Raw genomic sequence first — 71,149 nt, 5'->3', positions numbered from 1 at the left:
GATAGAGTAAATCACTTATATTACCTTGGTGTTGGTCAACGACAGCAGAACAGTATCTCTGCTGTGTTAGAGAGTATCTTACATTTTGTTCTAAACATACCTCACCTCAACCTGCCACCATGAAGAGTCAGAATCGCAGGTGGTGGTTAAACACAGATCCTACTGTCTGCCTGGGCTGCACGAAATGATAAAATACCCATCCTTATTGGCATAACAGAGGCTACTTACTTACTTACATTCATGTTTGATGTGAAAATGCTACACACAATCCATTAAATGCAGCTGGTTCTTTTCCAAAGCCTAGCCTGTGCACCTGCTCTTGCTTTTCTCAGACAGCGACAATCAGTGAAGCCAGTCTTAAATGACCGGCTAGCTCTCACAGACCTGCTAATGCTCCAGAGATCTGACTTGGTTAGAAATGAGGAGACATTTCTTCTCAGCAAGAGCGGTCAGGCATTGTGACGGGTTGCCCAGGGAGGTGGTGGAGTCCCCGTCCCTGGGGGTGTTCAAGGCAAGGTTGGACGTGGTGCTTGGGGACATGGTTTGGTGGGTGACAGTGGTGGTAGGGGGACGGTTGGACCAGATGATCTCGGAGGGCTTTTCCAACCTTAATGATTCTATGATTAGAGCTGCATAGCACTGAATTGGAAAAAAGTAAAGGCAATTACTCAGTTACTGTAAAAAAAAAAAATGAAAGCAGTAAGGTAGTACAGACGATTCACCTAGGATTATGTATTTCTTATCAATGATTTTTTTTTTTAATTAAAAGTTTCAAAGACGCACTCTAATTCTGTTATGCCCACCATTCTCGCTGTAAGCTGCCAAGAGCAAACAACACATTTTTGGCACGAGCTATTTTGCTCCCCCTTCCAGTTTGACCTACAAGGACAAGAGGTCTGTACGACAGCAAGCAGCACTGGAAGGCCACAGCAGCAACATCGCCTGACATTTACAGTTAATTGCAGAGCAGTGCTGTAGTTCACGTAGGCAAATAAACCACTACCTTCCTCCAGCCTACAAAGACAGAACGTTAACAGGGTTTATCAATCTTTAAATGGTAATAGTTAATAAATTCAATATATGATCATTTTGGACATTTTACTACAGGTTTGAATGAGAAAAGTATAAGATATTAGGGAAAAAAATGTAGATAGCATTGAAAGAGCATCACCTTTGCCACTGCATGTTTTTAAGAGCACAGCAGACAAAAAATGCTAGAAAGAGCTTAGGTATAGCTTCTCCTTCCTTTGGAAAGAAATGGCCTAGATCACCCTTCAGCGTCGATTTTATCTATTTTCTACTACTCCCTTACAGGAATGTTAATCTTTTTAGCCTGAACTACTTCACGGGGCTTATAAAGTAGTCATGAAAACAGAAAGCACGCCTACCCGTACCAATGCCATTGTAGAAACGTAAGCCAGTACACCCTTCCTAAAACCACGTCTGTGATCCACTTCTATGGATGTTTCATTAATTTATGTTGTTCAACTCAATGTAGGTGGTGCACATTTTTGGATATATTTCTGTCACAGTACCACAGAAAACGTTCAAAGTGCCTTTCAGTACAAATATTGTGAACTGCAGGAGATATTTTCTTCATACAATAAACTTATGCATTGGCCAATTTTGCCCAACTTGACATTCCTCAGATTTTGCAGGAAGGACTCCTTGCAAATTAAGCCTGGAGTTCAGACAGCACCAAAACTCTTCAGTTCTGCACAGCCTGTAGTCATTCCTTTGACTGTGTAAGAACCTGTGGCTCTTAAAGGATGGAGAGTTGAAACAGAAAATGCTAGGAGTAAACCATACAAGTGAAAGGTTAAGAGTAGGCAATCAACCATGTTGATTTCAGTTTTCATTAAAAGCATAAACATGTGCAACGTGGATTGTACTATGAAGCCTTGCAGCGTACGGGCATCATAAGAGGTTTAGCACAAGGCACTGAATCCACTCAGGAGAGCTTGACAATGTCTTCGAACCCACAGGTTTCATAACCAGCTACTACCTGTATGACTTTTTGTGCCTTCTTGTGAAATCACTTAAACAGGGGACAGTTTCAGAGCAGTTATGTACCCACAGCTCACAATTTCTGAAGTACTTCACGCGTGTCAAGCACCTCGAGGAAACCAGCAAGTGTCACGTATCAGTCACTGGGAGGTTCAGCCTTAATTGCCTGCTGTTAGAGAGAACTGACGCTGCTTTAGGGAGGACGCACCTTCCAAAAGTGTGAGGAGCAAGTGGAGTCAAGAGGTGTCAGCTAGACATGGTGAGCTTCTACCTCGGAATTTCTACGCCTAAATGCAGGATTTATTTCTTGCACCTGCCCCACTCCTCTCACACACTGTACCAGCCCACCTCGTGTGGACCATCCTCACCACGTGCCACCTCCCCAGGGCACCGAGGGGCTTCCACCACCTGACGCAGCGCTGGCCCTGTTCCTGCACCCCATCACACCCACACGTCTGTCCCCTCAGACCCCATGTCCAGGCACCCCCTGACACCCAAACACCCCCTTCACAGACCCCCCCACACACAGCCAGGCACCCCCACACAGCCTCAGTCCACCCCCCCCAATAGCCCCAGCACCCCCTCAGAGCCTCAGCTCCCCCCCACCAACAGCTTCAGCTTCCCCCCCTCACAACCCCAGCTTCCTCCCCACAGCCTTGGCTCCCCCTATGACCCCCTCACAACTTCAGCTCCCCCCCAGCCTCAGCTCCATCCCCCCCAACGGCCTCAACTCCCACCATACCCCCCCCACAGCCTCAGCTCCTTCTACAGCCTCAGCTCCCCGCCCAACAACTTGGGCTCCCTCCCAAGCCCCCCCACAACCTCAGCTGCCCTTCCCTGATCCCCCCAGCCTCAGCTCTACAGCTCCTCCCCCTCACACCCTCAGCTCCCCCCCCCAACACCTCAGCTCCTCCCCCAGACCCCCCAAGATCTCAGCTGCCCCACAACAACCTCAGCTCCCTCCCACAGCCTCGGCTCCCCAATGCCCCCCCCCCCCAACCTCAGCTCCCCCCTAGCCTCAGCTCCACCTCCCCACACCCCCAACGCGCTCAATTTCCCCCACACCCCCCTCACCCCCTCAGCACCCCCCACACACACACAGCCTCAGCACCCCCTAGGCCACCCCCCACCCTCAGCCCCCCTCCCATAATTTCAGCTCCCCCTACACCCCCCCCCCCCGAAGAGCCTCAGCTCCCCCCAGGCCCCCCTCACACCCTGTTTCCCCCAAAAACCTCAACTCCCCCTACAACCCCCCACAGAGCCTTAACTCCCCTCAGGACGCCCCCCCCCCCCCCCAACACCCTCATCGCCCCTCAGATCCCCCCCTCACACCCTCAGCTCCCCCCCCCAAGCCTCAACTCCCCCCCGACACCCCCCCACACCCTCAGCTCCCCCCAGACCCCCCCCCATACACCCTCAGCCCCCCCACACACACCCTCAGCGCCCCCCAAATCCCAGACCCCCCTTCACCCCCTCACCCCTCACTGAGGGGGGGGGGACACAGCGGCCGCCCCGGCGCATGCGCAGCCGCCCTCCCCAGGCCAAGGGGGTCCCGCAGCGCCCCGCCCCGGGCACCACACCGCGGGCGGCCTCCGCCGGGAGCCCACGGCCTCTCACAGCCCCCTTTTTATTTCTTTAACACCCGCCCCCCTCCCCTTTTCCTCCCGCTGAGGTGAAGAGGAGGAGGAGGAGGAGGAGGCCGGGCTGTGAGGGGGAAAAGGAGGCGAGGCCGCCCCCCACTCCCTATCCCCTCACCTGACGGGGTCCCGGGGGAAGCGGAAGAAGGCGAGGTCGGACTGCGTGCTCTTGCGGGTGCAGTTGGGGGCCGCGCAGAAGTTCGGCATGGCAAAAAAAAAATAAAAATAAAAACAAAAAAATAAAAATAAAAAACCAAACAACCCCGCGGCGATAGAGGAGGGGCGGCGGCCCCTTTAAATCCGGGGGGGGGGGGGGGGGGCGGAGGAGGAGGAGGGGGGGGGGGGCGGGGGGGGGGGGGGGGGGGGAGCGGCCCCACACTGCTGTGAGCGGCCGGGAGGATTCACCGCCGGGACGGGGCGCGACGGGGCCGCCTCCTTCCCACAAGGCCCCGCGCCGGCGGGGCGCTTCCCGCCGCGCCGCGCGCTTGCGCGGTGGGGACGTTGCGCGGAAGGGGCGCGGCGCATGCGCGGAGAGCGCGGGTGAAGGCAAGGGGAGGGCAGGGTGAGGGCAAGGCTTGTGTGGCGATGCGCGGGGGGGGGGGGGGGGGGGGGCGCGGTTAAAGCGGTAATTAACGCTTCATCAGTCATTAATTAACGCCGTAGGCAGGCTTGCGTACCACATCTTGCTGCTCCGAGAGTGTGTAGGCTGAGGAAGACCTAAAACTAACAGGACTGCTGAGGCACAACGGGGTCCAATGGGTTAATTCCTCATTAACAATAAAGTTGGGCTCCTGAGGTTTATCTCAGTAATGGAATTCACCCATTAAAGTCATGAAAGTGACTTTTAATACTGAAAGAGGCAGAGTTGGTGGTGGTCAGTTAGCTAATCCCGGTTACTCTTGCTTCCCAGCTCCTTCCATTGGCTGGCACAGCCTGCTTTCCCTGGGAGGCAATTTAATTAATTAAACTGCTGCATTCACTTAACTCTGGTGCCTTCAAGAATCACAATGCTTAAAATCAAGAAATCTGCACTTGATACTAGATAAGCTAATTTATTATAGTTTTAGCTAGATTATAGTTTACAAACACGAACTGTACAGACAATGTAAGTAATACTCAGACAACATAAATAGTGTTTATGTGTAACATTGAGTAAGTTTACCCTAAAAAATGAACTTAAGTTGTAGAATGAGGTCATAACCTTTTTCTCTTGTGTATCCTGTTTTGTCTTTTAGGGAGGTGTTAATCCACAGCCTGGACTGATATTGAGAGGAGCCAAGAACTGACAAAGAGTGTTATAAGTAATAAAGTATATAAAACAGGGAGTATACCTACTGTGAAGGCTTCATCAGCTCTCTCACTGGCAAAAATGAAACAGAGCTGAGAGAAAAGAAAAGAAAAAAAAAAACAGGAAATAGAAAACTAGATAGTTAGAAGAGACTCATTCACCAAGTATAGCCTGCTGGTAATTTGAGGAAGTAGACCCAGAAGCTCTGACGTGTATAAATGGTGATGTCAAACAAGAGTTGTTTTCAGGCACAGTAGTACTGTTCTGTAAGAGTTCAGTTTGATGTAGACATCTCTTACGTACCTTTAAAGTCACGTAAGAAGAATCCTGGCAAGGAGACTTAGGGGGATTATGGAAGCATAATCTAAATATATGAAATAGGCAAAGAATGTGTCTTTCAAAACAGCGAATAAAGTTAAAAAGAAAAAAAAAAAAAAAAAAGAAAAAAAAACATTTGATTCCTTTTGGACAGCCTCAAAACCTTTCAGTTTATTTTGTTACTGTGAGTAGGAGAAAAATTGTCTTTTAGGTAAGGAAACTTTCAAAATACTCTTCAAACTAGGAATATAAAAACATATATTGTTGGACTAATTTCAGTAGCATGAATTTATTGGCGTGTTCTTTGCCAGAATTCTAGCTTAGCTCTGATTGTTCCTTTTGAGTAGTTTTGAGTAGTTGATTTAAGCTGATGCTAAAGATACATTTAGCTGCACCTAATTGCTCTTGCTTCTCTAGACAATCACAATATGCATATACTGTGAACATTATAAGCGAATTAATCAGGTGAGAAGTAACTTTTAAAAATACACTCATTTATCTTTGATAGGTCAGTTTTAATTCAGGTAAATTTGTTCTTTGATTTCCTGTGCAGGTTGCATGAATGTTCTTGCTCATGCAGGGAAATGCACAGGAGAGAGCAGGATCATTTTTGGTTGCAGTAACAGCTTAGGAGCATGAATGTATAATGTTAAGGTGAAGCTCCCTAATTTAAAAACGCTTTTAATACTTGTTTCAGTATGAAAAAATAATTCTTCCCCGTTAATTAATAACAAAATTGTTAGTTTATTTTACCCAAGAGCAAAGGGCTTTTTTCCCTTCAAATTGATTCACCAAACAAAGGAATTGTGTGCAGAACCTCCTGAGGATTCTGAAAAGCCAAACTAGAAGATTATAGTGACCGCATTAAAAAGAAATTAATCCTGGCATGTATTTCTAAATGGCTACTTCTCATCAAAACTTCAGTTGATATTCTATCATTTCAGTCACCACAGAAGCATGTTGTAGCTGTTACGTTCTGAATGTGTATATATATGTATATAGGATTTCCTAATTAAATGGATGGAATGGCTTATGCTTAAAGTTAACTTATTGAAGTTTGCTGGATGGTACTTTTATAAGGAGAGTAATTTTTAAGTGATTTCCATTGAACGGAAACAAAAATCAATTGTTTTAAAAAAAATATTACTCAAAGTACGTTCTCTTAAAATCAAATTAGTTTACATTACTACTTAGTTGGAAGTTCCAAAAATTAGCTTCTGTTGTAGAGTACAGACATCACTGACCTTTTCTGAGTAGCCTTGGAAGACTACGTACATAATTTGTATGCTGATGATTTTTTTAAACCTCTAGATTATTCAAGTGTTGTTCGCAATTACATTTCCAACCTTGTCTCCATATTTTGTTTACATTGAATAGAGATTATGTACTGTATTAGTAGTGTTATGCAGATAATCTGTATCATCTGGATAAATTATTAAAGGAATTGTGTGCATACTGATTTTTAATTGCTTTATTTCTCCTCTGCTTAAAAGTCAGCTGTGTCTTAAATCCAGCACTCCATGTAACATTACAGCAGTTGCAAAAGAATCTCTTTAACGTATTTCTGGAAATGAGCTGGATGTCTCTTTGACAAGACGAAGCTTAGTATGCCTTTATTTTCTAATAATACCATTCAAGTGTGATTGTGGTGTTCTGCAGGCTTCCTGTTAATAAAAGTTGTAAAATTATTTGCAACAGAATATTTTGGTCTAATTTGCTTTAATGATTCTTTGTTACATAATCTGTCACAAGCCCTACAGCCGCATTGTTGGGATGACCTGTCTGTAAGAACTGAAGGGACATCGGGTTAATCCCATAGATGTATCTGTGCTCCCTTTGAGACATGCTGAAATTTGCAATGGCAGGATGAAAAACAAGATCCTCGTGTCTAGGGCTTGCTTATGATTTTGGAGAACTGGAAGGCAAAGGTGGGGAATAACCCAATTCTTACGTACAAGAGGACCTCTGAGACCAACCTCTGTAACTGTAAATTGGAGTAATGCAGTATCCTGGCTCCATCATCACAGTTAGCTTCTTGCAAATGATAGTTACAATATCTATGATTACATTTTAGGTCATCAGACCCATTTTCCATTGCGTTTTCCTTGTTTTACTGGCATCTATTTCATGGGGTCATTGCTGATTCAAAGAACGCTGGGTTTTGTAGGTTTAGTATCAAGTCTTCGATAACGAGAAAATACAGAGGGTGATTGGCTTTGTGCCACTCAACTTTTAAGCGAGGGTGCCGTCTGTATCAGTAAGGGTCTGCCAAAATAATGCGATTTTGTGTGCTGGCAAAGCTTTCCAGATGACCTGTACTAAGCTATTTACTCCAAGCTGCCTGTATTCTGCACTACGGCTATTCTTCCCCACGTAGGAAGCAGCCTTCTCAGTTATACGAGCTGCTCTGTGCTCAGTTTTCACTTCCACCTCAGCTCCTGCAATTTCTGAAGCGCTCCTCCAGCCAAAGCAGATGATTGCAACGTTCTGTGCTGCTCTGTGGGCAGCGCACGCTGGCGAAGCCGTATCTAGCTTCCTGGCAGAGATGCACAAAGCAGCAACCAAGCAAATTCCTGCCCATCTGCCCCTGTGCGGAGGCATCCGTTTTTAATTGTTGATGCTAACCTTAATTTACAGCCCTTGTTTCCTCTATACATTGTCTTGATTGCACAATATATTGATATGAGTACATAGAGACAGAAAAACTTCCAAAACAAATATTACCTAATCGGGCACTGTCGGATGTGTGTTTAATATGTGTACCACAAGGTGTGTTGCCATTTGTTCTTTTGTTGCCAAGTTCTTTTCTATATCAGCATGAAGGACTTATACATATATTTCATTTCCGTTTATACCATTGTCATTTCTATCAGCATGCAGTGCAATAATGCAAGTCATCTTTTATTTTCCCTGTTTGTTTGCCCCAGCCCAGGAGTGGCAGGCAGTCTGTCTAGCTGTGTGCAGAAGGCTTGCTATCCGGCGGTGTTAAGACCATCCCCTTAAAAACTAAATGCTTCTCCGAAAATTTCGGTGCCGAGTACATAGTGACAGAGAAATTTTGCATCATCCTGGTTTGCAGACTCTGCACCAACGTGTTTTTCTTTTCCATGGCTGTTTTTATCTTGAAACAATACCGTGTGTTTAAGTAAACTTTCATTTGGAAGGTGTTCTGGCATGGGATCCTTCAAAATTGCTTATAAACAGTTTATAAGCGATCATATTGCTAGGAAAAATAAGGACAGTGGCTGGTGTCTTTAGCCATTAGGTATTGCACTCTTTAACCATTTCTCCTATTGTCAATGGAGCTGCTTTTGTTGTCCAGTCTCTGTAACGTGATCGAATATATCCTTTACGGTGGATACAATCCCTTGCTTCTCCAGCATTCATTTTTAGCGCATCTAGCCTTGTAAAAATATTTATGTCTAAACTGGGAAGAAGTCATTCAATCACGAGTTGACTTCAGCTTAGAAGCAATGCCAAGTGTGCTGGGTGAAAAGTGCAACTGGAGAGAAGGTGCAAGCTTACCTAAAATACAACGCAGATCAGTTGCTATAGTGGCTGAATTCTGCTGCATACTAATCTGGGTTAAATTCCCTAAATTGCAGCTGTGTTACCCATAGTTTGCAGTAGGTGTATGTGGCCATAGGTAAGGACAGGAGTTACAGTGTACCAATAATTTTAATACTTTTATTTTTCCCATGCTTTCTCTCTTGAGAATTGCCTTTGCTCCTTTATACATTCTTAACACATACTGAATGCTACAATGAGAATGGAGATAAGCATCCATCTCTCTAGATTGCAGAGGGCACTGACTTTAATCTGCTCTTTGACATGCTGCAGAGTGACACAATGAAGTTATTTTTTATGTTATTTTAGGTTATATAATCAAGTTTTTGCCTCAGTGTAGCAAAGTGTTTAAATGGGTGCTTAACTTGATGCAAGGTGGCGTTTGGATGGGTTTAAATCTTGCTGAATTTAGCTGCTTTCAGCACTGAAGTTCTTAAGACTTACGATTTGCAAAATAAATATATGTATTGAATACAACATGTCTTACTTAAAATAAGCAAAAATCTCTATTAACTGGCAATGCACAACTACCTTCAGTGAAATATTGTTACAGATTTAAGTACATCTAGTCCTGGGCCCACAGTGACAGTCCCTGCATCTGACAAGGCTGTGTATAAAAGGACTCCTCTGGCAAGCTGCCAGCGCCTGAATGTTGCTGAGGCTTCTGTTCTTATCTTAGCCGGGAGAAAAATGTGACGGGAAAGGGTTTAAGGAAGAAGAAAGAGTTTAGGAGTCTAAGGGTGAGGGAATAAAACTAAAATGGAGATGCTTGTGTTAGGAAAATGTATCAAGTCACTAAATAATCTCTTAAGAGAAGTGCAAACTGTTGGCTAGGCCGTTTAATGTGGAAACAAAATTGACCAAGAAAGGATTTAACTTTTGTTAGAACCTGGGCTGACTGTTCCTCTCCTACATAAAATATAGAAGATATTTTAAAACATCTTTAAATTCCCTAAAATTTTAAATTCTCCATGATGTTGCATTTATCTTAATATAAGAGTGTAGCGGGTTTTTGGTTGCTAACAGACTAAGAAAACTATTTTCTTGGTTTTCCAATTTTACTTTTGAACTTACCAGCGTGAAACTTGAAAGTTGAAAATTTACAATTTACAGCAGAAAAGCAGCAGCTGCAGTAGCTGTGTGTGTTTGTCATGTAGTAGCGAGCTGATTTGCTTCTGCTCTACCCTCAGAAGACTGCTCTGAAGAAAAAGGGTATTTCAGAGTTTGTAGGACTCCGGTTTTAGCTTGGATCAGTGCGAGTCTGTCAGCTGTGTGCCACAATGAGAATGGAGTTTGTAGCGGCGTGAGTCAAGGTATAGTTAATAATCCAGCAAGAGCTGCAGTGAGGCTGCTGTGCTCGTTTCGTATGAGCCCCCAAAGAGCTGAGAGGAACGGCTTTGCTGCTGGTGGCCTGGGCTGCATACAAATTGCATTCTCCAAATGAAAATCACCATTTCTCCCTTGAGCTGTGCCATCTCACTGCCGGCGCCCCGAAACTACAACGCGATGTTTTCTCCCTTCCATTGCCTTACATGCTAGAGGGAAGTGTAGTGAAACACAGATTATTATGTAAGCTCCCAGAAAGTCTGTAATTAATTAGACCAGTGCCTGTAATTGATGAGAATCAAATTATTTAAACTAATAGGGGATCTGAGGTTGTTAGGTCCTGGAGAATATGAAACAAAGTAGGAATTCTTGATGGTCACTGTATTTCTTACTGGAACTGTTTCTTAGTGGGAACAAATTAAGCTTAAATACATATAATTGAGCAATTTCTTTAAAAGACCGGCAGTTTGCAGTTATCAATGATAATGCATGGCTCTTGTATATCGGTCTGCCATTAGGTTTTTAAATTCTTTATAAAAGCGGGAAACAGAAAGGTGAAACAACTTGTTGATGGGTCCCCATCAGATGAAGAATACTCCAGGTCCTAATGAGCTCCGGTTTTATCTGTGTCAGTTGGCTGTAATAGGAAAGCTAACAGCAAGCTGTTGTTGACACATTTATACCTAAGGAACCAGTTTTGTATGACCAGCTCCTGAGTCACTTGTTGAATTTGGTTGGACAGTCAGTAGATTTACTGCTTATCCTGGGGCAGAACTGGCAGGCAGCACAGTTGCATGAGTCTTGCAAGATTAGGAAATAAGGTGAAATGGAGCTGCTGTCAACAAGTTTCTCTGTCGTTTTCCTTTTGGAAAAGTCAGAAAGTGCTCTGTAATTTTGGGTCTCCTTAACTGGTGACTCAGTCAGTAAGAGAGGATGGAGGTAATGAGAACTGAGAAAGTGATTCATAGAACAGATCATCTTTGTGGAACAGGTCATCTTGAGTGCAATCACATGTGTGCGAGATAACCAGGGGATCCGGCCCAGCCAGTAGGGGGTCGTGAAAGGCAAGTCCTGCCTGACCAACCTCATCTCCTTCTATGAACGGGTGACTCTTCTATGAATGACGAGGGAAAGCCTGTTGACGTAGTCTACCTAGACTTCAGCAAGGCCTATGACACGGTCTCCCATAGTAATCCCTTGGAGAAGCTGGAAGTCCATGGCTTGGACAGGTACACGCTTTGCTGTGTTAAAAACTGGCTGCATGGCTGGGCCCAGAGAGTGGTGGTGAATGGAGTGAAATCCAGCTGGCGACCGGTCACCAATGGTGTTCCCCAGGGATCGGTGTTGGGGCCCAGCCTTTTTAATATCTTTATTGATGATTTGGATGAGGGAATTGAGTGCACCTTCAGTAAGTTTGCAGATGACACCAAGTTGGGGGGAAGTGTCGATCTGTCAGAGGGTAGGGAGGCCCTGCAGAGGGACCTGGAGAGGTTGGATTGATGGGCAGAGGCAAGTGGGATGAGGTACATACAACATGGCCAAGTGCCGGGTCCTGCACTGTTGATTGATGCTCTCCTGAACATGAGCCAGCAGTGTGCCCAGGTGGCCAAGAAGGCTGACGGCATCCTGGCTAGTGTCAGGAGTAGTGCAGCCAGCAGGGCCAGGGAGGTGATCGTCCCCCTGTGCTCTGCTCTGGTGAGGCCGCACCTCGAGTGCTGGGTTCAGCTTTGGGCCCCTCACTACCAGAAGGACATCGAGGCCCTGGAGCATGTCCAGAGAAGGGCTCCGAAGCTGGGGAAGGGCCTGGGACACAAGTCCTGTGAGGAGCGGCTGAGGGAACTGGGGGGGTTTGGGCTGGGGAAGAGGAGGCTCAGGGCAGACCTTATTGCTCTCTGCAACTGCCTGAAAGGAAGGGGTGGGGAGCTGGGGGTCAGCCTCTTCTCACAGGTAACCAGTGATAGGACCAGAGGGAATGGCCTCAAGTTGTGCCAGGGGAGGTTCAGGTTGGAAATAAGAAGACATTTCTTCACTGGAAGGGTTGTGAAGCATTTGAATGGGCTGCCCAGGGAAGTGGTGGAGTCACCGTCCCTGGGGGTGTTCAAGAAAAGTCTGGACATGGTGCTTAGGGACATGGTTTGATGGGTTACATTGGTGGTTGGGGGACATTTGGACCAGATTATTTTGGAGGTCTTTTCCAAACTTAATGGTTCTATGATTAACATTTGGAAGGCAACTAAGAAAATATATAAAAAAAAATGCTAGCATTTTCACATTCTGCATTTTCTTCTTTTACCCACAATGAATGAGTCTATTTCATATGAATTTACTGAGAAAATTTCACCCATGAGACATTTAGCCATGTTTCTGTGCTAATGAAGTCTAAACCACCCTGTCTTTATTTTCATTTTTTTAGTATATAATTGGAAGACTCTTGACATTTTGTTCATCAGACGTAAAGAAATGCCGTCAAGTATTGGTCTCATTTGAGCGGACTCCCTGGATTGCTAAAATACCCTGTCTGCCTCCGTGCAGTTATTCTGAGTCAGGGTAGCCTCTTATGCTTTTCAGGATTCATTATTTATGTTTTCTTTTCTTCCTTGTCCACAGTATCTCAGCCCCCCATTGTTACAGGTAATGGACAATTGATTGTAGCTGAGTAGGTGGGTCTGAAGTAAAAGGAAACTGTGCTGCTGTAACTACAGGCAGAATTTGGCTTTCAGACTTTCTGGACCTCTCCTGCATACTTCTGTGTCTGGGTCTTTATTCTTAATGAAAATAAGAAGTATTCTTGGAAATTGTGTTACGACATCTGTGAAAACACGGCAGTCACAGCTTCAAACACTTCATACATAACTGGCTCAGGTTTTACATCTCTTTTGTTCTGTGCACAGAAGGAAATGAAGCGCGCATGATTTTCCTGAGCACATACATATGTACTCATGTGAGTGTTGCTGTGCATCTGTCTACCTCGCCTGTAATAACCCGACCCCATTGGCCAGTTTAATCCTCATCTGGAAGAAAATTAAAGATTAAAAAAAAAATTACCTAAGCAATCTCATCAAGTTTAATGAAACTGCTGATCCAGGCTGAGAAAACTTATTATTATTGCTTTCTCTGAGAAAAGGTGAGCTGTGTTGTTAGAAGAAATTTCACTGTAGAGCGTGTATGAGGACAGAGTGCATTCATAAACACACAAACTTCAAGAAAACATCCATCTTACAACTTAGTAGAGATATTTTGTTTAAAAAAAAAAAAGTTTAAGTAGTTTCTTGCTCAGGGAACAACTTACTCTACAAACTTAAGGGACAGCTGTTAAACACCTCATGCAATAAAAATGATTCTCTGCTAGAGCATCACAGTTATGACTGATGAGTAAACCTCAAAAGGGCTATATTATTCTGGGAAGCACTGTTCATACTGAACAGAATAATTGTACTGAAAGTCACGTTTCATGACAGGTTTGCAGTGGAGCCTCTGACCTGCAAAGGAAAGGTGCAAGTTCCAGCACCATCCTTCCCTGTGTCTTCCTCAGCTTTGTGCAAAGCTTATGGCATTCGGTTTTGTTAGGTAATATTCTGCAGGGATGATACTATTTGCCTTCAGCCAGTTCTTGTTTAAGAAGGCATTTAAAAAAAAAAAAAAAAAAAAAAAGGAGAAAGAAAATTGTTCTAGCTCTTCCATACCATTCAGCATAATTATTTTCAGGTACTTGAGATTTATACTGCTGTGGAGAACAATAGGAAATTGCAAGTGAGAAAACGTTCATCAGTGATCACAGGGAAGAAACTTTTTTTTTTTCTGTAGTTAGGTGGAAATAATAGCACTTGCAGATCTGAAAATAGGTGTTGCTGATCAAAGCGCACCATTCGCCTTGTCTTCACCTCGGAAAGCTTCCAGCTGTTTCTGGCCCTCTGAAAGCAAACTATAAAATAAGATTTTCTTATTTTCTCACTACAAAATGCAGGCAAAATCTAGATTTGGGCTGAGCCTCAGAGATTGCTCATTTCTAGGATTTTTTTTTTTTTTTTTCCTGGAGAACTACGGAAGACACCGTAGCCAGCATTTACCTTGTGGCCATTGACACTGAGAATCCTTCCTTGCAGCGCTGTGAAGCATACCAATGAGCCCTCCTCTCTCGAGCGAGCCACCAGCTTCCTGAGGACTGCATTATAGACTTCCCAGTCAAACGTCTAGACAGGAACAAAGGGAGTTTCTCCTGCTGTCATTTCCAGCAGAAGCCTCCGCACACTGGAGCTTTCAAATTATATAGGGGAAAAAAAAAAAAAAAAAAAAAAAGGCTCGATTCATTTTACGTGATTTCCTGTTAAAAGACGCCGCGGGTGAGGCAGCTGGTAACGAATTTCCGTAAGGCAATCAGGGCACGGATGTGTTTAGTGCAGGTGTGGACCCGAAACCAGGAGACTTATGCAAGCAGGAACACCCACGGGATGGATGCCACGAGGCGGGACACCTTCCCTCCTCTTCATCCAGCCCCAGGGTGCACGTTTCCTTCGTAAAATCAGAAAGCGTGCGAGACGAAGGGTGGAAAAACAAGTGCACGTGGCAAAAACGAAGCCCTGGGGGCCCAAACTCATCCCAGTTGTGTTTTTTTTCAGCGATCACCTCACAGAAAGTTTTGTGAACAGGCTTTTTTTGTTTGTTTGTTTGTTTTCTTGCTGTTTTACAAAGAGGCTTTTTTTTTTTTTTTTCCTTTCTTGCCGTGACACGGCAGCCGCAAACCGACACCACATCGCCTTCAAGCCTCAGCTGCACCCCGGAGATGGTTTCTTTCCTATTTCTAATCTGATCTAAGGACTGTTTAGAAGACATTATTTATTTATTTATTTATTTGTTTGTTTGTTTGTTTTTCTGTGAAAACCACGGAGGAGGTGACCAACGCTGTTACACCCACGGGTGCTGCCAGGCCCCTGGCCTCCGGATCCATCCCTCACAGCTTTGGGCTGCAGGGCAGGTGAAATGAAGCCGTGTTGTGGGTGGTTTTGGGGCACACGCTTTATTATTATTTTATTATCACTTTATTTGCACAGAATAGTGGTGACTGCTGTCGCCACACCAAAACGGTGGCGATTTTAACCCAGAAAACGGCTGGATAACCCTCCATCTCGCCACGTTTCCTCGCACAAACAGCGGTCGGCGGTTAAAACCCGAACTTTGCGGGGCGTGACGAGCCCACAGCCCGCACCACCCCGCCTGCCGCCGCCTCAGGGCACGGCTGTGGGGCCGCCGCGGCTCCCGGTGCTCGACGCTGCGCATCCCCCAGCGCCTCAGCCCAGCGAGCAACGCGCGCGGGCTTTTTGTCCCCTCTCGCCACCCGTACGCAGCCGCCGGGCAATGGCGGGACGGCCAGCACCGCGTCCACAACTGCGGGGGAGGGGGGGGGAAGCCTACAACTCCCATGAACACCCTGCGGCGCCGCGCACGCGCGCGGACACCCTGTCTCCATCTTGGCACCCGGTTCTCCCATCTCAACCGGTAGAGGGGCAGAGGGGCGAGGACTACAACTCCCAGCGTGCCCCGCGGCGGCGGCGCATGGGCAGTGCGGCTCGCCGCCATCTTGGCCCGGTGGAAGCGCTGCCGCCGCCGCCGCCGCCAAACAAACCGGAGCGCGGCATCGGGAGGGGGCGGAGGGAGGGGGGTGGGGAAGGGAGGAGGAGGCCGAGGCTGGGCCCTGCCGCCGAGGAGTCACCTTCGATGTGCCGGGCACGGCCGGGCAGGTGGGTCCTGCTCGCCGGGGCTCCGGGGCAGCTCCCCGGTGCCTGGGGCTACCGGTTCCCTCCGCCGCCTCACCTCAGGGCCCGGCCCGGCGGCAGCGCCGCGTTCCCAGGCCGCTGGTTGCTCCCTGAGGGGGCCCTCAGGGCTCAGCCCTCACCTCCCCCAGCCCCTTTTCCATCCCCTCCGGTCCTCCTCCGTGAGCCCCGGTACCGGGGAAAGGCGGGCGGGGGGTCCCCGGTGGCGGCTGCCCCCTGAGGGGAGCCAGCCAGGCGTTGGGAGCTGCGGTGGAGCCGGGGCTTTTGTTCCCGGTGCCCGCCTCCCGCCGTGCTGGCAGGCAGCGAGCGGCTCCCCCCGCTCCCCTCCGGTCCTTTTTTTCCCGTTTCTTTTCACCGTTATAACGGCGAGATGCGCCCCCCTTTCGTTCCCTGTGCCCCCTAAAACCTCTCTGCCATGCCGTGGGGAAAGGGGGTGTTCCTGTTTATGGGGGGGCTGGCGTCGGCGGGAGGAGAATTTCACGGTGTTTTTGCTTTTCTGGCATAGGAGAGGCTCGTGCTAAATGTGTTTCCCGAGGGGAAAAGGCGGCGGGGGGGGGGCGTGCGGTTAGCTGGAAGAGTTCCTATAATAGGTGCCCTGTGCATAAAGGGAGGGAGGAGACTGGAGCATCGATTCGGGGAGCGTTTCAGCGTGAAAAAGGGCTTGAGCAGGAGATGGGAAACTCGGGAGAAAGGCTTGGCTGGTGGATCTGAGGAAGGGAGGATAAGAAGCCCGTGTCCTTGCGGAGCTGCTGGATTCCTGCACGGTAACACATGCCAGCACAAAAGCTGGAGCCGGAATGGCAGCGAATGTGTTGGTGGAGTTGTGAGCAGGCAGGAGAGTTTGCATTAATCAGCTTGGGAAATCGATAAACGGTGGACTCGCGTTTACTGCATTTGTATTCCTTTTCAGCGAGGCTGAGCTCTGGGGGAGCACAGAGGCGAGGGAAAGATGCCTGTGGTGTGGCCAACTCTTCTGGATCTCAGCAGAGATGAATGCAAGAGGATCCTTCGCAAACTGGGTACAGTAAGATACAGTCTGTGGGTCTGTATGTTTGCCCTTTCCAGATTTGCTTGCCCGCTGCTTTCGTGAAATACTTTAATACGTCTACAGGCAACTTACAAGTCATTTCCTGCATTTTGCATGTGTCATTGGTTTGACAGCCCGGGCTTAAAATGATGGTTGGCAGATGCTCTGCCTGAGCAAAAGCAATAGAATGGAATTAGTTTGGTTTGGTTGAATCTCTCATGGACGTCCTGGTCCATCTCTGCATTGATGTTGCAGTGCTGTATTTTTCATGACTATTAACGTATGAGAGGAGGTCTTCATTTGCTCTTCAATTCTTTATAAGACACCTGTTTGTACCCCAAAATCATGGAATCCGAGTTTGGTTGATATAGAGAGGTTGACTTCAAGTAGCAAAGGTTCTGGTGTAAAGACCTGAAACAAGAACCCAACAACCTGTGTGATAAGTTGTGATTTTTCAGCCTTCAGGTACATGGATTGTCAGGGAAACGTGAAAACAATGTTATCACTTCACTGTCATAAACAGCAGGAGCTTTTGGCATTGTTTCAAATCTAGCTCAACATCTGAGTACCTTGCCCAACAGGTAAATAAATATATTGTGAGGTTTTTCGTGCTTCATCCTTGTAAATAAACGTGTACAAGGAGATATACCGCTGTATTTTGGAAACTAATAAAAATATTTGCTGTTTCCAACGCGCACACACCTTTGGGTGTCACAGGGGAGGAGATCTTTTGTTAGATCAGTGATTTGACCCAGCAATGTGCTTTTTGCATTCTTAAGGAACTGGATTTTTGGATTTCGTTAGTTTTTTTCCCCAGTTAAATGATGCATGGGATTAGAAGGGAAGACTGCCTTCTGAGGAGCATAATATAGGAGATGATGTCAGGAAGAAAGCTGAGACTGCCACAAACTTCCTGTGACAGTTGAGTCACTTAGCTTCTTGTTTGTATTTTACTTGGAAGTTAAAAGATTGTGTGCTGTACTCCTGCGCTGTGCAAAGGTTCTCAGACGTCCTGAAGCCATTGAGTTTATTTTCTGAGAAAGGAGAAGTTGTTTTTTCTTGATTACCCTTTATTTCTTTTCTTGGGAATCTGGGATTCGCATTCTGTTGAAACAGACATTGGCACAGATGTTGTGCACGATACCAAAAACTGAGCTGTACGTCCGTTAAGGTGACAGCTCTGCGTCTTAAGCAAGGCTCAAGGAGTACGAGAACAAGGAGAAAGTGCAGGATGCCAAAAAATTCAGACCGGATCTGTGCTACTAAATTATGTTCACGTAGATCTGCTGGCTAGAAGCGTGGAAAAAAAACAAACAAACTTCCACCCCAGCTGATGGCGGTGTGCTGGCAGAACCCTGCTGGTGCAGCTGAGCCAAACAGAACTGCAGCTACACCTCCTTCAATGACATAACCTAGGCTGACAGAAAAAAAATAAATAAATAAATAAAAAAAAAGCTTTTTTTTTTTTTCTTTGCTGGCATGAGCTGTGTCCCCACAAGGGGGCCCTGCCAGCATAACAGAGGATCGCAGCTTGTAGCAGCCGTGGCTCTTCGAGGGTAGGGAAGCTCTCAGTTTATCCAGACACGCCAGGAGACAGGAGGGGGAAGGAGCACGGGCTGTGGGAGTGAATAGCTGTCTGACAGCGGTGCAGCAGATCGATAGAGCTGGATGCAGAGCCCTGCCTCGCCAGCTCCACGCAGCATCTCGTTTGGTTGGCCGTTCCTCAATGCCAGGGTGCTCCGCCACGAGTGAAATGCCACAGTGTAGGTGAGGCTGAAGTGCATCCCCGAGGTGTGCAATACCTAGTGGTGTCCTTACTTCATAATTTTGCACCTGAAATAATGGTATTTATTTGTAAAAGCAAATTTTTGAAGCTTTTTTCTGCCTGTTTGTTGTGTTTCATCTTGAAAAGAGAGTGCACCGGTTCGTGACCCCTATATAAGACAGAAGGGTGAGGAAGCTGGTTATACCTGCTCTATAATTTACTTAGTTTACCAACTTTCCAAAAGCTGGAATGTGCATTTGAAAGATTTCGTGCAGAGCCTCTCTATTGAAAATGCAAAAAGGAGGAAAAAAAAAATCTGTCCTTGCTAAGTAATTATATGGTTGTATGTGGGGATTACTTTACGTTGTTAATAGAGGAAAATAATTAGTATCCTAAATATTGTAACGTGGTTGTCTAAATAAATGTTGATATTAGTAATAACCGTTGCATTAATTAGCAAATGTTTTATAACCGAAGCTGTAAATGCTTCTCTAGGTCACTCAGCATCCCTGTGCAGGCTGCGTAGTTAGCCAAAGCGACTCTGCTTTGGGTTCTGTCTGCTTAATCAGGACAGGAGAGCAGGGCTTCTTTTCAACGCAGTTCCTCAATTTGATTTGTAAACGAGCTCTTTGGAATCCTAATCTGAAAGCTTTTCAGAGCAGCATCCTCTTCTTTATTTGGCAGGAAAGTTCCGAGGTGTTTTTGGGCTCTTGTGGCCTGCCCCTTTGTTTTTGTGTTTTTGGTTAACTGGGTTCTGTTGTGGGGTTAGGTCGGTTGGCTGCAGAAATGGGGTGCTGAATGAAAGTCGTCTAGCAAAAGTCACGTAGTAAAAGAATTTGTCCTGCTGGTTCACAGCATGGTTCCCAGGAACATTTTCTTAAAACGTTAACGCTAAGCTTAGAACAGCAAGTCATTCTTTGGGAATCTGGCAGACTCCAGCATTACGTGCGCAAGGTGTGTTTTCACCCTTCTTAACAGGACAAAATCCAGAAATTCCAGTAGGCTTTAGAACTATTAATTTTTGAAAACACTGACGGAATATTTCCGTGAATCACCTGGCGTAATCGATTTGTTCCATCAGAATTACGTTTTTGCCTGCTGATCCTCACAATGCTTCTGCGTTTAAGAGTAGCTGCTCGTTTCTTTCATGCACTGGACAGGTTTAATTCAGTCGCAGTGCGTTGTTTTCAGATTCAAGCTGTTGTACATATCAGATAAATGGGCATAAAAGATAATGGTGAGCATATTTAACAAAGCAGAGTGTATGTCCTTCGTGCTAATGAAGGAGCAGTGTTAGGAAAAATTCATTTGCTCTTTTCATAGTGTATTTCTTCTGCAAGCCAGGCACTTCCATCGAACTTATTATTAAAAGTTAATTCAGTAAGTTTCTTCCTCTATTGTTTCTAGAGAATTCTAAAGTACTGTCCGGGTTTGGGGACTGTTTCTTCAAGGTTTCTGACTTGAACTGCCAGCTCAGAGCTCGAAATGTTCGGTTGGGTGTATAAACTAGATAATCCTCTGTGATGATGCAATTGTTTCATAGAAAAGCTGTCCGCTGTGGAGTAATTGACTGAGAGAGTTCTAAACCGTCAATCTCTTTTGAAAAGCACTAAATAATTGAAGGACATGTTCCTTTTAATGACTTTGAAAATTAATGGAATACCGTCAGTAATACTGAAAATAATGTTTTTCCTTTGCTGCGAGCATTAAATAGAAATACCATTTGCTCTAATTCCTCAGAACTGGAGGCATATGCAGGTGTCATCAGTGCCTTACGTGCACAAGGAGACCTTACGAAAGAGAAGAAGGATCTTCTTGGAGAGCTCTCAAAAGTGCTTAGGTAATCCTGACCTTTTTAAAATAAGAACAAGCGACCTGTTCTCTTTGAAGGTATTACGTGCTTTTTTTATCACTCGCATCCTAAAGCAAATCTTAATTTAGAGAAGTAATTCTCCATCTTGTGGAGCTTTGATTCCAGTTTGGCTGTGAGTAAGGAAAACAACTGTTCCTCTCCAGTTGAAGATTTACTGTTTTGTCAATGTTTTTGGAGATATCTAGCATTAGAAGCATCGGAGCTAGCTCGTGAGTGCGTGCTGGCTTGGATTTTATTCCAGGTAAGATTTGAAGATCTTCAGGCCCAGGTTGCAGCAAGGAATAACATTGCATGTTTGGTGCAATTTTTTCTACCATGTACTTTAAATTTATTGCACTGTTTTGCAGCGGTACCCAGTGAACGGTAATGTTCTCTTCATTCTTCAGTAATACTTTTTGGACAATAATGCATTCATTCTTTCTCACTGTGATAGCAAAAATTAAGTGACAATCTCTTAAATGTAACTGCCTGTTCCCTTTCGTCTCCCTGACTGGATTATTCATAAGTTTCATTTTAGCTGGAAGTTTTAGATAAATGTTCATGTCTCCCTCTGACTAAAATATATTGACTTTTTTTTTTTTAACAGTATCTCAACGGAGAGACATCGTGCCGAAGTTCGGAGAGCAGTAAATGATGAACGATTAACGACTATTGCACACAAGTAAGTTCTAGGTTATTTTCTACACGATTTCCAAAGGTACCCATTATGCCATTAGCTGAATGATAAAACTTTCAAAATTGACAGTAGTTTAAAGAACAGTAGTTAGAACAGTATATGGCCAAAGGAATTACTGTATCTGATTGAGATCAGGGTGCTGGAAAGGATTATTTAGTACTCTTGCATTTTGGATCTCAAGGCTTCTAATTTGCTGCACAAGCACAATTTAGGAGACAGTCCTTTGTCATGAGGAGCTTTCTGTAAAATAAACCAGAAGAAACAGAATAGAGAACAGAGTGAAAACAAATAGCATGAACAGTTTCTTGTGTACAAATTTCATCTTTGTTTTATACTTATTTTTTAGATTTGATTTTATTTATATCCATTTGAAAACATTATGTTAAAGGAGACTTAACTGTAGAAAGACAAAGGGAGGGGAAGAGGTGGGAGAGAGCAGTGGAAAACAGTCTTATCAGCATAGAGGGGGAAAAATGGTCAGAGTGGAAAAAAAAACAACACCCTGCAGCAAGCTGTCTGATGACATCAGTGTCCACTGCTCCTGGCTTGATGCAGCTGCTCTGCTAGCATCGGCTGGGCTGGTTCCTCCTTGCGTTTGCTTTCTCAAGCCTCATGTGATTTTGAGAGGTAGAGAGGAGCAAGGGGGGCAAGAGCTTGCGTGTCTCTATAGGTAGTTAATAGCCTTACCTTTAAGAAGCATGCTTAAAAAGCAAGGGGTTTTACGAGTGTTTGTTTTTCCTTATTTTCTTCTGTGTTATAACCATCGATTTTGAATTTGACTCCTGTAGCTTAGGTGTTATGGGGAGGAAAACAAGGAAATTGGGCAAGTAGCAGGCTGCTTGGAGTTAGCAGTTGTCAGAACCGAGACTTGCCAAAATCAGCATGCCTCTTTAGTGCTGCAGAAGGACACTTAACATTTTAGTGTCTTAATGCTTATCGTTAAAGAGTTACAATTTGCTGTTTACCAAACAAAAATCCCACCAACTTCTTTAGCAAAAGAGAACAAATAATAAAAAATAAGTATTTAATTGTCAAATCTGGATTATTTTCTTGAATCAAGTATCCTTTTTAAGTAGCAGTTCTGTTTTTAGCATTTTACAGAACAAGCGTACAGTTTGTCCTGATGTATCGAACTTCAAACGGATGAGATATTATAATCCAGACAAGGTGCAACTGTAAAGTGCTGCATCTCTTTATTTTTCCTCTGGTAAATTCTTTGTAAGTGATGGTTGGTAATATAGTATTTGATTTAAATAATTCTCTAACTCACTAGGAAAGCAGTCTTTGCTAGCTTTGCTATGTGCAACATCTGTAGTCTTATTTTTGATTAAAAAAAATGTATTTTTACCTCAGCTGATGCAGCTCTGCTTATTCGATGTGAATATGTATGAAGAATGCTGAAGCGTATCAGAATTTAACCACGGAGCAGATCCTCTGCATTTTACGAACTAATTTGTGGTAGATTTTGCTGCAACTTGCTTGCAATAGTTCATGTGGGAAGCTGGTTTTCAGAATATATTAATACATTAAACGGGTTGGTTTGTTTAAGAACGACATAACAGCATTGGAAAATAATCTGTAATTCGAGTTTTGCCGATTTAACAAATGACTGGTGTAAAACAGTCTTAAACACCTCTCTATCTAGACAAGAACAGCACTTTGGGGAAGCATTCTAGTTTGTGTGTAAGTACTAAGGTTAAGAGAAAATGAGAGCAGCAGGTTGGTTTCTGTTGAGGAAGATGCACAGGTACCTAAGTCATCTCATGTCCTTTTACTTTGGGACTACATTAATAAGTCTGAGAAAATTCTGCTGAGGTAAAATAAGATTTGCATTAGAAGCTGCGGGTTTTCTCCTGTAATGTGATCAGTTTGCGTAAAATTTTATGAAATCTATTGGATGTCTAGGTATTACTGTCGTCCAGAAATAGAGTATATTAATTCTACCTGAATAGTAGATAATCTGTTGGGGGGTTTTTGAACGTGACGTCCACAGATTTCTGGCCCATTAAGGGCTTTGTAAAACATAACATTAAAAGAAGCAGCAACCCTTAGGTTTGCTATGGGAGGATTTTGACATAAATTGGGAAAAATGTGTAAGGGCTTTCAAGAAATGAAGAAGGTTTTAGGTGATTTCTCTGGTATGTCTTTAGCAACAGCCTTTTAAATTTTCACTGTTGCAAAAGGAAGTTAAATAAGAGTACTGAGTGTTTTGGAAGGTCAGCAGAATACTTAAAGAATATGCGTTTCTGTTTAGTATGTCTGGACCAAATAGCTCTTCGGAATGGTCTATAGAAGGTCGTCGACTGGTGCCGCTGATGCCACGACTCGTTCCGCAAACAGCTTTTACTGTTACAGCCAATGCTGTTGCCAATGCAGCTGTTCAGCACAACGCATCTCTTCCAGTTCCTGCAGAAACTGGAAACAAAGAAGGTGAGAGAATGCCGAGATTCTGCCACAAACTATGGGAACATAAAAATAATGTCACAGTGTAGTTTTTTTTTTAGCGTTAGATATTGAAGAAAAACATGAATCTTTTTTATTGCACAATATTTGTAGAAATGATTTTTTTTTTTCTTTTAAATATACCTGTGTAGCATCTGCAGTGTAAATCTGACAGCTTTGTTTTAGTTCCTGGTATGCACACTACTGGAATCTAAAAAAATGCCACAAACTGGGGAGGAAATTCACTGGTTAACTTGTTAAGCTCTGTAAACCATAAAACCTTATATTAATGGTTTAAGGTTCTGTAAAGTTCTGTAAGTGGTGAAAAATGGTTCAGAACATTTTGTCATAAGACAGTGGGTACAGATCTCTGTAGGTCTTGGTGAAAGTCAAGAAAACTTTGTTGATTTTTTTTTAATGGACCGAGTTAAAAGATTGATTTCCGCTTTTCCCCATGCCTTTTAAATAATGTTAGTACGCATTCCATCTGACTTGGCTGGATGGGCTTGAAAGCAACTAGAGAATGTGTAACACTTCTTGAAATAGGCTGCTTTTTTCTGTTTTTCTGAGTACTGTTGGACCACTGTACTATTACATGTAAGCAACTTTTTTTTTTAAGCTGATTACCAAAACCATTACTTGTTCATTATTGAAGGGGTGTTTTGGTTCCTTAATGGTACATCAGTTGAAGAAGAGGCACAAACTATTTTCTATCAGTTAACAGTCTAGATTGTAGGTCATTTATAGAAAAGCAAAGATCAAATATTGAATTAATACTAAAATTTAAAATAAATCAAGCTGGAATGTAAAACATCTGATTATGGTAAAGAAAAAGAAGAAAACATACCATAGAATTGGCAGCACAAATTTCTGGGCATGGGAGGAGAGGAGGTTAGATTTCTACCTCCGAAGGCAGTTAATTCCATGGCCATGCTTAGGTCAAACCCGGGATTTTTCAACAGTAACAGGATTGCAGAGGCAGAGATGTGGATAATGACCCAGTAAGTCTTTGGCTTTCGTTTCAGTTGCTAAGCTAGTGATAGAATTACAGGATCCTGCACTTCAGTTATATGGAAGGTGTCTTTTCTCCTCTTCAGTGGTGGTTTGCTATTCCTACACAAGTACCACTTCAACCCCAACATCTACCCCTGTTCCAAGTGGCAGTGTAGCAACAGTGAAGTCCCCCAGACCCGCCAGTCCAGCCTCCAATGTAGTCGCCTTGCCAAGTGGAAGTACTCTTTACGTCAAAAGTAAGTGATGCTAGTAACTGATTAACAAAAGGGAAAGAAAAGGACAACCTTGTGGCTGAAGCATGGAGCGAGTTAGACACTCTGGCTTCGGGCAAGTCATTTAATGCCTTTATGCCTTAGTTCAGTCTAAAGACTGAATAAATTGGTTCCCTTTCTGAGAGAAATTGTGTTCAGGATAAATCCACTGACTAAAATGCTGCAGGGAGCAGTAATGGCAAGGACAGCAAGACTGGAAAGTGTTTTGAAGGTGAAATGTAGGCATTGCTATATTTCAGTGGATTTCTAATCCAGTTTGGTCAGATGTTGTCTCCAAGGTGATACTGCATGTTGTTCTTCAGAGGACTCCCTTCTTCCCTCTCCTGCTTAAGTAATGCATGGTGGTCACTTAGTTGAGTTAGCTAAGGTCCCTCCTTCCCCCTTTCACAGTTGACCTAGACTTTTTCAGAACGCAGTAGTTTGGAAAATATGCGTGCCCTTATTTTAATTAGAGGTTCAGGTATTGGGCTGTTCCCCAGGTGATCAAATCTAGCCTTGTGCTGGTTAAGGATTTGGCTCTTTGCATACTGTATGCAGCTAGAAGCTTGAGAGAATACAGAGATTTCTGCGTTGTGTTTGAGCTAATTACAATATTTATAAGTCAAGTCATTTATTTGGGATCGGATTTTAGTGAAGTTTGCATACCTAGGCAATTATGAAAATCCCATTAGGTATGAAATCCCATCAGATACTCATCTTCGCATATCTTTTTATTTACTGGGTTTGGAAACCCAGGGTGTAACGTTTAGAATCAGTCTTTCTTCACATTGTTTTGTTTGATTTTTTTTTTTTTTTAATTTCTTGTCTAATAAATCAGCTAGTTCCAAAAGCAGATTACGTCCTCATAAATATGTTCAGCTCATCCAAGATAGTTTTATCTAATAATTAAAAATGCATTATCCTGTCATTATTTGAATTTTGGTGCCTATTAAAATGCAAATGATAAAAAAAGAGATTAATAGTGAAGTTGATCAGAAGTGCTGTTTGCTATTTTTGTTGATGTTGAGGGCAGTTAATATTTAAAATTATAAATATTAATCTTAGTGCTGCATGTGCATGTTTGTATAAACTTCTAGCTAGCCAGAAGTGTCAAATTGCACATAAACCCAATGTTAACTGCAAACCATCATCTGTATCGGCTGTATCAACCCACAGAAGCCATTACAGTAAGATTTTTCATTTTTCTGATTTATTGCACTAACCATTTGGCTTTAGTTTGAAGATTCTGGGGAAAATGTTCTTAACCTCTTAAAAATTTAATTTAGACTTCTATTGAATGATTACATGGTAATGAGTATAAAACCAGTCTAGACGCACAATAGTGGGATGAAAGGTTCTCATTTTTATTCCATCCATTCCTAGATTTCCTCCCCGCACACATGCACACACTTGAAGTGCTTTATTCTATTTTTTTTTAATATAATTGTGCATTTTTCAGAGCGTGTTGTTACCAATTGCATTTTAACCAATTTGGTTAAGAGCAAACTCAGGAGGCCTGAGTTAGGGTTAGGGTTGTTGTCTGACCTCATTCATGTCACAGTCTGATTGAGCCATTAACCCCTCCGTGCCTCTGCTTCCTTGCCTGCCCAGTGTGAGCTACAGCCCAGCTCTGTTACCTTTTTTAGCTAAGTGCCTGTGGAATATTTGGCTCAAGGACAATTTCTGCCATGAAATTACAGGAATAACATCCTTACAAAACCCCAGCGGTGAAAACAAGGAATGAAACGAGCTGTACCTAAGAACAAAAGATAAATATTCAGCTAGCTTAACGTGCTGCTTCGTCTGTTTTGTGGGAGAGGATGGGTACAAATACTTTTTACCTTCAGTATTTCTTTGTAACCCACCGGAGTAACAGCCAAGCTGCGTGTGGATTCGTGATTCAGATGGATACTTGGATTCTGAAACGCCTGCAGGTTTTTGATGCCATCAGTGGCCATGTGGTTACGAGTTTACAAAGTGAACTCACAGTATACTTGGAGCCTCTTCCGAATACACCTTAGTCCTGTAACTGAGTCTCTGCTTTGTGGATGGGGATTGCCTCTAGGCTTTTTTAGCCCCATAAAGGAAACTGTTGATTAGAGCTTTAACTCATCTGCACTTAATCCATACTGCTACAGTGTGCTAAAACTATTTTTTGAAGCTGAAAGCAAGCTCAAAGTAGAGCCTTTGCTTCTCTGCTGTAGTTCAGTTTCATGATACAACCTTCATCTTCTGAAGCGTACCTGCAGATGAGCTGTTCGTAGACTAATACAGAATGCCATGTTTTGAAATTTTCATTTTTCATGTGCCACTAGGCATTTTCTTGTCCACATTAATTCCTGCATTTTTACTTTCTGAATGCCAGCATGTTTAGTTATTTTAATTAGAGATTGACCGTAATTAGATCCTGACCCTAATTAGAAGTTGACTGCCAACCAAGTTTGCTTGGGTTACCAGCAGGACTGCTTTTTACCATGGCAGCATTTTCTGTCTGTAAGCCACAGGCATACAAAACAAAGTCTTCAGTCGTGTTCTGTATAGGGGGGACTGAGCCCTTCCTGCAGTTCTGTGTTTTTTTAATTGTTTATCCCTGGGTGATGATAAACATAAATGCTACCTAATAACTGTAGGAGATTTTCAAGGTAGTTAAACTGTGTCTTTCTCCAATGCATACCAATTTATGAACCCCTTGCCTACTTAGGAAAGTTTCGTATGAGTTTAAGATCCTAGATCGTGCTGTCTAAAGAGGTGTCTGTTGCCCAGCTGAATGTTACAACAGACTTGTTTCTACATGTGCAGAAGGTGATTGTGGGGATGAATGAACTACTTTGAGGCCAGACTTGTCTTGTTTTCCATGATTGCATGTTAGGTGATGTTTTACTGCTCCACACAATGCACCAAAGCAGAAGCTTATAAAGTGAGGCTTGACCTTCACAGTTGTATGCTATGAAAAAAAAAAAAATTAGATCTCAAGATGCTGTGTTGAGGTGAAAAGAAGGTTACTGTAACAATAAACATGGCATGGAAGTAAGCGCAAGGGTTGAAATCAGAGAAAACTGCAGGAGGATAAACTTCAGTTGTCCAGTAAAACATAATCAATAACTTCAAGGTAGGGTGAAGCTTTAAACTGAAACATGCATGACGTTATGCCAAATGCTGTGTGTGTACAGTCTGATTAGCCAAGCTTCTGGAGACAGAATGAAACTCATGTACTGGCTCTTGCGTTCTTTTAATCTTAAAAAGAACACGGTAACCCAGTGGCTGACTAGCTTGGGTTCTGAGGGCTTGATTCTTTGCTTCCTGGCACTGTAAGTGTGGTCTATATTAAGGACTAAGACCATCTGCGGTGTGTAATGGGTTAGTTGTGACCATAAGATGTAATTTATATTTCTTTTTCTCTTACTTGAAAGTGTGTGCAAGACTCAGCAAGTCTGAAGTGTTTTAGAAAGCACTGGGAGCTGCAGATGGGGAAAATATAATTTAGCAAAGCACTTCTCTTCCAGGTGTCAGCTGCTCAGATGATGATGAAAAGCCCCGCAAAAGACGGCGAACTAATTCTTCTAGTTCTTCCCCTGTTCTCCTGAAAGAAGTCCCGAAGGCAGTGACTCCTGTCACTAAAACTATCACAGTGCCTGTAAGTGGCAGCCCCAAGATGAGTAATATAATGCAGAGCATTGCCAACTCCTTACCACCGCACATGTCGCCTGTGAAAATAACCTTCACTAAGCCCTCAACACAGACAACAAACACGACAACACAGAAGGTATGTGGGGGAAGCTGCCAAATGTTCCTTTATTCTGGTTTTATCAATGAATAAGATGTGATGTTTGACTCTTCCTTTCTGTGAACTGTCTAGCTGTTTTTTTAAGGATTGCGCTGGGGATAAGGTAATCCCTCTTTAAAAAGAACAAAGAGAAAACCGAACTCTTGTATGAATTTAGTTCACCTGTGTGTGAAGGGACCTGGATTGACAGCCGTGGAGACTGAAGCCCTCTTTTTATCCACAGAACAGGTACAGCACAGGCAGCGGGAGTGCAAGCTTCCCCCAGACTGCCCCACCAATGTGCCTCAACCCTGACCTGAAGGGACCACTTCTAGGGATGAGAGGGGATTCAGTCTCCATGCTCATTCAATTCTTGGCCTCTCTGGTGAGACTGCCAACAAGGTTGCCAGTTAGTACCATTTGTGGTGTTGGGTTTTGTGATATGGACACTAGTCCACTGAGAACTGGATCACATAGGCCACTGAACAGCCTTCAGATGGTAACAACTATTGGTCAAAGGTAATCTTTCTTATTTCTATTTTCCTTATTTATAACTATTCTTTGCAGCAGTAGAATTCCAGGAGAGGTGGCATGGACTTTCCCTTGTCATTCCTTTTGTCTAGAGACTACTTTCTGGGGGTCTGTAAGGCTTATTCTTGGAGCTGATCAAAGACAGGGGGTGGGCTTTATTTTCCTTTGAGTTCTAGTGTGCCGTTTCTCATTCTACATTAACGGTATTATTGTGGTTAAAAGCAATTTCATGAGCTCAGTGTGCCCAGGCTTCATGAGAATGCAGAGTAGAGTGTGTGGAAGAGGTTTTCCATAGCGAAATTTTGTACTGGACTCGGATTTTATGGGCCTGATCTATGGCATGGCTGTTTTCCCATGCTTTACAATGCACTTCAGATGTCTCTGTTTTTTTGTCCTTGAGGTTTAAAAAAGATTAATGCTTCGGACCAAGTTAATTCTTGGGGCAGTTATTAATTAAGGCAGACTTGGGAGAGGAAAAAAAATGAATTTGGCGTTGATACCGACAGACTGATTGTAGGCTGGCTGCTAACAAGCATTTTTTTCCAACCGTGAGAGTTTGACTCTTGAGCTCAAACCTTCACACACTATTTGTTCTATTAGTCTTGTTAATTGTTTTATGGCTCTGTTTGGATTAGCAGAGTTCCCATGTCCTGATTTTGGAAACTTTAAAAACAAGGAGAGGATTTACCTGAAGTACTGTGCAACAAAGAGCTTGCTTTCTGGCCTCTTCCCACTTCAGAGCTCTTTGTTTTCATTTGATTCACTGTGCTTTAACAGCGTCCTTAATCAAAAGTCGTCTCAGAAGACATGCATAGAAATTTGTCAGGGAGTATACATCATCAGATAAAATGTCCTGTATTCACTGCAGCAAACACACAGCTAGGTTAGAGTTTAACATGTCTATCCTGGTGCTCTTCTTAGGCTCATCTTCTGTGCAAGAAGATTTTTTTTGCCTTAAATGTCTGTAGTATTGCATTAAATATGCATGTTGTATATTGTGGTAGTTAAAGGTGGAGGGTGTTAAAGCTGTAAAAGGAAGAGAACGGACTGTTGGTAGGGTCTTCTGCAGTTGTGCCTCTGCTTGTTCTGACATGGAGATTTTAGGTTTTGGTTTGTGTAGTATTGTTTGACTCTCTTGCTAATCTGCTGATAGGAAAATCGTTTGTTTCATTAGGGAGCCACAGCAGCGCTTGTCTGAACTTGTCACACTGCCCTCTTTCGTTGTGTTTGGGTATGGTAAAATACGTCACCGGATAATTTTGGTGAGAGAGATCCCTCTTAGGAGTTTCAAATTAAATGACAGACTTGTTAGACTCAAATTGGAAACATACTATTTTAAAGAAGTGCAATTGGGTATGAGTGAAGATCTTGGATGTGAATGAAATTCTTAGCTTCTGCATGGCAGCTTTCAGAATTGTTTTGACATCTTAGTAACATCTCAGTAGGTTGGAGGAAGATTTGTCGTAACAGCTAATAATGTCACAGCTCCAATTTCTGGATTCTCCTAAAATTAAAGTCCTCTGTCTAGGACTCAGAAGGAAACTAGTAATTGAAGCTTCTGGCCATGTAGTGTGTTTATTTCTCCAGAAACTAGGTTTTGATATTTCTCAAAACAGAGCTGGTGGAACAAACCTCAGTGTATGTAAGGAATTGATTTTTTTTAATTTATTTTTTTATTTTTAATTTAACAGTTAAAATCAACAACAACTGAACAGGAAACTTGCTGTTAAGACACTAGTCAGTCTTTTTAATGTGGAAAGATGTGATGCAATTTTGGTACCAGTGACTAGTCTACTTTTAATTTTTTGACTTAAAAATAGTATTTCAAAAATGTAATTGTTGTGACTTGAGCTTTACTGTTTGTAAATTTTTCATCAGAAAATTCTGCTTTCTGGATATGCTTCACACGTGAAGATCACTAATCTTTATTCTATTTCTTCTCTAAAAATGAAAGCAACAGAACATACAGATCCCAATCTTCTTAGTCACAGGACAGCAATCAGTGTCGAATATATAATACTTCACAACCTTTTCTCCTTACATGATTAAACAAAGTGTTATTAAGCGATAATTTCGGACTGGGTGGTTTGTCTCTGGCTTTGAATGAAGAACAAAGCTGTTCAGGAGCTGTGATTATGCCCAGAGGCATCCTGCGTGTCTGTACTTCGGGGAGATGCTGAAGTTGTCCTGTTGCACTGAGAGTTTTGTAGGAAGGTTAACTCTTGCCTTCCTTAACTGCAACTTGTCCTTTGTATTCCTCCATCACTTATCCTAGGTGGAATGGAGCTGGCCCTAAAATTCAAGAACTTGGGAAGTATTTCTAGTGTTAAAGGACCATTTAAGAAACAGAATGAAACTCCAGAGGCACATCATAGGATCTTTTCACCTGCAGGATTAGTGCCAGATTGCAGCTGTGCAGTGCTCAGCTTGTGTGCTTGGCCATAGCCTAAGAGCAATTTCGGAAGCGTTTTGATTAAATCAAGGTTAGGCAGAAGGCAAAAAGAAGAGTGACACAGCAGAAACGTTCTTCCAGGAGAAAGCAATGAAGTGGTAGAGCAGCAGATATGGAAACCTTGTCCTTCAGGCAGTGGTGAGGTGTGGTCAGCCTGCTGTTACTCATGGAGGTAATAAAGTTTTGGTTTTCCTCAGACTGAGATGTGAAAGGCTTAGCTAAGTAGCAGGGGCCATAAAACTAGGCACAGCAGGGAGAAAGGGAAGCCAGAGGCAACCATGGGGGTGAAATTTGCTGCTTTTATTCCATCCATGTGGTTATCTTTTTTTTTTAATTTAATTTTTTTAAACAAAATTTAAACTCTTAATCTCTTCCTGTTTGGTTTATCACTTAAGTCTATTTCTGGTTCCATTATCACATTATTTCTTTTTCTGTGTCAGGCAGCGTTTCAGTAGTCCTGGGGTAGTAGTGTAAGATTTTCAATTTGAGCTGACCAAGCTTTTCTTTCTTCCTTATGTAACCTTTTTTTCTATTTGATTTTGTTATGTGGAATCATGAATAGGTTTTGAAGTTCTAGGATTTTACTAAATGACACTTTTATTGGGATAATTGCGTTATTCAAACCATTTCTTGGAGTTTTTGCGTGGTAAACTGAACGTGTTGCATTTCTGTCCAGTGTCTTTCTATCTTAACTGTGTTTGTAAGTACAAGGAGGTACGTGTAAACAGAATAAAGCAAACCTCCTTACATAAGCAGTCCCTGTATTAAAAATGTAGGAAATGGTTAGCTTTCTAGGTCAGTTGCGTAAGAGCAGACTTGTTCCAATGTTATAATGGATTCTATGTATTTCAATGTCAGATCAGATTCATGGGGTTGGAATTGTAACTCGCACTAGCAGTAATGTTTATTGTCTTCAGACAAATGTTTCTCAGACAGATACGAAAGAATTTCTGTTACTTAGAGCACTAATTAAAGCAGAAATTGTTTCTGAACCTAAACCAGGCTTTTCACTGATGAAATACTGTTGTTTACAGCATTATGGATCCAAAATATTTCCCATTACTGACTCTCAGCAACTGTTTGTTAAAGAGAAAAAGACATCTCTTTATTCTCTTCGTTGCCGTTTCTTGATATAAGTGCAAGGTTTGGGAGAATGGTGTTTAAAACTTGCTTGAAATCCCTGCTGTGTTGTTGTTGGTTTCGTTTTCAAAATGGGCTTCAGACTACCTGGCCCAGTTAGATGAATCCAAGCAGTTCATTTCTGTCTGTCTTCGAACGTAAGATAATTCTACTTTAATTAATAGCAATTGTTATTTTTTTAAAAAAGACTTGTAATTTTATGGAAATATTTATTAGTGTTTTTTCAAACCAAGGGAATTTTTTTATTGCCAGCAAATGTGTTTGCCAGTCTCAAATGGTCTTGAAAAACATGTATCCGTAAAACTAAACATTCATACACCAATATGTTGCTGCAGTTCTATGCTTTGAAACAAGTGCAAAGAACAAATGAATTTCTTGTTGTTGTTTTTTTCTCCTTTCAGGTGATAATAGTAACCACCTCTCCAAGCTCAACTTTTGTACCCAACATCCTGTCCAAGTCCCACAACTATGCAGCGGTTACGAAACTTGTCCCGACGTCAGTCATTGCCTCGACTACTCAGAAGCAACCGGTGGTTATAACTGCTTCTCAGTCCTCTTTGGTCAGTAGCAGCAGCAGCAGTAGCTGTTCCACTCCCTCCTGTACTGCAAGTACTATTGCAGTGACTGCTGTAGTATCATCAACGCCATCTGTCGTTATGTCAACAGTAGCACAAGGTATGGCGGTAACTGTGTGTGTGTGTAAAAGCTCTTTCACTGCTGAGTTAGACTTTGAGAGCAGCGTAGAGATGTGCTTTGTGTTCACACGTGCTGAGTAAAGAACAGGAGACGTGAAAGAAGTCTGAGGAAACTAATCCAAAGTACTCCACAAAAGGTCTTGTTGGGCACGGCTCTTTCCCTCTTCAACAACCGATGTGCAAATCCAGTTCTTAAAGAGAATCTGGTGAGATAGTGTGGCACACTAGTTTGAAAAAAAAATAGTTTGAAAAAAAATAAATTTCTTGTGGCATTAAAACATAAAAAACAAACAAACAAAAAAGTGGCTTTTGAGAACTCTATCTGATGGACAAAGAATGGGTATTTCCAATATCATTTGTAGGTAATCGCTTCCTTTAATACCTAATTTCTATACATATGCAAAATTAACACCAACTAACTGAAATTTATGTTTGACATGCCCAGTCTTCAGAATACTTCTTGTGGTAACCAATCCAGATGACAATTCTGAAATGTAGAGAAGTTCTTACGCTTTTTTATCTGTGTATTTTCTCAGCATCTTAAATTTCAGGTCCTTAAAATTAATACCTGAGTGGGCCGGAATTTAAAATTCCTGGTTTTCTGATTCCTAGTTCCATCTATGTGCTAGCTTGACTGATTCAACTGTACAGGCACTAGCAAACTGTTTGGCTGGGAAGCTGTGGAAGAATGAAAGGACCTCAGTGACCAGCACTTACTGTGGCTGAAAATGACAAATGTTACACACCAATTTTTCCTGATCCTTATTTTCCATTCTTGTTCCATTCCACAAAAAGCTGGGCAGCTAAATCAAGGCTCAGGAGGTATTCTGCATTCCCTATTACTTTTATTTATTAGGTCCCAAAGGTAGACCATCAATTTACAGAGCACAAAAGCTTACAGTAGAACTTCAAATAATATGAACTGTGGATTTTTAGTTGGATTTGATCTTGGAAGAGACAGCTGCAGTTCTAAAGTAACGTATGCAGTTAAAGATTCAGTGTCATTACAGAAAATACTGATGGACCATTGTGACAAACAAATAATCATTTCCCTTGTGAAGCAAGTGAAATTTGTGAATGAAAACAGCTAGCCAAGAAATTTGAGAATCTGTCTTAGGTGATGTAGTGAGAAGAAGGCTGCTTATTTAGATTGCCAAAATTGTAGCTTATTATGACTGTTAGCACTATCACTGCCATCTATAAATATAGAGGAGAAGTAAAAGATTTTCTTTCAATGTTCCACTTAGTTTTTAACCAAGCCCTTGCCAGTATAAGACATGGACTTTGTCTTTTTTGGTGCTTATGGATGTGCAGCTTAGATAAAGACAAAATTTATTGGAAATATTGTGACAACAGTGCAAGACCTAAGTATTTATGTATTTGGGAGTCTTGTTTTTGTATCCTATTGCTTTTCTTTATTACTTGTAAGGTTGTTTACCCTACCAGCAGAAAAAATGTGTTCCACAATTTTCTAAATTACATGCCATTACTTGATTTATTCTTGTATGGTGACATTGTGTTCACTAATGGATGCTCCCTTATATTGATAGATTTGACATTTGTCATCCCTAATTCCCTAGCTTGTTGCAGTCTTGATTTTTTTTTTTTCACTATAAATATTTTGCTATATTGAAGATTAAAGTCTGGCTTTGCAAAGATTAGTGGAGTTATTTGTACTACAAAAAGTGTACTAATAAAAGTGCAGGAAGGGGAGACTAAGACTGTTGAGTCTTTGCATTAGGTGCCGTAACATGTTTTACTGTCACGCTGAAAATCTGCATAAAGGTCCCTTGAGCATTTCTGATACAAGTAGGAGCTTTTTTTAACCCATGTATATATTTATTTGCATCTTTCAGTAGTAAAGGCAGTTTAAATGCAAAAGTATACAGGAAATTGTAACTTTGTATCACATTATTCAATCTTAAACCATTTGCTCTTTTACAGGTGTGTCTACATCAGCGATTAAAGTTGCCTCTACCAGACTACCTTCCCCAAAAGGTTTGGTTGGGAATCCAACACAGATCTTAGCACAGTTTCCCAAACAGCATCAGCAGTCCCCCAAGCAGCAGCTGCACCAAATACAGCAGGCTCAGCAGCAACAGCAGCAGCAGCAGCAACAACAACAACAGCAGCAGCAGCAGCAGCAGCAGCTGGCACAGTCTTCTGTAGCTCAACAGCAGCCACAGCAATCTCAGTTGCCACCTGGCATCAAGCCCACCATTCAGATCAAGCAGGAATCAGGTAGTTGGAGTTAATCTTCGCTCATATTGCTGATTGATGAGGTCTAACCCCACACCTCAAGAAAGCAGGGCTGAATTCTGTCGCAAATGTATGTGGGGAGCTGTCATTAAGGCATAAGTGCTTTATGGATTTAGTGGATTGTGCATTAAACACAAAAACAGATAGATAGTAAAGGATGCCTTAATGTTTTCAGCTAAAAATGCTTGAAGAATTTGGTTCTGTCATTATTCTTGTTTGACTCAGGTATTGCAGACTATGCTTTAGGAATAAATGTTTTATCTTTAGACACTTAAAGGTACGTAAATATCTTGAAAAGTAACTTGGTTGGCAACTTGAAGACGCCAGTTTCCTGAAGATCCAAGAGCTGTTCAACTGTATCGACTGGAAAAAAAAAAGTTAATCTGCGCTTTAATTATTTTCTTGGGTCCAGAAATTGAAATCTATTTCTGAGATATTTGTCAAAGCAAAAATACAATTAGATCTGAGACTGGGAGTTGGACTTGATTCTTTTTATAACATTGATTCATTCATTTGACTTTGGGCAAGTTGCATAATCTTTCTGCCTTGGCTTTACTCTGCTGTAAAGTACAGTTCTTAGTGAGATGTGGTAAGAACTGATGCTTGCAGAGTTGCCAAATTCTAAAGTAAGAAGTGCTATAAAAGTGCAAAGTATTTTTATGTCCATATTTTTATATTAGTCATGTGGTCAGCATTTTATTATTTTGTATTATCAGGCCATGGAATGAAAAAAAAAAAAAAAAAACCAAGCAACCCTACCCCTGTCCTTTAATAAACTTCCTCTTGGATTATAGCACCATTATCTGGGAAAATATATCCACTAATAAAGAAATGTAGGAGGCCTCCATCCTCCTGTTACTGGACAACACTTGAGCAATAAGAGCTTCACTCTGTGCCTTCTACTATAGTTTAAGGCTCAGAGTGTTTTTAGTTAAAGTATCTTTGGAAATACCATCTGATACCTACTCCCTGAAAGATTTTCATGGAGACTTTGCCTTTTATCCAGTTTTATCTGGACGGTGCAAAGGCTTTGGTCTCCCCAACTTCATTATGGCACTTAAGTTTGGAGCTTACTTGCTTTGTACTGCTTTTATAGTCAACGTAGAAAGAAGCAAATATCTCTGGAAGATGTTTCATGTCCTCAATGGACAAAATTGTTCACCTAGAAATATTAGTGTACAAACATAAATGCCTACATTTAGATGGGCTTAATTCAGCCTGGGTGTTTCATGACATTTGACCAACACAATTCAATTCATTTATCTCAACGTGAAACACCACTTGAGATGCAAGTGGCCTGGAGGTACTTTTGAAAAGACAATGTGAATCTTGGTTTGCAACTGAGAAGTGAATCTCACACGTACACTACTCCTCTACACAAACTGAGAGAAAGCGAGCAGAATCCTTGCCGTACTGAGGTGTCCCCATCCTTTGTTCTTGCTGCTTCTACTCAGAGTTTATTTCACCCTAATTCCTTTGCAACTTCAAGATAACCAATAAATCAAGAGGAGAGACGATAGTTTGCTGAAAGCAACCTTCTGTAACCAGTGTCACAGTTGCTTCCTTATGCACGTCAGTACTCAATGTGCAGGAAGCTTTTTGTTTCATAGCGATGAAATTCAACTATACTCTTTAAGGCATGTTAAAATTTACAGGCCAAATACATGAAGAACTACTTCATTTTTAGATCCTTCACTGTATACCAACCAATTTGGTATTGGTTGTAACCTGTTGGTTCCTGGGAAATGTGTTCTTCTTTCGGAGTCATGAAAAAAAAAACAATATCCAGAAAAGATCAATAAAATAAATCAGTGATGGAATGGAATCCCATGCCTCAGTGGGAGTAGCTAGGAATTGAAACAGGCACATGAAAGGCAAAGATGATGACTGTCTTGTTATTTGCAAAGCAATCTTAAAAAAAAAAAACACAAACAACAAAAAACATTTTTTTCAGGATCAAGAATATTCGGTCTCAGAATAAAAGCCTTGTGAGGCTACTTGCCCACTAGGGCTTGGTCTGAGAAAGCATTTCAGAAAGTAACTTTTCGTGCCTGTATTTTAACAGTGACCTTTCTCCTTTCCTAGGTGTTAAAATAATCACTCAACAGGTGCAGCCCAGTAAAATCCTTCCCAAACCAGTTACAGCGACTTTGCCCAGCAGTAGCAATTCACCTATTATGGTGGTTAGCAGTAATGGGACTATCATGACAACTAAACTGGTCACTACTCCCACTGGTAAGTTATGGTTCTGAGAAGGGAAGGGAGGGTAAACCCAGACATACAAATAATAAAACATGTTTTACCAGGGTAAAAAAAGAAAAAAAGCACTTCTCTCTTATAAACAGTGAGCACAACAGTGCATTCACAAACCTTGATAATTATTCTAGATTAGGATTTTTAGCATTGAGTGCTCTTCTATTCCCTTATGATCCCTTTAAATTGATTCACAAAAGCATGAAAATTCCATCCCCGTTGGGTTTGTTTTAAAGGAAGTTTTCTTGCAATTTACACCAATACTTTGCACTTCTGTAGCACCTTATATTACATAGTTACACTAATCTGAATTTTTTAGGTGCCTTAAGTAGATAGGTCATCATCATTCCTAGTTTACATATGTGAAGTTTATAAGACAGGTGACTTGCTCATAGTCTTGCAGTGAACTTATAAAAAAGGCCTATAAATTGAATTTTAAACTCAGTATTTTTCTGGGGATCTAATTGTATTTGTGTTTTATTGATTGAGGATCAGAAATAATGCAGACTATGCAGATTATAAAACTTGTATGAGGAAAAATTGCAAGGCAGCTTTATCCTAGTTTTCTGAAAACTCAAATTAATTTGCATGCTGAATTTTTAGCATGAGTTGGGAATAGTAGCATAAACAAACGGTTAATGTTCTTTTTTAAACTTTACCTCTTGAAATACTTCCCACAACCATATAAAAATTGTAGCAGTTTTGTAGTTCATTTAATTGGTAAAACCTGTATTCTGCTCTGTTGGATTTGAACACATAGCTTTCTTATTAAAGGAAGTTGTTTTGCTGTGTGATCAGTAGCAATTAATGTCTGTAGAGCGTTATCTGCAGCCGTACAAGCAGAATGGAATTGCAGTGTTAGTGTAAGTATTTACTCCTGTTATTATTTTGAGCAAGTTTTTTTGTGGACTCAAATCTCTTTCCATTCTGAGGAGTAGGTAGGAAAAGTAGTAGGTAGGATGTACTATTTATCTATCTTTATATGTACTATTTATCTATCTATTAATGTAACTATTTATCTATCTACTAAAACTATAAAATTACACTGTCGTTTTGAATTGCACTTTTCACTTAGAGATATATTTAGATCAGTCATTGTCAGCATTCTTAAATGATTTGTCTTATGGGTAAAGTGAGAGTATAGGTATCCTTTGAGAGAGAGGAATCCATTCTGGTAGTTTCATCAGAGAATTCTTGGGCATCTAACAGAGCAAGAGGCAAACATACAGGTAGAATCTACGTAGCTATTGAACAGTTTAAAAAAAAAAAGCACAAAACCTTAGGGACAAGGATATGAATTAAAATGTAGCAGTCGTAGAACACAGTATAATATTTTATGAAACTCTTAGACTATTTTAAAGCTGGCATATACTTGAATATTTCTTTGCAGGTTTAAAAACTGCCTGTGGGATCGTAAAGGGTAGTGATAAATTTCAGCATAGGAGCGCTCTGAATAAATTCTAGTGTTTTTCTTTTAGACTAACTTATTTTCCCCCATAAATACTAGAGGGGAATCATGTTCTAACAACAAACTTTACTGTTTTTTCTTCAAAACAGGAACTCAAGCAACATATACGCGGCCAACAGTTAGCCCCTCTATAGGGGCTCGGATGGCTGGAACTCCAGGGGCTGCAACGTATGTGAAAACCACAAGTGGCAGCATCATTACGGTAGTGCCAAAATCACTGGCTACGCTGGGAGGCAAGATTATCAGCAGTAATATTGTTTCTGGTAGGCGTATGAGTTCTTTGATATTAAAACTTTTGTCACAAGCAAGTTTTTACTTGCTTTAATTGGGCTTTTCTGTGGGTTATGTGCTTAAATACATTGTAGGGCTTTATTGGAGAAGTTAACTCAGAAGAAAAATAGCTAAGGATAAAAATGAAAATAGCAGGTGGAAGGTATGGAAGAAAAGTACTCCTATGGATTGAAGTGATTCTCATATTTAACATGGAAGCATCTAACGTGAGGGAAGCCTGAAAGAAACGAGAAATGTGGAGAAAAACTGCTGTATTGTCTCTTGTTAGAGGGCTGGAAGATCAGAAAACTGCCTTAGTCCCAGTTTAAAACATTTTGTAATCTGGACGCTGCTGTTTTTCTTCCACTGCACAGCCAAAAAAAGAAAAAAAAGAATAAAATTAACTTTGTAGCTTGTAGAGTTAGCTACGCAGTCTCCTCCTTCCCCCCTCCCTTTTTTAATAGTGTCAGCATGTCTTTCCCTTACTATCCTTACATCTTCCCTCCCAGCTTTGTGCAGATCCAGCTGCTTGTCTGTTAGACTGCTGACCAGCCTCGATGTTCTCTGTCAGCGTAACCACAGTACGTAGGGTCTCCTTAGGATCAGGACCAAGCGCACTTGCACCAGTTACATTTCTCAGTGTCTGTTTTGGACTTTGACAGTGCTTATGAAGAGAAGGTCTACCTCATTTCCTAGCTGGGTGCAGGTGTGCAGCAGGATTTGCTGGGTCTGTTCTTCCTGCCTAGTAATATCTCCGAATTACTCAGAGCTTCCACTGTTGGTGCTTAGCAGAGACCCAGCATGTCACCAGCCAGCTCCTTGCACAGGCTGTCTGGTAAACCCACCCTGGAGCATAGTCTGGTAGAGAGACTTCAATTTTTCAGATCCTAATTTCTACAAAATAGTATCTGGGGCAAATAGAGTGGCTTTGTTGGGAACAAGGGACTTCTTGAGCCTGTTGCAGGTATGGTGAGTGGTTGGGGGCAATTTCCAACGCAAGTTTGGAAAGGATGTCTGCTTTTTTTTAACTGCTGTTATTCATATTCTGTTTTTTTTTTTTCAGCTGTGGGTGCAGTTTCCTAGCCATCTAGATAATTCCTAAGTCACTAAAACTTAAAAGATGATGGTCTTGTCCAAGCAAGTCTTCCCTTTCTCAGAATTAATACAACTATTAATCTGAAATATATAGTAAAGTATCTGCAGATATGTCTACTGGGTAGAAGGTAGTGAGAGGAATCCTTAGGATTGCAGCTATGCTGACTGAGTGGTACTTTCTGCAGGGAGAAAGTGGAAGGGATGGTAAAAAGCTGTCTGAGTAGATCTTTGGAATGGCAGTCTGATAACATTAATGACTTAAATATGAGTGTGTGTACTCTTGTAGATTGTGGAAGGTTGTCTAAATTTACCTGTTGCTGTAGGTAGATAATCTGGTGCGGGGATTGGGACTTAATAAATATTGTGAAAGGAAGAGAAATATTCAACACAGCACTTCAAAATAAATAAATAAAAATAAAAACACTTACAAACTCAACTTTCAAGAACTGCTTTTTAAAACAATAGCATTTTTTTCCAGTACACGATTGGTCATTTATATTGCAACAGTTCAGTTCTGGAAAGCGATGGCTTTTCTCTTTCGTGGTACATAAGTTCTTCTGCAGAGGTTATCTGTGTGCTCTGAAGTCATCTAAGTCAACTTATCTGTGCAAATAGGACCTTGACTTGAGTATTAGTGTTGCCCTTATCTCTCCTAACATGAGCCTTTGAAAAGTTAGACATGTTAGCCTGAGAAACTTGCATTAGTCTGCCCTGTAATTCATGAGAAGGGGCAGACTGTACTCACACAGCATGAATTACTCTTGTCCTGCACATGCCTGTCTTGACTCTAGAAGAAAGATTCATAGAGTGGTTAACTGATCTTTGTATGTTGAGTTGGGTGGCATAAATTCCTGTTCCAGGTGCTATCTTTTGTTTTGTTGTGCTGTCACATTTAAATACCCCTATGCAGCTCATCAACTTCTAAAATGACTGGAAATGTACATGTGAGAAACATCACGCTGCTTCTTTTCCCTTTAAAATTAAGGAACTACAACCAAAATCACTACGATTCCAATGACATCCAAACCCAATGTGATTGTCGTGCAAAAGACTACTGGAAAAGGAACTACAATTCAAGGGCTTCCAGGCAAAAATGTTGTCACGACATTGTTGAATGCTGGGGTAAGTAAGAATTTCGAGTCTAAAGTCTCTGGCCAAGTGACAGGATGTGGTAGCTGCTGTGTTCTTTATGCTAACATCCCAATTAAAAGCAAATTGTGCATGAGCTCATAACGGATACAGCATGCCTTAATGTTTGGGGTGTTTGGAGAGTGAGTATGTTTTATAGGATATGAAAGATCTTTAAAACAAGCTGGAATTGTTCCCAGAGTTAAATGAAAATAAAAACTTTTGTGCTTGCCCTTTTTCCACAGTTAATGGTTTTGTAATCTTGAAGGGGTTAAACAGAAGAAAATAAGTAAAATTTTACCCTGTTAGTGGTCTAATGAGAACCCCAGTCCTGTTATAAGCTTGCATGTCCACCTGTGTATCTTTTGGGCAGAAATAAGCTGTCCCTTCACACCTTTGATTGCCTGTTCAAGAGTACTGTATAATGCTGAATTAGTTTTTGAATAACCCGATGTGTAGAAAGAACAAAATCAAGTTTCCAGCTTCAGCTGGGTTTTCCCTCAAATGCTAACAAAAATGATGAACCTGCTTTACATTCCTAGCTAAAACTGTGAGATGTAGTGCTTTAATCATGGAGTCTTTTAAAGTCTACTTGGCTAGCAGAGCTCAGTAGGATTTTTTTTTTTAAACCTGTTAGGAAACATTTCTTTTTTGAAGATTTCTACTTTTGTAGTTTAAATAAGAACAAAACCTGAAGCCATGTTTTCACGCAAATGGGAATCCTGTGATGTTACACAGTAGGAAACACCAGAATGTGATGATATTTCTGAAACAGCTATGGCTCTTGGGATTTCCAGCTACTTGACGGGAATTAGTAGGAGTGCTGTGAGAACTGCCAACTAACGTAGTTCCTCGTATGGTTTGTTACTGTGCAGAACTAAAAAAGCATGCTCAATTTCTTTGCTCTTCTTAAGCTATCAAGAGTCTAGTCGTGTGTCAGAACTATTCCAAAATCAAATGTTTCCCATGAAACAGCGGTGAATCTGCTTTTTCTTTTTAATAAGTGAAATTTTACTTAGGAAAAAAAAAGTCCAGACATAATTAATGTCTTGGTCATGAGGATAATACAAAGATCTCTATTTAATTTATTTTTAGAATCTCAATTCAGGTTTCATAGATGTTGTGCCAAAATCAGTGTTAATAGAAACAAGAAGTTTTAAAAAAACATGTATGAAGGATTTGAAGAAAGTTCCAACTTAGGTGAATTCTTTGAAGCAACTTCAAAAACTTGTCAGTGTCATTTAGTTACTCTTTTTACTCAGCCTTTCAGAGCAACTCAAAAGGTAAAGCAATGGGAAAGGGGATTTTGGTAGCTTTTCCATTCAAAGCCACAGGGTTTTTTGTTCTTGGTCTTTGAATGTTCTTTGTATTAAATACATCTAGTTCTAACAGCGGCAGGTTGATTTTGTGGTACACACACTCACCAATAACTCTGTATTTTTTTTAGAGAAGTGGGTCTCTCTGAACAATTTCACTCAGTTAACCTGTAAACTTTGGCTTCTCTACAGGGGGAGAAAACTATTCAGGCAGTGCCAGCAGGAGCAAAACCTGCTATCATCACTGCCACAAGACCCATCACAAAAATGATTGTTACACAGCCAAAAGGAATAGGGTCCACGGTCCAGCCAGCCACCAAAATCATCCCAACTAAAATTGTTTATGGTCAGCAAGGGAAAACGCAGGTACAGTGAGGACCCATTTCTGTTTTGAAATGTACCCCTAAATTTTACCGGGAAATAGATCATTTTTCACTGTGTTGCCACATCTGTTGCAAGATGAATATATGCAGAATGTGTCTCTGGGGAACGAGACTTAGGGAAGTATTGAGGTGGCCTTGATTCTGGCTTCTTGAGCGCAGTGTTGGCGATCGTTAGCTGTTCTTGGAGGCCTAGACCAAGCCAAAAAGAATTGCTAAGTCTGTTATGTAGCTGAAACTTAAGCTACCTGGTGATGGCTCTGGATGCCTCTTAAATGTTAAAGCTAATGGTCAGATTGTTAAAAGTAAAGATGTGGAGACTGGACGTAGGCCATGTGTCAAATGTGAGAGCTTTATTGAAGCTGTTCTATCACTGATGTATGTTCAGGTTGTCCCTGCAGCCTTGTATTGTTGGTGGGGCTGTAGAAAGAGAATCTGGCTTGTTTCTGGACACAGTATCAACTTTTTTTTTCTGGTTGCACTTTGTATATAAAAGAACTAAAGTTATGTCAGGTATAATATTTCGTGTCTTGATCATTCGAGACTATTGTGGGCTAAGGAAGAGAGGTGCTTGTTTTTATCCATGCAGTGCATGTTCCAGCTCACTCGTGTAGCTTTCTCTTGTCCACACCATTGTGCCAAGCCATGAAGAATGACTGTTTAGTGCTTCGTTGTGTTAAGTGCTCCAGATTACAGAGAAGTGCATTCTTGTGCACTGCCATTTACTGGTTTCATAATCAAAGCTGCTGAATTTACAGGTAGATTTCTTTTAGTGAGTTATCAATATTATACGAGTCTTGTACCTTGATCTGTTTTAGTGGCACACTGTTCTCTGATTGCTCAGATCTGTTTTCTTGAGTGCTCTTACTGTACGCAATCTGTCTTTCTAACTAGGTCCTCATAAAACCAAAGCCAGTGACATTTCAAGCAACAGTTGTGAGCGAACAAACTAGGCAGTTGGTAACTGAAACGTTGCAGCAGGCGTCAAGGGTAGCAGACGCAGGAAATTCGTCTCTCCCAGAAGTGAAAGAAGAACCACAAAGCTACACTGATAGCAGTTCTTCTTCCACAGAGTCCTCCCAGAGCTCTCAAGGTATGTATTAGTGTTTCATAACATATGAATGGACTTTCTCCCAAAACGTGCCAGCAAGTTTCATATGTTTCAGTGCATCTCTTTAGCACAGTTCTTTACCCAGTCTCTTAGCAGTGAGTGTCAGCATTCGCTGCCCTTATGAGCTTATTTATCTTCTCTGAGCTGTTCACTACACGCAGCGTTTTCCTGTGCAAAAAGTGGGGATAATGTTTTCTTCCTGGCCCCCGACTTGCTCTTCTGTGCAACTTCTCATGTGATAGAGGAGAATAAATAATAAATAGATTTATTTATAAAGTAACTAACACCCAGCCTTTGGTCAGGAGTGGCCATAAGGTGTATCACTGCATTAAATAAAAGCAAATGACTCTCAGTAAAATACATGCACTTATTTATGTGCCATCAGTCACTTTTTCTAATAATTCTGTAGCTGTTGGTCTATACTGTAACTTTTTAAAATTTTTGAGGATTCAACAAACTTAACAAAACTTAGGATGTGTAAATTCAGAATGCTGAATACATGTTGATAATCTGAACCACTAAAACTTGTTGAAAAGCTTCAAGCTGAATTCAACATACAAAGAAGTCACAGAATCACAGAATTGTAGGGGGTTGGAAGGGACCTCGAGAGATCAAGTCCAACCCCCCTGCCAAAGCAGGTTCTTTAGAGCAGGCTGTCTAGGTAGGCGTCCAGACGGGCCTTGAATATCTCCAGAGAAGGAGACTCCACAGCCTCCCTGGGCGGCCTGTTCCTGAAACCTGCTGAACTTTGATTGTTCAAACCAAAGCTTTTTTAAACAATTAAAAAACAGTATCTTTTTGTTGGAAACTGTTGATAACATTAGCTATGTTTTACTTCGAGTCACTTGTAATTAAAAAAGCATATTTAAAAACATTGAAGAATGAGACGATGCATCCTTGTCAAAGTTCAGAACTAATGCATAATGACTAACCTGATTTAGTTTTTGAACCCTACCCCTGCTTTGAGCAAGAGATTGGATGAGAGACCTCCAACCCAATTCTATGTCAACCTGATGTGCTTTTGTTCTCTTGTGAACAGATTCTCAGCCTGTAGTCCATGTGATTGCTTCAAGAAGTCAAGATTGGTCAGAACACGAAATAGCTGTGGACACGAGCCCTACAATAATTTACCAGGATGTGTCCAATGAGTCTCAGTCAGCTACTTCCACGATAAAAGCTTTGCTAGAGCTTCAGCAGACAACAGGTGTGAAAACGCATGTGGTTGTTTAAGATCACTTCAAAGCACTCAGCTGCCACCTGTTTAAGCAGCAGTTTGTGATAAGTTCTGTAATCACCTTAATTCCTTTCTTTTTAGCCTGTAAAAGTCCATTTGAAACAATTACATAATATTCACAGTATTTTTAATTAAACCATTCCATTTATGTCAGAGATGTATTTTAATGCATCCTGCTTTTCTTCTAAAGCAGTGAAGGAAAAGTTAGAATCGAAGCCAAGGCAGCCTACCATCGACTTGAGCCAAATGGCTGTCCCAATCCAGATGACCCAAGAAAAGAGGCATTCTCCAGAAAGCCCTTCAATTGCTGTAGTAGAGTCGGAATTAGTTGCCGAATATATCACAACTGGTAAGTGACTTAAGATAGCATGATTGTGGGTTTGCAATTGAAGTCTGGGGACTTCGTTTGAAGTTTTCTTACACTGGAGTTGTCTTCTACTTGTTTCACTCTAATCCTCAATAGAGGAAATGAATGTTTTCTTCCATTCCTGAGAACCTGTGCAGAGAGGGGCAGAACCTGCATCTGCTTATTAGGACATGCTGGAGAATGTTTCTAACTGAAACAACTGGTTGTTGCTTCAGGACATCCTAGTGGAACAGATATTCTGTCCTCTGATCTGATGGTGAGGAAAAGCAGTTCCGCTTGTCGTTGGGGAAAATGTCTAGTAAGGAAAAAGTAGGAATGAAGTTCATAGAATCATAGAATATCCCAAGTTGGAAGGGACCCAAAAGGATCATCGAGTCCAAGTTACAGGAACTGCAGTAATTGTTTTGAGAGAAGGCAGATTTTGAGTTAGTTTCATCCATATTTGCAAAATGTTACTTGATCACAAGCATTAACTAGTTTTTTCAGCCAGGTAGGCATATAGCACGGTAGTGTAGATTCCAGCTTCGTTGTTTGCTGGAAGGATCTATTCTGCTAAATTTGCACTTTTTAAACAAATGACTGATTTAAACTGGAATTATGGTTGGGAATCAACCCTTAACTTTTTTTAATTCTTGATTTCTCCTATCTGGTTGTCCTTTTTTGTCTCACCCAATAAATCCCTTCCACTGGACAGCTCTAATTGTATCACGCATCTCTGATGCTCTCTTCTACCCTCAGAACTCTAGTTAGGAGCCACCTTCCATATATGCATGAGAGGATCAAATTATGTGTTTCCTGTTTTAATTTCTTAATTCCACATTATTGGCCTCCCTACATAGTTTTAGGAAAATGGAGAAGAAAAAAAAACGTTGAAAACTAAGCATTGGAAAAGAGGAATAAGTACCTGTCCATAACTTCAGTGTTCTTAGTGTTAAATGTCCAATCTGATGTTTTCTTTTTTCATTTTCCTGTTCTCACCTCCTCCCCTTGCTTCCATCCCTTGTATGATCTAAATTTAAGTAGTGTGGAGCTGGGGATGAGGGGCTAGTGTTATTCTTTTAAATAGCACTTACTGTATCTGGCTTCAGCTTTGAATGTTTGAGTCATGCTCCCTTGGATCCCTGTTTAAAGAGACTCCAAAGTACCATAAATAATGTTAAACTGATCTCCAATTAACAAGTCAGTCATGTTCACTGACATTCAAGGTTCCAGTTTTTGCTGGGTCTTGCTGTAAAAGCCGATGCAAACTAGGACTCTTTGGGTGCTGGGGGGAGAGGAGGAAATTACAGGCAGTATCTCCGTAGGCTTGGGTCTTCTTTTGCAGTTTAGAAGCCATATGGAGTACAAAAATTGAATGCTTCCCTAAACTGTGATTACTGCTTGAAATACTGGTTGTTGATTTTTTTTTTTTTTTTGGCATTATTTTTTTAAACTTTGAGATGATTTACAGGAATCTACCAGAGAAGTGCAGGCTACTGTTGGTTGACTATCAGCAGTCTCTGTTAGAGCACAGAACTGGTTATTTTGCTCTCAGGTTTTTGCCCCTTCCCTTTCACTCGGGTTAAGTGAACCCTGCCAGGGCATGCAGTGTTTCCTTTTGTTTTAATTTGTGCTTCCCAGGATTCATCAGTAATCCATGGAGCTGTATTTTCTGCTAGAAAATTCAGCCGTAAGATAGCCTACAAGCTATAATCTGGTGTGAAATCTCCTGCATGTGCTTAGACCAAAGGATTTAGGTACCTTTTATTCTGTTTGGGAGCTGGGATTCAACGTGTGCTTCCGAGTGAGATGAGGGGAGCAGTTCACACGTCTTAGTGTCACTATTTTTGTCTGTCTGCAGACTCAGGAAGACAACACTGTATTGGTTCACATTCGGAAGAATATCTACACAACCATATAGGTTAGAAACTTTACTTCTAAATGAAGCTTTAAATTGTGCAGGAACTGTTGCGGGATATCCACGACGGATCTGGCACAGCATGCAGGCTGGTACTGATATAATCCAACTCCTCTCCTGGAGTGGGAAAGTAAAATTGTCATATTAATTCAAAAATAGACCTTTCTTACAACTCTCAGCAAGGTCTTTAGTATCTTCTAACTTTCAGTTATCTTGTAACTGGGTATAAACTACTTCTTATCCTTTGTTTTTTCGGTATTGTATGACTAAAAAGTTAATTAAAGCAAATATTTACATATTGGTATGGCCAGACGTGTAGTTTGGATTCATGTCTTATCAGTGACTGCAATATAGAATGGTTTGGTTTTTTTCTCTCACCAGAATATCATTTCTCTGTCAATCCACTGTTTAATTACAGAGCCCTAACTGTAGCTCCAGAACTTAGTTGTAACTGCTCTAACAAGAGTCACAGACCCAAGACAAGGTCTCTACTTTTTGCCTGTGATTTCTTATCAACCTTGCTTGTTTTCGTAATACCAGAACATTTTCTAATTGCTAATCTTGCAAATTTAGCCTATGCTCTAGAGTATTTCTTGTGATTTATCAGTGATAGAAATTCAGTGAGCAAGGCTTGCTGTTCTTAATTGCAGTCAATTGTGCAGGTGCTTTAAGCACCTGTAAAGATTACAGAATAATTTGTAGTAATTGTACACTGTAATTTGCTGTGTGCTGTTGTGCTGGTTACATAAAACGAACCCGGCTGAAAATATAGATCCTGTATGCGAGGTTGTTGTGTTGGGAGAAGGAAACCAGAGGAGATTTGGACCAAGCACAATTACTTAGGAATCAGAGACAAAAGCAAAACCCCTGAGATGCTATTTTAAGAGGCTTCTCAGAATGTTTAAGAGGCTTCTCAGCTGTGCACTTAAAGGTTGAAGCTAGCATGCAGTAAAAGATGCATTTCAAATGCAGATTTTTATTTCACTCATGCTTTCAGCTGAAGGTTAGATACAAAGCAAATACTTAAGTTCCTGCAGTTAGTTCTGGAGAAGTGCCACTGACCTCTTTACTTTCAGTTAGCCATCGGTCCCAGCCCCACCAGCAGTCATCCCAGCCCCAGAGGACTCTGCTGCAGCACGTGGCGCAGTCACAGACAGCAACGCAGACTTCTGTTGTGGTGAAATCTATCCCCGCATCCTCCACAGGCGCAATTACCCATATCATGCAGCAGGTTGTACCCTTTCTTTTCCAAGCAGTCTATAAACAGTGAATTTTGTATGGGACCAGGGCTTGTTCAGAATGAGCATGTTGGTGCCACTGGAAATGCTAAGTCTGAGGGCAAATTCGCAACTTCAGTTTAATGTTGCCTGTTTTGATGGGGAGGGTGGTGGTTATTTTCCCTATTAAAAGGGAAACAGTTAATGAGATGACTTGAGAGTGTTAAGCAAGAGGTATCCACAGCCACTGTGGAAAAGTTTCCTAGATTAGTTCTTGCTCTCTGTATGTCATCTCTTTGACAGCAGTAAGTTATTTTTTTCTATATGTTGTCTTTTAGTGGTTTGTGTTCTTCAGATCACGTTGGTGTTAGTGTAGGGCAAGAGGAAGCAGAATCTGAGCAGTACACAGAGCACAAGTGGCTTTTGGATTCAAGGGCTTTAGTTTATGAATTATATGAAAACTTCTCTTCTTGCTGAATCAGAAAACAAGATTATATTTAGACATTTATGGTAAGGATCCCAAGCAATTGTGTAGCTTATCCCAGGCTGGGTAGCTTACGGAGAAATATTACTGAAGCCGTGCTGCTGCCTTCATTCAAGAGCTGATGTTTTTGTCAGTCAAGGTACAATTGATTACCACCCAGTGAATGCACGCTGCTCAACTCTGCGATGCTTTAACCTCTAGCAGCCTCAGCTGTGGACCAGGGCAGTGCCATGTTAGGGTTATAAACCCATTGCAAAGAGGATGTTGTCACTGATGTTTGTGTAGGCTGCTTCATCCTGCTAGAGTCACTTGTTAGTATGTCTGTACCATGGTATACAAAGCACAGTAACATAGATCTTTTGCTCCACCAAAAAAATAAACAATGTTTGTGCAATGCTCAAGAAAAATTGTAATAAAATTTTGAGGAGGGAAAGAAAAGGCAGGAGTTGTACTGAAATAAGATGGATGGATAGATAGGTATATGGGGAGCTGCAGCAGAAATCATGGAGTAGGTGGCAAGGCTTTCAAGAGGCACACTAAGAATTTGTGAAGATGTTCTGGTTTTGAGTAGCTACCGACCCAACCACCTGCTAATCCCTGCTCCTTCCTACTCAACTGCCACGCAGTTTTAGTGGTTTTGAACCTCTGTCTAATGCAAGCAAGGGCTACCCAATCTCCATTGAGGATTAGTTAGGTAGTTAATGTTGTCACTTGGGGACTTGCCACATTTTAAGATGTTAAAAATAGCTGTTGATTGCATAGAAATCATGAATTCTGCATAAGGGCATACGTGAGTTGTAAAATAAGTTGAAGTAGTACAGCTGAAGAATTAAAAATGTTTTTAGATTGTGCAGCCTTATAATTTGGATTTCTCTTTACTAACTCGCTCTTCACTTCTTCTTCTTAAGGCCTTAAGCAGTCACACTGCGTTTACCAAACACAGTGAACAACTTGGAACTGAGGAGGGAGAAGTGGAAGAGATGGACACCTTAGATCCTCAGACTGGCCTGTTCTACAGATCTGCCCTGACACAATCGCAGGCACAAAAACAGCAAAAACTGAGTCAGCCGCAGCTGGAACAGACTCAACTGCAAGTGAAAACTCTGCAGTGTTTCCAGACTAAACAGAAGCAGACAATCCACCTGCAGGCCGATCAAATCCAGCACAAACTCCCACAAATGCCCCAGCTTTCCATAAGGCATCAAAAGCTAACCCCCCTGCAGCAAGAGCAAGCACAGACCAAACCAGATGCACAGCACCCCCCCCACCACATGATGGCCAAAGAAAGGCAACTCCCTACCTTAGTGGCACAGCCACAGCAAACTGTAGTACAGGTGCTTGCAGTAAAAACCACGCAGCAGCTGCCCAAACTGCAACAGGCACCAACGGCACAAAAAATCTACGTGCAACCCCAACCCCCCCAGAGTCAAATGCAGCTACCTGCCTCTTCAGAGAAACAGCCAGCGAGCCAGGTAACGGAATATTGATAGCATGCAAAATACACGTCGCTATTCAAGGAAAAATCAAAACACCAACCCTGTCGCTGTAGCAGTGTTTTGTCCTGGCAAGAGAGAACTCCTCATTCCGCTGGTATTAATTACCCGATCAGAAGGTTGACACTAGGAAAGAGAAGCACATGTTATAGGGGAAAAATCCATAGAGCTCACAAACGTGTTTTGTTGGACAGTTTTTATGAATTTCTGCCACCTTCGGTGCATGGAATTTGTCCCTAATTATTTTCTTTTATTTTTTTAGGTATGACACGTTATTAATTTCCGTTCCCGTAGCACTTTTTATTTCTGTGGAAATAAAGATGAATACACTGCAGTCTCCTAAGGCTCCATTGTACGTCTTCCTTTGTAGTTTACATCTTCCTGAAGTTAAAGTCTTTCATGTACAGGAGTAATTTGATTTTCCTTGGGAGGGGAAAACAGAAAGACTAAGAAACATGGAGAAAAAAATTAACTCCAGAAATTTTTTTGGCCCTTTCAGGAGTACATGTAAAAACAACAGGGTTAACAAACATCACATGGGGATGTAAATCCCAAAGGAAAACGAGGCTGCTGTGGTATTATACTGCTACAATCCTTACGTAGCAGCCCAAAGAGCTGCTTTCCCCCAGGCTTCAATTAACTGTTACCATATCATTGCTAATTCCTTTGTTAAAACACTGAGTTTCAACTGTCTTCCTAATAGCAAGTATGTTGTTTGTGCCATACTGTCCTTGGAAATATTGATTAGATTTTCAATAAAAAAAAAAAGTCTAGCTGTAACATGCACAACAAAAATTTGATTTTCAGGTGCAGCATCCAATTATAACGCAAGGATCCACAGTTACAAAGATAACTTTTGAGGGGCATCAGCCTCCTTCTGTTTCAAAGGTAGCAGGTGGCAGTTCTGTGCCCCAGCTGGCACTGCCGGTCACGAGCCTATTTCCCACGCAGGCATCCACGAAGACAGCAGTAGCAGACATTTTGAGAATGTCTGTGGTGGAAGGTGATATAAACATAGAAACTCTGATAGTGGATCCCCCAAGCAAGGCCACATCCACTAGTACACCCGCTAGCGGAGCAGAGGCGACACCTTGTACCCAGGTGCCAAGGGTGACTGCAGTAGGGATGACGGCAACTTCCACCCCCCAGCAACAGACATGTAAAGAATCCAGTTCAAGTCCTCCTGCTGTTGGTCCTTCTGTAACAGAGAGGAAACTCGATGCACAAGGAATGCCTACAACAAAGCAGTTTATACACATTCAGAATATATCACAAAAGAAAGCTGAAGAGAGCTCATCAGAAATTGTTATCCAGGTAAGAGAAGACCAGAGCAAATGAGACAAAGGTTGAGCAGAGCAAACTCGCTTTGTCTAATGTGATGATAGCAACTGAACGATGTTCAAGTATTTTTTTTCTTCAGTTTTTGTGTTTTTCCACTCCTATGCTTGCAATGGATTGCTACTTCAAAGTGGGTAGCTCTCGTTAAAATGAGTTTCTCCAGCACTATGTCGTTCACGGTGTTCCTAGTGTCTTCCTTTGTTTTTCTGTTGAGAAAACAAAACAAGCTCATCTATTACAAACCACCCTTTGAAACGGTTAAAAGTGTGACCATCACCGCTTACTGTGGAACTGGATCTAGAATTTTTTGATACCTTTTAGAGTTACTTCTGAGTATAATAATTAGGGCAAAAAATGAAGTTGAGGGTTTCTGCTATGTGGGTGGGAGAGTTCAGCAAATAAGGTCTGGATTCACAAGAAAGTTTGTTAACTTTGCATATGAAGTCTTGCCACTTTTGAGATAAAATGACTATAAATGCTTTGAATCGTTGCCTACCTGATGAATGATATTTTAATTGATTCTGTTGTCTTCAATATGATGTTTTATGATGTAATACGTGGTCAAAATGTGAACTGGTGAAGTATTTAAGTCATCTGAGGACTCAGTGTTATAGTATGAATCTTTGTAGACAAGTTGGCACTGTATATGTTTACACAAATGGCGTGGATTGAAATGGTTTTATTTTGTATCGTGTTACAGTGAAATGCTTTTGATGGGGAAGAAATACTTGTGTACAGAACTTTCAAATTTTTCATGTTACTTTGTAAAAATCTTTATTGCAGCTAACTTTCTGCTTTTGTAGAAATCATTTTTGTACTAACTCTTAGTCCTCATTTCCCTAAATAGACAAAGGTAGATTTCTATTTTACTTCGAAACTGTGTATTTTGAGAATCTGTATCGTTTATCATTGTGGCGTGCTACGAGCTCTTCCAAATCAAAATACTGCCCAGAACCTTGAATTGTATAAAGATGTAGAGTTAATTCCTAGAACCAACAAAAGCATAAGCAGAAATAAATAGCTTAGATCCATTTTGTTTCCTCAGCCTCTGTGCTACTGCAGCTCTGAGACAGGGTCAGAGCTGGTATCATATCATATACAGGAAATATAGCTAGTCCTTAAAACTGAATGCCTAGTCTGAAACGAAACCAGGAAAAGATAAGGCTGAGGAGAGCATTCTCTCTGCTTTGCACGTGGGGAGTGATGGGTGGTGGATATCAGTAGTTTAGCTGCTGGAAATCTGTCACAGACCTGTAGTGAAGATCCAAGCCCAAGAGCAGTTCCTTACCAGCAAGAGCATTCAGGTTTTATCTTTCACAACCTAGTCCTGTGAAAGGGTCCTCTGAAGCTTTGGCTAACGTAGTGTGAGATGCAGCGGGCTTTAGCTAGGGGAGAGTGCTCTTGGAAACCAAATTGCCCCTTTCCATGAGCACCTGCACTTGCGTAGACGCCTTTACCTGCAAAAGCTGTGCAAGTTAAAACTTAAATCTCTTTCTTTCTTTCAGACCATCCCACAATATTCCATCCCTTGTCACTCCAGCTCCAACGTGGTAGTGGAACCCAGCGGGCTCCTGGAGCTCAACAACTTCACCAGTCAGCGCCTCGACGATGAGGAGACGGCGATGGAGCAAGACGTGGACAGTAGCACCGAGGACGGCACCGAGCCCAGCCCCTCGCAGAGTTCTGCTGAACAATCCTAAGGAATTGGGACACGGGAGTGCACTTTAAAATATCTTGGGATTTGAGTATCCAAGATGCCCTCGTATTGTGATGTCTTAGAGCACTTTGCCTATTAGAGTCGTTCATTGGACCCTTGAAGCATCAGTGTGTTTTAACAAGACAGTATTGCAAAAGCTGCATCTTAAAAATCGTTTCCAAAAAAAAAAGAAAAAAGAAAAAAGAGATGTAGTTACTGAGATATAGGAAACCTGTGACAGTGGAATGTACTCCTGTTAAGCAAATCTGCAGCGAAATCTACAGCTCGTGCTATCGAAGCCCTTGCCCAGGTACTGAAAGAGCTTTCAGTGAAAAGGGATCTTTATTTTGCTGTGTCTTTTTGTTAGCTGTTGAGCAAAACACCATCAAAAAAAAAAGATGTTTAATAAATATTTGTATTTTTAAATAGCATGTGAGAGAAAAAGTGTCTCTGACAGTGCTGGAAAAGCCCCAGGAATTTTGGAATTCGTTAGCTTTCTTGCACTTGTGCTCACTTAGAGTTAAGATTTTTTCATAAGCCGAAAAATATAGTTTATTTTTTTAAAATTCTTGTTGGTGAATGTTTGGAAATAAGCAAAATCACTAACTGATAGCAATGTGGCTTTGCTAGTGGATTTTTGTTTTCATGCTTTACAAGAATTAGGGTAACAGTGTATGAGGTGTTTCTCTGTGCCATAAGCACGTGAAATGCTCATCTACTCTAGTGAATCTGTGATTATTTATTTAAATATGAAACTTAAAGTGAGGCCAAGTTGTTTAAAAAGTTCCTGTTAAACAGGCAGGTGTGTAAATTCTAGTACAAAAGAGCTGCGGGGGATGTATTTTGCTATAAATCAGTTTTTCAAAATTGGGGGATAAGCGGTTCAGCATCTTTCAAAGTTGAACCTCCGAATTTAGAAGTGAGCTAAGGCTTTTACAAATCTGTATTTTACTCTTACATGCTGTTTTTAAAGTGACCATTTTTGGGAGTTTAAAAGCTTAAATCGGTAATACAGCGGTAGGTTTCGGAAATTAGCCTTATGACTTGGCTTGTCGAAGCAATACATTGGGTTTTTTGTGATAGTTACAAGCCGCAGAGAGAGGTTTGGGTTCGGATGGGATAACAGAACCGGTTTTAATACATTCTGCTAATGAAGACAATACTTTTTTTTTTTTTTCCTCAAATGTATATAAAAACACGTTTTTAACTGTTTTGTATAGATTTCATTATAAATAACTAAGCATTTTAAGACTTTGACATATCATTTAATTGTATATACATCTATCAGCCTAACTGCCCACTTTTTGGTGCTGAAGTACTACTGTAAGTAGATTTCATCCAAAGTCTAATACAGTTTTTTGCGTCAGTCTTTTTTTAAGCTGTGATTTTACTGTTGATATTGTAGTTAAGACTAAATTCCAACTAGAGTAACTCTCCAACTAAAAATACAAAGCCTAAAAAAAATATTCATCTTACTTGTCCTGAGTATCCAGCTGCATAAGAGCATGCAGTATCCCCTAGATGGTGCTGTTCCTTTATAAAACAACTGAAGCTAGATGAAAAAGCAAGCTCCTATGACTTTCATACAGATTTTTTCCTTCTGTTTTCTCTTCCATTAACATCACAGAATCATCTAGGTTGGAAGAGACCTCCAAGATCACCTAGTCCTATCTCTGACATAACACTAACAAGTCCTCTACTAAACCATATCACTAAGTTCTACATCTAAACGTCTTTTAAAGACCTTTTAAAGATCAGTTCTAAACTAAAGTTCTAAAAATTAGTTCTAAAATCATACAGTTTATTATGGTAGAGAGGTATCCTGATAAATACAACATGCTGAAATGGTGGAGTAGGAAACTATTTATTTTTTGCATTACCTTTATGTTGGAATAGGTACTGATTGGATTTCTGTGCTACTTAGGATGGAAGAGGATATATATGAAGTGAAACATAGCTTAGGTATTCATCTAGTTAAAAAAAATAACCCTACCAGTATGCCATTCTAGGTGGGTCAGGTTGTGGTAGCTATCTGGGAGCTGTTACCCTTGTTTTAGGGAAATAACTGTGACCAACAAGAGGGACTAAGTTACGATCCAAGTCCTGAAAGTTCCCCGATACTACAGAATGACAAAAAGCTATTAAATACAGATTTGGCTGCCAGTGAGATTGGGCAAGTAGCCTGTTAGGCTTTGCAGGTGCCAGCATAAGGCATCCTCTGCAGTTTTCCATACACAGTTCCTCTGGCTTGGATCAAGTTTTCATCGTCACCTGGGACCTTGTTGCATTTTGAGCGTGATGTTTTATGTAAGGATTTTGTTTGCACCCTTAACGATGACTTTACAGCGAAGGCATGAGCAGATCTGCACTGAAACATTTGACATTTCCTTGAAGACAGCAATATCCTGAAAAACAAGTAGGCTTTTAGCGTTGCCACGAGAGGTAATTGTTTTGTAGATTGGCAAATTGAAGCATGCTGGGGGGTATCTAAGGATTGTGTAAGACATTCAGGAAAAGCACTGTTGAAATCAGTGTATTCAGGTTAACTTGAAATTCCTCTCTCCATTCTTTCACAAAGGAGATGTTTCAGATTCCCTTACTTTGTTGTTCTAGCACTTAAACCACATAAATAACTTTAGTAATAAGGAATGTACAAGATGAGCTAAGCGTTAGGGTCAAGTTGTTAATTTTTTCCTAGTTACACGATTTCTGAGAACAGTTGCAACAAGACATGATGTTGCTTGGGGGCATTTGGCCTTCTCTTCATGGATTCCAGGCGCTCGTCCTGCCCTGCAGATGTGCAGAGTTTTCATACCTGTCCCTGAAATCCTTCCTTCATCCCCCTGCAGCCCTGCATCCGTTCTTCACAGCCTCATAAATATCACTGAGCTGCTAAAAATAAAAGATCAGCGCGTACAGTAACATTTGCATATCCCTTATCCCTAATAAGCCGCATCGTCCTTCCTGAAATAAATTTGATGACCGTCCTTGGAACAGAATAAAGGTGAGCTGTGGTGATGATCATAGTCTGCGCTCCTGGGAATTGGCAGGTAATAGGCTTGTAGCTTAGCGGGAAGCTGGAGCTGAGTTGGAGAGCAAGTGAAAAAGGATTGAAGAGTTGCTTTGAATTCGACATTTTAACAACTGTGCTCTGGCACTGCAATAGTACATATGTAAATTCTCAAAATCTGATGCAGTGAAACAAAGTTGGAGAAAATAGTGAAATGAGGGAGAAGTTTAAGGATGCTTGCAGTCACAGAGGGCTACGGTTCCTGGAAAGATTTGACCATCGGGTAAATGCATTTTCAGTCTTTCTACTGCTGACAAAATGGGATTTTTGAGAGCAAAATGGAAAACCAGAAGCTGCTTGAAGTTATGAATGTCATCTATGTGTGGAGGACCCTTTGAACAGAGTGCTTGGGTAAATAGGATTTAAAAACAAAACCAAAGACCTTTAGAAAAATCAAAGTCGGGGAAAATTTGAGACCGTACTTTTTTCCCTTGGTGTGTGAACGGCTCCTTAAATCTAAGGCGTGTTTCAGAGACGAAATATCTTAAGTTTTGCATCCCCCATAGGGGCACAGAAAAGCCAGACAGTTTCAGCTTGGCAGTGTTCAATCCTGAAAAGGCCGTTCACAATTTTTAGGATACTGAGCTAGAAGAACCATACTACTCAGAGGTTTGCCTTCGTTGGCCGTAGTATGTTTAGTGCCCATCTGGCCATAGTGGGCTCAGGACTCGTTCCCTTCCCTAGGTTCAAGGTAAGCCATCAGGAGTGCTAACAAACAGCCTCTGCAGTTTCCTGCCAGGCCATGGGACTTTGTTTTCCCCTCCACCAAAGTCTGTCCTAAAATACTTCAATTTGTGAGTCTCGTTTCTTCCCGTAGGAATGCAGGACTTAGCTTATGACAAGTTCAGAAGTCGATACGGTGAAGTTAACAAAGAGAAAGCTAGGAAAGAAGTGCTTTCAGATGTTTGTGGGTTACCGTGCAAGAAGAAACTGTCAGCAGTGGCTCCTTAGTCTGGTAGACATGCATGGAGATGGAAACCTGCAAAAATCAATGAATAGTAAGGTTGAGGATAATGAACCAGGGCTTCGAGGGGATGTCACGCGCTTTCTCCCCAAAACTTTTTTGGGGTTTGTGCTCTCCAGCAAGCACAGGGGCTGCAGGCTGAAATCCAGTGACCCCTTTTGGTCAGCAGCACGAGCATCTTAAGGCTTTAAACGCTGGAAAAACCATCATTGGGTGGCACTGGGCGGCGGTGAAAAGTTGCTGGGGTGTTGGAAATGAGTACCTGGGAACTTGGTGGTTCTCCAGCAGAGCATTTCTAGAGAAAATAGTCTGAATTATTTGGGGTTGGAATGATGTGAGCACTGAAGGCTATTTGAAGAACAGTAGTGTAGACTTGAATCATTTTTGGAGTATGAGACTCTTAGTTGTCAATAAATATTAGATCAGTTCCTACTTAAAATTACATACAACTTTGGCTTTGCCCAGTATTTGGCCGCTTCTGATAAATCTGATTATTTCTTTATTTAATGACAAATATCTCAATATTTTTCTCAGCTTTCCATTTGTCGGTAAACTTCCCTTAGCAGTGCGGGAATTTCCTGGGATCCCATTTTCTGTAGCCACGTTTAAGTGGGCTTTGTTGTTTAAGAAACAAAAGAAAACCTCATATTGCCTAGCTGGGGTGGGTAATTAGGACTTGGGTTACCAAGAAACCCTTCAGAGGGCAGCAGGGCACATCAGCCAGTCCCTCATGGACAATGTGTGGGACTTGGACTCCAAAGAGGTTTTGTCAGTCAACTGCCCAAATTACATAGCCTCCTCTCTGATGGAGCCTTTGCTAAAACTTTGATAGTTCTTAGTGGGAGAACCTGCCTAATTTACTGCTTGTTACAGCGAATGCTGTTCAGGAACTGCTGTGCCTCGTTGCAACAAGACCAGCTTTTTGCAGCTGTTGGCCAGAACCGTCCTGGATGCTCGCAGGACCCCAGGACTTTGGGACTTCACATCAATCTCTACCAGAGACCAACTGAAGGCTCTGCAAGTCTTTTTGCAGAGGCGTTTATTTGCTATTAAGGATTTATTATTTATTTCTAACACATACACAGTGCAGAACAGGCTGGTTTTCTCTACATATTAATGACAGTGAGTGTCATTGCCACCCTGTAGTTGTCTCCACTGTCCACACTGTCTCCAGCAGTGTAAACCCTTTGAGATGGATGTTTCATCAGGCCAGGCTTTCCCAGCAGATTAATTAATCCTTAAATGTCAATAATTAATCCTTAAAATGCTATTTGGCACTGCAGCCTTTCTTCAAATCAAAGCAAGCCAACACACAAGATGGCTTTCGGTTGCTTCAGATCTCTGCTTGCCTAATTCTCTGAGTTTGTTCGTAGGTAGATGCTTTCCCTCTTAAGTTTAGTTCACACCAGTGATCTGTCCCAGCTCCTCTTTCTTTTTCAGAAGATAAACTTCTTGCAAGTTTATCTCGTCAAACCCTGTGCTCAAAGCAGGGCCAGCTGGGGCAGGCTGCTCAGGACCACGGCCAGCTGGGTTTTGGAAATTTCCAAGGATCAAAACTTGATGACTTGCTCCAGTGATCAGTCACCCTTACGTGACATGATGGGAGGATTTCAACTGCATGATACAAAATCCACTGCTCTCAGGGCTCTGGGAAATAAAGGTAGTTGTAACTTGGAGGGATAATAGCCATGAGTTTTTGGAAGTGTGAAAACGATACCAGGAAATACTTTGAAATTATACTGAGAGATGTTGGAATAATTTTTTCTTGCCGTGTGTCATGTGGAGAAGGTCTGCCTCGTCCAGAAGCAGGCTCAGGCAGTTTCTATGGGGTATGTACGTGTCCCAAGGGCTGGAAACCAGGACCTAGTTCAAGCTATGAATTTATTCAGAAATGAATTTCTCCCAGAGATACCAGAACTTATCTTTTTTTTTTTTTTTTGTATCTTTTTTGTTTGTTTGTTTCCTGTCAAGATTTCTTTCTTTGTTTGAACTAAATGTCACAGCGAGATGTCATAGCGAGCCGGGGCTTTTTATAGTGGAAAGCAGCAGTACCTCAACTTTCAAAGTCTCTAGCGCAGAATTAAAAGCACAGCTTTTCTGGTCAGGAAATGGCAAAGGTTTGTTTTGAAATAAGCAGTAAAAGCAGAGCCCGTAGCATAAACAGCTACTTTGGGGTACCGTGAGGGAGGGAAGTGCCTTTTCGGACAGCGGGACTGTGTAAGGAAATAAGGATCCTGAGCCAAAAGTGAGGAGCTGCTGTTGGGATTGCCCTTCTGCTTGTCCTATGACTGAAGAAGGTGCTCTTCCCATGGTAGTTGCACCTTTGGGACCTCTTCTCCTTTTCTCAATTTTAAACCCTTCTCATGGTCCTGCAGATGGAGGATCCCACTGTGGATGACGTGAGAATCCAACACAAAGTGTCAATGAAAAGCCCCTCAGTAGCTCTTAAAATCTTTACTCTTCATACCTTGCTTCACAAGTTCTCAAAGCATGTAGGATGCATCCCCCTTCTCATCCCATCTGGCCGTTTTTCTTAATATGAGGCTGTAGTAAAGAGGTAGGAAAAATCACCTTTAAAACAGTGAGAAATTTAGCTGATTTTTTTTTTCCAAAACTGTCCATTTTGTTATTTAGTAGGAAAATAGAGCCTATGCTTTTTTTAGAGGCACTACAGTGCTGCTTTTGTAATAAGCTAAAATAGGAACATGTGAACTCATTAGGGGGGAAAGAAAAAAAAAAAAAGACCTAAATTGTGGTCAAAATCCTTTTGGGAATGAAAAGGTTTCTGTTCAATTGTTTTTCATATGTGCTGTGTTTTCTGTTTTTTCCTTAGTTTGTTTTGGACATGAAATAGAAATACTATATTGGGTTGAGAAGAGGTTAAAAACAGCCTGAGAACAAACCACAAGAAGTAGGAAGTAGCACAAGTTTAGTGAGAACAAAGTTTTGTAGCTCTAGCGTTCCCAGAAATAGGGATATTTGTTTTCCTCTCCAGACTCTTACTTGTGCATACACCCTGCAGCCACATTTGGACTACGGTGACGCAAGGAACTAACACAGCTTTGTAGTGATCTCCTACTTTCTAGTATTCCTTAATATTGAAAAAGTGTCTGGACAATGATTTTGGGCCTTCAGAAATGTTTTCTCAATTGCATCAATCTACAACTGGGTGCAATAGTTGTTAGTGAGCACCACGCATCTTCCTCTTTTTGTGTGAAAATACAAAATATAGATCCATGGGTGACCACAACATGGTTTTATTCTGATTTATGGCTTTTGTTCTAACCTACCATGTAAATGCACATCACGCAAGCCCATATGTATGAATTTGAGAGTGCCTCCCCTGTAAAGCAGTGATTTTGGTCAAGGTGGAGCCTGGCTAGCTTTGCCTTGAGGCCATACAAACTCATTTGGTTGCTGATACAGCTTCAGTACCTCCTGTGAATTTGTCCTGAGGGCTGGACAAGTTCTCCTGCAATAGGTGGGGTTGTGGAGACCAAAATCACGATGAAGATCTGCAGAAGTGTCTTAAGACAAAGAACTACAAAACAGAGATGGCCGAGTACAGAGAGCACATGATAGGGCTTAATTACAAATTATTGTTATTGAGTTAGACTGATTCTAGCTAGTGCATGGATTTGGAGATCAATTTCCTCCTGATCTGATCAGCTGCTCTACTCTGTATGTACCATGGGGCTCAGAGTTGCTTCTGTTACCATAGGTGTTGGTACAGATGCTCTATAGAACAATATTGTAGGCGAGTCTGGAAATAAAATAGGAACCTAAAGCTGAAATAAAGGGGGGCTGGGAGCCAGGCAGTTGCAGACATTGAACTTGAGGGTAAACATAACCTTGACCATTTGAATTTTCTCAAGCAAGGTACAAGAAGGCACACGGACAACTCTGACCCTGAAGCTTTATCTACCTTACAACAGTTGAGCAGAAAAAGTGATCTGGACACTTGCTTGCCTTGTGGTGCCTGCCAAGTGGTGAGTGGGATGTGGGAAGCAATGGAGTGCAGATGCCAGCAGGACAGCTGGAGGGGAATGGTTAAAATCCCACCGGGAGAGCTGCAGCTCCTGTTAGGGTGAGACATGGTTAGTCCTGGTTTGTACTCAGATGGGCAATTTGGTGGTGGCACGCTTGTTTGCAAAGCTTACGGTGGCTCTCAAAGTAAAACAAAGATATCAAATTCCTGAGTGAGGTGAACTAAGCACTCCATTACCTCATTCCTCCTCACCTTCCACCCCTAGAAAATAAATTTTCTGAAGTTTTTAAAGCCACTGAAAATCACTTTTCCTGTCTGACAACTTTCTTAAGAGAGTGAGCTTTATTTTCTTCCTGAATCACACCCTGGTTCTTGGTTCCGGCAGAAAGGATGTCGTTTGTGTGCCTGCCAAGGGACTTCACAGTTACCTTTTCCCTTCTTCTCTTCATTTTCTTCCTGGATGTCATGTTCATGCTGCAATGATGTCTACAGCACAGAGATTAGCAGGATGGCTGTAACGTAATGAACGGAGGTTTTCAGGTCGAATCTGGGTGAGATTCCCCTTGGAAATCACCAAGAAGTTTCGTGTACTGTTAAAATGGCTGCAGAAATGCATGAGGCCACCTCCTCGCCAGAGGTCACGCAGACCTGGACTCCATGCCTCAGAGAAGAGAGGCTGCTGTGGGATGGGACTTTTGGCAGGAGTGTGCGTGGCACACTGCTTGCACAGCACAAAGCAAGACGTTGTGTTGCACATGTGCATTATCTTTGGAGGAGCGTATAAACTACCCCACAGGTAGATGAAGCCCCCCAGATGGGGCTGCTGAGAGGGAGACAGAGGAGCCATCTAAGGACCCCTTTTCTAGCCCAGGACCGGTGAACTCAGCAGGTCAATTATGAACCGAGACATGGGCTTGGGAACTGCAGGTTGTCAATCATGCCACCAAGAGGTGTGATGACACCAACTGTGCAATTACTACCGCTATCTCATGGGATGTGAGCAGACTCCTGGATGTAATGAGATTTCATGGTAAAATAGCAAGGATAGAAATGGTACAAATTCCTCCAAATCTTATGGAGTCACTTGCAAGGAGCAAAACATGCCTTCTTTCTTTGCTTCACGTTTTTGTGGCTCTTTGACGGTAGTATACTGTTCTTTGTAAATGAATGAGCCCATCCTGCAAAAACATTCACCTTCCCTGGACAGCCTATTTGCTACAATGTCCTATGGCAACGTCCATTAAGTAATGACAGCTCTTTCGTTGTTTTTTGAGATCACTGGTGAGCTCTGGAAGATAAAAAGCAGTGAGGAAGTAGGGATGCACTTGAGTAGTCCAAGTTCTGTTTCTGTGGAAAATGGTGATTGTTTATTCTGGAGATGTAGAATTTCTTTGTCCTGTTTTTTTCTTTTGGTTGATTTATCAAAATTCAAATGCTTGTAACTTGAGTCCTCCATTTATTATGTTCCACTCATCATATCGTACTCATTGTTCTAGACTGTTCATCCCTCATTGTCAAGAAAATACTGAAAAAAAAAGTCAAGTGAAATGGGGCAGTCTTGTTCCTGCAATTCATGCTGTCTGGTGTGTCTTGTCGAGCAGACTTGTCTTCTGCTTCCCTTGGCCAGACACGTTGCGTATTGCAGTGCAGTAAGTAGTAACTTATGTTAACATAACACTATTGCTGCCATTGGAGTCCTGCCAAAAATATTGTTAGGTTTATTTGTCAGATTTTAATACCAAAACATAAATAATCCAACCCAAGAGGACTTAGTGTAGATACCTTCTGGTTGGCTTGGCAGGGACCCAGCGGAGCTGTGTTGTTGCAACAAGCTCCATGCTGAGCATGGTGTCTTGGCTACGGCCTTGCTCCTCCCGGTTTATGACTGTGGTGTCCTGACTCTGGTGTCACGGTGTGTTCAAATTCATCCTCTCTTTCCACACACTGTTTGTTTTTGAAAAGTTGTTTTTTTTTTTTTTTTAATGCCTTGTTCTGATCCATCTTCATGGATGGCTCAAACCTCATGAGGTTCACCAAGGCCGAGTGCAAGGTCCTGAAGTAAGGCCAGGGCAATGCCAAGCCCAAATCCAGGATGGGCAGGGAATGGCTGGAGAGCAGTCCTGAGGAGAGGGACCTGGGGGTGGTGGGGGGTGAGAAGCTGGCCCTGAGCCAGCCCCGTGCGCTGGCAGCACCGAAAGCCAAGCGTGCCCTGGGCTGCAGCAGCAGCAGCGTGGCAGCAGGGCGAGGGAGGGGATTGTCCCCCTGGGCCCCGCTCTCGGGAGGCCCCCCCTGCAGCGCTGCGTTCAGCTCTGGGCCCAGCACAAGGACATGGAGCTGCTGGAGCGGGCCCGGAGGAGGCCGCGAGGATGCTCAGGGGCTGGAGCAGCTCTGCTGTGGGGCCAGGCTGAGAGAGCTGGGGGTGGTGGGCCTGCGGAAGAGAAGGCCCCGGGGAGAGCTGCCAGCGGCCTGCCAGGGCCTGCAGGGGGGGCAGGAAAGCTGGGGAGGGACTCTTGGTCAGGGCTGGGGGGACAGGACGAGGGGCACCGGCTGGAGCCTGGCAGGGGGGAGGCTTCGGGGAGGCGTTTGGAAGAAATTCTTCCCTCTGAGGGCGCTGAGGCCCTGGCCCAGGCTGCCCAGAGGAGCTGGGGGTGCCCCAGCCCTGGCAGTGCCCAAGGCCAGGCTGGGTGGGGCTGGGGGCAGCCATGGCTGGGGGAGGTGTCCCTGCCCATGGCAGGGGGTTTGGAATGAGATGACCTTTAATGTCCCTTCTAACCCAAAACTATTCTGTAGTTCTGTGGTTTTCCTGACCAAAGAGGACTCACTGTGGTGAGTTCTTCAGTGATGGGACAAGATTGCAAATTGTCCATAGAATATATCTAGTAGGAATCAAAGACGGTGCAAAATGACCCAAGGAATGATTAGAAGTCATGTTGCGGGCAAAAAAGCAGCTCTAGGGGTAAGCTAGCTGTGTCAGGCAGATCCCTGCAGAAGAACTGGGGTGAGCGCTCGTATGCTGTATAAGCAGATTTCAGACAATGACCATGGGATATTTCTGGTAGAAGGGCTTGGTTTTAGGAAGCTCGGTGTCTGGGATATCAGTGGCATCATTCCTGGGAGACTCACAAAATCTGAAGCATCAAGGCTTTTTGGATGTTTACCAAAGAATCCAAAATACCAAAGTTCTACTTTCTTCTCACCCCGTGTAGTGGTGGAGCAGTGTAGAGGGCTGAAATAGGATGGGGTAAGGAAAAAGACTCTGGGACTTGTTTGCGTTTCTTCTCCTCTACAGCCTTGTATTAGCACACAATTTTATTTTCCATTACTATTTAGGTGATACCACTCTCTTCTGAATTACATAGGATGCTGCTAGCTTGTGTTAAGATGAAAGCAAAGAGTCCATGAGATTTCTGACGTCCATGACAGTGAGGAGCTCAGGGCCGTGTGTAGTATGAATGGGATAAACTGCAAAACTAAAGGCTAGTGTTAGTTTGGATTGTCATGGGCTTCTGTGACATTGCTTCAAGCTCTGCTTTCTTTTAGATTCAGCTACTGAGCATTTATCATTTCATTGAAAATAAAATTGTTTTGTCAAAATAATAGAACTTGATTATAATGGAGGAGGAGGAAGGTTGCTACTTGGGAAAGACTGACTCTAATTGGATGCTTCAATTCTGAAACATGAGCACATAATATTATGGTTTTTTTTTTGTTTTGTTTTGTTTTTTATGGCCTTGTATTTGGATACTGAAGGGCTGAGTTTGCAGATGACTTACGTGAGTTTTGTCTTAAACGTATGATTTTGGGGGAAGGATGGCCCTAAGAGCATATACTTATTGACGTAAAAGACAAATCAAAGGCTCAGTTGTCTCTCTCAGATGCCACCTGCATGAAGCCCTGGAGGAATGAAGCCAGGTTTGTCCAGCCATGCTTTGAGCTCTCTCCTGTTTTGCAGGAGCATAAACAACCCTATGCAGATGTTTCACATTGAACTCAAACCAGAACAGCGCAAGCTGTTTACAATGGGATGCAGAGTTTCCTGCAAAGAACAATAATATTTAATCACTCTTTTATTTTGCAGTTTGAGCTTGGTAGCAGGCTGGTCTCCTTCATGATCACTTGACAAAGGAAATGGCTCTAAAACGAAACAAAACAAATTACTACCAGAAAAACCCCAAATCCTCTACTCTGGTCATGCCATGTACCATGGCATTATGGACATGAATTCTTCACTTCTTTCCCAGACTCAGCTGGAAGAGAAGTGATGCTTTTTACCAATCTGCATTTAGTTTCTTATTCTTCTGTTCATTCCTTGACATTTGAAGTGATGTCTAAGAGTGAACGAAAGGTGCAGGCCCAGTTTAGTTCTTTATATGTTTTCTGCAACTCTTAATGGGTGACATTATATAAGCAATTTACATAAGAATAGAAAAGCCATTATTTGAAGAGAAGCATCTTGAACAGAATGTTCTCAGAAGTCCAGAACTGAAGAAACTGTGATGGATTAAAATATTTGTGGGAAATCCTCCGTTATTTGTCCTTATGAGAAGGAGGAAGGATAGCTGTTTCCTGTAATGGAATAATGTGCTTATGTTAACCACTGAAGGCTGTGTGGAAAACACGTGTAAGAGAAACAAATGAGGGTTGGAGAGAATGAGAGCAGTAATTTATTCTCTGAAATCATAATTAAATTTTGTCTCTATACAGCCATCATGCAAGTAAACTTTGCTTAGGATGGCAGCTGTCCTGGAGAACATCATGGGATTTTCTTTGAGAAATGGAACTGAGCAAAGATGGTATTTCTGGATATGTCCGATGCATTTTCTGTTACGTTCTAATGGTCTCTAGGGACAGGTGGTGGAAACTGTAATGGAGACTCCTGGAAAGGGCAAAACTGGAGCATCCATCAGGGTCCCAAACACAAACTTGCTGTGAGTCACGGAGCTGACACGGTTGGTGCCTTGGTGTTCATTACATTTCCAGGGCTGCAACCCAGCTTCCATTTCAAAAACCTCACGGAAGAGAAAATTAACAGCTCCTAGTTCTGGAGCAGCAGAGATGAGCACAAACCTGGAGTGGAGGAAGATAAATTCTGATCTGTGCAGAGATAACCTCTCTCCTGGACTCTGCTCATCCAGGTGGACTTTCATATTAGAGCCTCTGAGCAAGAAAGCTGTTTGTTGAAGCAAGGAAGACCATGTTGGATCCAAATGACTAGGAAACCATCCAGCACTGAGTGATTTTACGAGTACTGAGTACTAAACAACCAGTCTAAAAACCACAAGGGAGTGCTTCTGCACTGGGCAAGATGCATTGCCATCACCACGCTGTTCAGATGGTGGAACGGACAGCTTGGAAACCTGCAGTCTCCATGTCAGAAAGGATGCAAAAGTCCCTTTTATGCAGACTTTGGAAAAAAAAAGGTCCATGGTTGTCCATAATCCCTTATCAGGACCCATCGCTTTCATGAGCTGACCCAACAGTGCTGTGCAAAGTGAGTTTTGCTCCAGTGTGTGGGCATAGATGGGAATGACACACATGTAATTTTTACCAGTGGAAAACTTCTATAATAATAAGGTGATTTGCACGTGTGTGAGAGAGAAATCTCTGTTCCTTCTCTCTTAGTGTTTTTCTTGTCCTCAGGCCTCTCTTCTCAAATAAACACCAGCAGGTTGCTGACCAGCTTCCCTCCTTCGGGGGGAGCACACCTTTGTGGTGAAAATGCTGAACTGGGGTTCTCATCATCTGGGTTAGAGAGTCTCTACGACCCCAGGCAAATAAATCACTTGTTCTGCTCTTTGCCTTGGCTCAAATAAAAAAAGAAATAGAAAAATGCATCTTCTGGAGTCTTCCCTCTGGTCCCCAGTTTTCTTCATGTAATTAATCAACCGCTGTGTCTTTCCTTGGGCTAGTTTGCCATCCTGAGCTGCCGATCTCACTGCTCATCTGGTGTCCTCGTTCAGCAGCTTCCCTGCAGGGCCCTGCAACTTCTTTCCTTAATTGGCAACTTTTAATTGACAACTCATCACTTTCTTCCCGCCTGCTTTCTCTCTTCCCTGCAACATCCCTGGGTGGTGTCTGAACAATAAAACACAACCGTTGTCCTCATCCAGGGCTCTCCCCTTGTTATCTGCTCCCCAGAGGAAGCCTGTGCCATCAGTGACCAGCAGTGCTCATTTTCAGCCTTATTTTGCTATTATAGATACATGATCTTTATTACCTAAAATCGTTATAGATATATCATCTTTATTACCTAATATGGTTATAGATATATCATCTTTACTATCTAATTCCAGGCCAAGATGATGAGTCAGGCTGCAGAGAACTACGCACCCTTGATCAACGATATCTTAGGGGCTGCCAAAATGAACTGCCTAAGCTAGGTGGGTAAATTCTGGGCTGTAGCATCCAACTCACCTTCTCCACTGCTGGTTTCAGCTGTGAAGATAGCTCTGCGTGCCATAAATGTTATGGTTTGTGGACTGCATAGCTGACCCGGTGAAAGATATTGTTTCTTCCAGAAAGAACCTGTACCCTATGCATCCTTAGAGGTCATGGCTGTAACTATACAAGTATTAACGTGTGATGTCCAAGGCTGGTTAGGTTTTTGTGGTTCTGATAGGAGATAAAGTGGTTTTCAGGGCTGAATTAAGAGCATTTGGCTGGGTTCAAATGGTGCGTACGTCGATCAGCCCACGCTGATGACAACAGAGCTACACTACTAGTTCATACCTGCTTAGAAGCCTCAATTCTGATGAATTAGATGCTGATATTCATTTTTCAAATGTGAAGAAAATTACTTGTTGCCTTAAATTTTATTGTGCATGTGTATACTCTGTAGGATAATCTGGACTTTTCAAGAAGCCAGAAGCTAGGTATGCAGTGCTTAGAATCACAGAATCATTCAGGTTGTGAAAGACCTTTAAGATCATCTGGTCCAACCTTTAACCTAGTCCTAAAGTCCACCACTAACCCATGCTAGTAAGTTCCACACGTTTCTTGAAGACCTCGAGGGCTGGTGACTCAACCACTTCCTTGGGTAGCCTGTTCCAGTGCTGCACAACCCTTACGGTAAAGAAATTTCTCCTAATATCCAACCTAAACTTCGAGTAACATACTTGTGGTGTACACATCAGCTGGTGGTTGGTTAAGTGTGCTGCTTTCTGAAAGCAGATGACAGCACGTCCTCTCTTCTCCTCTGGAACCACCGTGGTTTGTGCAGTTCGGCAACGGATGACGCTGAGGTGCTCTGGGAGCTTTTGCAGCAGTTGTGCTTTGTTAGCTGCCAGTAGCATTCATTTTCCTTCCTCCTGGCCTCAGCATCAAGGCCATGCTTACAAATGCAGCAGGTCAGCCAGAGTCATTCTGCTGAGCCACTTCACTTTGGGTGGAATATGAGAATGTTAACAACAGCCGCACGTTGTAACTTAAGTTTACAAGGGAACAGCAATCTAGGTGTTGACTTTGTACACAAGACACAGCAGCTGGTGCTGTGTGTCCTGCCAAACCTTCTACTGCTAGTGACTGGGAAACTGCTGACTGTGTTTGCAGTGAGGTAGTTTTTAGAGCTCAAGGGCGATTTAATAGGGGGACGATGTTAAAAGTTGTCTTTCCCCCTATTGCCAAATGATCTTCTCACCATGTAGGAGGTCTGGAGGTACCACTTTGGGGACTATAACAGTACTGAAGGTCACCCTGCGTTCCTCTTAGATTTCAAAAACCACTTCTAACTTTTCTGCCTCATTCCCTACCGTCCTGGCTTTTGGCAGTACGCACGTTCCCAACAGCCTCACTTCACTATCTACAGCTCACCCAATAAGCCAGACAGGGTCAGAATCCTGAGCATGGTCCAGTGATTGCCCAGACCTGATGTGTTAGCACAGCAGTTGCCATCAGAACAAACGTGAGGTATCTATTCACAAACTTAAGGTTCAGAGGAAATTCCTCCTGGGTGGAAGCAATGAAGGAAAAAAAAAAAAACAACAAAAAAACCCCACCACCCAAACAAAACAAAAAACACCCAAACATACAAAAAAAAAAAAAAAAAAAGCAAACCCTTGCTCAAATGTAGTTGTGAATAATAATTTCTTTACAATAGAAATCAAAATCTCATGTGAAATCAGTCACTTCATGTTGTTGGGTTCTTTGTTTTAGGCTCTAAATAGTTAACTTCACATCTTAGTTGGTCCTCCTCATCCTTTCGTGGCTGATCACAGCACACTGCAGTGAAATCCATGTGTTAGATAAGGTTTGTAAGGTAGCATAGACATGAACAGTGTTTTATAGATTACAGATAAGACATACTCCCTGTCTAGGAGACTTTGAAATCTGAAGTAGCTAAACACATGACAGAGCATGGGGAAATATTTCATGGTAAGGATTATCTGGGGTTACCAGTGATTAGAAAAGAGGAGTGCTGCTTGGAGGGCTGAGTCTTAAGCAGTGCTTTGAAGAAAAGAAAATGTTTGACAGATGAACACAGGGAAAGGGCAAAGGCACAAGGCCAAGAATGTGAAGAGACAGAAAAGAGAAATTAGATGAGAAGACAGAGATAAGCCAGTGTGTTTTGAAATGAGGGTCTATC

General features: G+C 42.0%; 2 protein-coding genes across 22 annotated transcripts in view; one reads left to right on the top strand and one right to left on the bottom strand.

Annotated features, from left to right (window-relative positions):
* Window positions 1–4,398, bottom strand: part of THAP12 (THAP domain containing 12) — a 13,640-nt gene extending 9,242 nt beyond the window's left edge. Inside the window, exons 1-3 of one of the 5 annotated variants that reach the window (XM_040544548.1) lie at window positions 3,763–3,881; window positions 2,216–2,294; window positions 884–1,014 (exon numbers count right to left, since the gene is read on the bottom strand). In XM_040544548.1, the coding sequence (XP_040400482.1) occupies window positions 884–939 (56 nt within the window). In that variant the 5' untranslated portion in view covers window positions 940–1,014; window positions 2,216–2,294; window positions 3,763–3,881. Of the gene's footprint in view, window positions 1–883; window positions 1,015–2,215; window positions 2,527–3,762 lie in introns of those variants that run through there. The other 4 variants (XM_040544546.1, XM_040544550.1, XM_040544545.1 and 1 more) reach the window with 4 other exon arrangements.
* An 11,306-nt stretch (window positions 4,399–15,704) lies between these two features.
* Window positions 15,705–55,795, top strand: EMSY (EMSY transcriptional repressor, BRCA2 interacting). 17 transcript variants are annotated; one of them, XM_040544528.1, is made up of 21 exons: window positions 15,708–15,878; window positions 16,822–16,930; window positions 20,444–20,543; window positions 21,163–21,237; window positions 23,507–23,682; window positions 24,792–24,944; window positions 28,463–28,722; window positions 33,247–33,520; window positions 35,485–35,781; window positions 37,885–38,034; window positions 39,610–39,783; window positions 41,871–42,007; window positions 43,522–43,695; window positions 44,604–44,802; window positions 45,860–46,024; window positions 46,248–46,403; window positions 48,262–48,321; window positions 49,395–49,549; window positions 50,928–51,491; window positions 52,320–52,826; window positions 54,356–55,795. In XM_040544528.1, exons 2-21 carry the CDS (start codon window positions 16,861–16,863, stop codon window positions 54,548–54,550), a joined length of 4,041 nt encoding a protein of 1,346 aa, XP_040400462.1. In that variant the 5' UTR covers window positions 15,708–15,878; window positions 16,822–16,860; the 3' UTR covers window positions 54,551–55,795. The 17 variants fall into 17 exon arrangements, with proteins under 17 accessions (XP_040400468.1, XP_040400467.1, XP_040400471.1 ...); XM_040544527.1 differs by having other exon boundaries at window positions 46,245–46,403; XM_040544529.1 differs by having other exon boundaries at window positions 15,722–15,878; window positions 16,822–16,935; window positions 46,245–46,403.
* Window positions 55,796–71,149: the final 15,354 nt, after the last annotated feature.

This window comes from Cygnus olor, chromosome 1 (assembly GCF_009769625.2).
Source record: "Cygnus olor isolate bCygOlo1 chromosome 1, bCygOlo1.pri.v2, whole genome shotgun sequence".
Lineage (NCBI taxonomy): Eukaryota > Metazoa > Chordata > Aves > Anseriformes > Anatidae > Cygnus > Cygnus olor.
The sequence above is the reverse complement of the archived record's forward strand: the minus strand, read 5'-3'. Positions and strand labels throughout refer to the sequence as shown.

Bases quoted from the DNA above. Each gene is read 5' to 3' on its own strand.
- EMSY (XM_040544527.1), top strand. From the start codon at position 16,861: ATGCCTGTGGTGTGGCCAACTCTTCTGGATCTCAGCAGAGATGAATGC. The intron at 20,544-21,162 runs GTAATCCTGACC...TTTTTTTAACAG, and splicing joins GAGCTCTCAAAAGTGCTTAG to TATCTCAACGGAGAGACATC. The intron at 42,008-43,521 runs GTAAGTAAGAAT...GCTTCTCTACAG, and splicing joins CGACATTGTTGAATGCTGGG to GGGGAGAAAACTATTCAGGC.